At 40.6% G+C, this 72,089-nt stretch overlaps 2 protein-coding genes across 2 annotated transcripts; one reads left to right on the top strand and one right to left on the bottom strand.

Annotated features, from left to right (window-relative positions):
* The first annotated feature begins 27,404 nt into the window (after nt 1-27,404).
* On the top strand, nt 27,405-29,880 carry LOC128577549 (cullin-1-like). The gene has a single exon (XM_053579785.1). It carries the CDS (start codon nt 27,405-27,407, stop codon nt 29,727-29,729), a length of 2,325 nt encoding a protein of 774 aa, XP_053435760.1. The 3' UTR covers nt 29,730-29,880.
* A 24,323-nt stretch (nt 29,881-54,203) lies between these two features.
* LOC128578435 (26S proteasome non-ATPase regulatory subunit 12) lies at nt 54,204-55,977 on the bottom strand. Its single transcript, XM_053581077.1, has one exon. The coding sequence runs from the start codon at nt 55,930-55,932 to the stop codon at nt 54,562-54,564; it is 1,371 nt and encodes a 456-aa protein (XP_053437052.1). The 5' UTR covers nt 55,933-55,977; the 3' UTR covers nt 54,204-54,561.
* Between the last annotated feature and the right edge of the window lie 16,112 nt (nt 55,978-72,089).

Raw genomic sequence — 72,089 nt, 5'->3', positions numbered from 1 at the left:
TGGAATGCCTGAAAGTGATGAAGTGGCCTTGCTAGGCACAGAGGCCCTTCTCCATGAAATTATGACAGAGAATTTTCCAGACATGCCTAGAGATTCTGAAATTCAGATAGTGGACAGTTTCAGAACCCCAGCACAACTCAACCCCAATAAGACATCCCCCAGGCATATCATAATTAACTTCACTAAAGTTAATATGAAGAAGAAAACTCTCAGAGCTGCCAGGAGAAAGAAAACCATTACCTTCAAAGGAAAGAATGACTGCAGATCTCTCTGCTGAAACTTTTCAAGCCAGAAGAGGGTGGTCACCGACATTTAATCTCCTAAAGCAAAATAACTTTCAACCCCGGATCTTGGATCCAGCTAAACTGAGTTTCATTTATGATGGAGAAATTAAATACTTTAATCACATTAATATGTTGAAGAAATTTGCCATCACCAAACCAGCTCCTCAGGATATTCTCAGACCTATCCTCCATAATGACCAACCCAATCCTATACCAAAAAAGTAAACTCACTCAGAAACTTCAGATCAAACTCCAATTTCCACATTGGCAAAAGGATTAAAAATGCTCACTGGACTTTTGAAAAACTCGATACCCAAAACTTCACCAGACTTATCAATATTCTCCATTAATGTGAACAGCTTAGACTGTCCTCTAAAGAGGCATAGGTTAGCTGACTGGACACAAAAACTCAGGCCAGATATTTGTTGCATACAAGAGTCACATCCTAACTTAAAAGACAAATACAGACTCAGGGTGAAAGGATGGTCATCCATATTTCAGGCAAATGGTAATCAGAAAAAAGCAGGTGTTGCAATTTTATTTGCAGATACAGTAGGCTTTAAACCAACAAAAGAAAGGAAGGACAAGAATGGTCACTTCATATTTCTTAAGGGTAATAATCAATATGATGAGATCTCAATTATTAATACCTATGCACCCAACCAGAATGTACCTCAATTTATAAGAGAAACTCTAACAGACATGAACAACTTGATTTCCTCCAGCTCCATAATAGTCAGAGATTTCAACACTCCTTTGGCAGTGTTGAATCGATCCTCCAACAAGAAGCTGAGCAAAGAAATCTTAGACTTAAACCTAACCATCCAACAACAGGAAGTAGCAGACATCTACAGAACATTTCAACCCAACAAAACTGAATACACATACTTCTCATCAGCCCATGGAACTTACTCCACAATCGATCACATCTTAGGTCACAAGTATAACCTCAGTAAATTTAAAGGAATAGAAATTATTCCATGCATCTTCTCGGACCAACATGGAATAAAACTTGAGCTGAGTAACAACAGGAACATGCATACTCATACAAAAACATGGAAGTTAAATAACCTTATGCTGAATGATAGCTGGATCAGAGATGAGATTAAGAAGGAAATTGCCAACTTTTTGGAACAAAACAACAATGAAGACACGAACTATCAGAACCTCTGGGACACTGCAAAGGCAGTTCTAATAGGGAAATTTATAGCACTGCAAGCCTTCCTCAAGAGAACGGAAAGAGAGGAAGTAAACAACTTAATGAGACATCTCACGCAACTGGAAAAGGAAGAACATTCCAACCCCAACCCAGTAGAAGAAAAGAAATAACCAAAATTAGAGCAGAATTAAATGAAATTGAAAGCAAAAGAGGAATACAACAGATCAGTAAATCAAAAAGCTGGTTTTTCGAAAAGGTCAATAATATAGATAAACCTTTGGCCAACCTAATAAGGAAAAAAAGAGTAAAATCTCTAAGCTCATCAATCAGAAACAACAAAGATAAAATAACAACAGACTCCTCAGAAATCCAAAAAATCCTTAATGAATATTACAAGAAACTTTATTCTCCGAAATATGAAAATCTGAAGGAAATTGATACTTAGAAGCACGTCACCTTACAAGACTTAGCCAGGGAGGGAGACAAAATGGCAGACTGAAGCCAGCTTTCAACAGAGGCTCCCGTCCAGAAGGAGAGTTAAGGGACAGGAATTTAGTAAGTATCCTGGTGGACTTGAGCCTCACCAAAAGAGAAGGTTGAAGAATGCATATCAACACCGCTGAGGCAAGCTGTGATCACAAGGACGCAAACAAAAGGTACAAAATCCACCACCAAGCGGAAAGGAGTCCCCCTCCCCCATGAGACCGGCTCAAGAGCCCCACAATTGAACAAGCGGGCAGAAATTAAAGGCCCTCCAACTACACTCCAGGGAGAGACCTTCTAAAAACTGGACCTACCTCCCCTACTGGGGTGCCGTGGCGTTCTCCTGCCGGGCATAAAACTGTATAAAACTTTGGGAATCCTTTGCCGGCAACCCTGAATCCCCGGCGCTCCCCTCCCGCCCACTGAGGTCTGGAGGCCTGTCCCCCAGGAGTTCGGATCCTTGGGTGATTTCTCCAGGGGAGTGGACAGTCCCTGAGTTGCGCCTGGTCAGCATTGACTCTGAGGCGCGCGAGTGAGGAGAGGGCACCGGGCTGAAGGGGAGTCATGCCTTGGCGGCACTTCCCTGCAGTGCAGTGCAGCAACCCTCCCAGGGCAACGTTACAGGACACAAGACTGAATAAGACTCTAGCTTCCCCGCTGAGAGCTCAGAGCCCCTACTCTTACTCGGGGTCTGAGGGCCTATGCCCCAGGAGTTCGGATCCTTGGGTGATTTCTCAAGGGGAGTGCACAGTGCCTGAGCTGCATCAGGTCAGCGCTGACTCTGGGACACGTGAGCGAGGAGAGGGCACTCTGCTGAGGGGAAATCAAGCCTTGGCGGCACTTCCCTGCAGTGCAGTGCAGGAGCCCTCCCCGGGCCGTAGTGTTGCGTAAAACTGAATGAAACTCTAGCTTCCCCCCCCCACTCCCAATCGTGGTCTGGGGGCCCATCCCCCAACAGTTCTGATTCCTGGGGGATCTCTTGAGGGGTGTGGACCCAGCACAAACTGCGGCTGCTCAGTGCTGACTCTGGGGCGTGGGACAGAGGAGAAAAGGGTCGCCTGAGTGCCCACACCAGAGCAGCAGTTCCCTGGAGGTAGATCAACAGTCGTTTTTTCTTTAAAGGCAGAACGCTCACTTCTGGATATTCTGAGGTCACACCCCCTGTCTCCCTGGGCAGCCAGAGGAGGCCACCGGTGAGCAGGGGATTTCCTGACACGGCTCACAAACCCGGGAAGCTTCCAGGCCGGGCCGACCCAGAGAGGTGTTCGGACGCAAATCTCCAGCAGCAAAGACGTTTGAACTCAAAACAGCCAATCTTCTGTAGGCGATTTCGACAGGAACAGAGACAGAACCCCGCAAAGTTGTCTGTTCTGTTCTGTTAGCAGCATCCATCAGGGACGGGGCTAAGCCTGAGTGAACACCTCCTTCCCATCACCTGCATGAAACACTCAAAGATGTCAGGCATCATCTCCTCCTGCTAGATAGCGGCAGTCTGCGGGGGCCTGGCAGACTTCCTTGCGATTCAGGCAGGTGCAAACCCCTGGAGTGTCTGTTCACTGCAGGCAACTGGGTTAGCCATCTGCAGAGATACCAGTGACTGGGTCCGATGGAGGGGCAAAGTGGGGAAGGAGACGTCAAACTTCGCAGACTAATCTGTTTGCTGGGTGGCTCCTCCTGACTCCACGCTGCACTGGGGTGAGCCGTGTCAGAGCAGTCACCAGGCCCCTGTGATCCAGTTGCCAGAGACCTCTTGAACTCTCCCACCCGAGACAAGTGACGATTGAGACAGTTGATTTGGACTTTTTGAACTGGGCTAATAGACTGAGGACTTTTCAGGCGGTGCCCTGGGTGTGCGATTGTAGGAAGGTTTGATTCTCCTTTTCCAACTGGGGCCAGAGGTGGGCAGGCGGCGTGACTTAATTGCTGATTTTTCCACACAGCTGAGACTTCAAGCCAGAGTAGAAGTTGCAATAGGATCGAACAGAAACCAGCTGAAAGCAAGACAGAACGACTTTGCTCCACCACACCAGACAGGGCCCCAGTTTCTCAGGCCACAACACTGTACCGGCCCTCGATAAAACCCCAGGGGAAAAACCAAAGGGAGTAAAATAACCATGGGGCGGAATCAGTGGGAAAACTCTGGTAACATGAATAACCAGAATAGATCAACCCCCCCAAGAAAAGATACGGCAGATGTGATTGAAGATCCTATTCATAAACAACTGGCTGAGATGTCAGAAATCGAATTCAGAATTCGGATTGCAGACAAGATTAATAAATTGGAATTAGGAATTCGAGGAGAAATTCAAAAATTGTCTCAAGAATTTAACGAATTTAAAGACAAAACCACCAAAGACTTAGACACACTGAAGCAAAAACTTACAGCCCTCAAAGATATGAAAAATACAGTAGAATCCCTCAGTAACAGAATGGAGCAAGCAGAAGAAAGGATTTCTGACATTGAAGATAAAGTCTTCGAACACTCCCAACCTCTCAAAGAGGAAGAGAAATGGAGAGCAAAAACGGATCACTCACTCAGAGAACTCTCAGATAATTCGAAAAAAGGCAACATAAGGATTATAGGAATTACTGAGAATGATGAAGTCGCCTCCGAGGGCACAGAGGCCCTTCTGCATGAAATTATGAAAGAAAATTTTCCAGACATGCGTAGAGAATCTGAAATTCAGATAGCAGACAGCTTCAGAACCCCAGCACGATTCAATCCCAATAAGTCATCCCCCAGACATATCATAATTAGCTTCACTAAAGTTAACATGAAAGAGAAGATTCTCAAAGCAGCCCGGCGAAAGAAAACTATAACGTACAAAGGTAAGAATGTTAGAATAACTGCAGATCTCTCTGCTGAAACTTTTCAAGCAAGAAGAGGCTGGTAATCAACTTTTAATCTCCTAAAGCAAAAAAACTTTCAACCCAGGATCTTGTATCCAGCTAAACTGAGTTTCATCTATGATGGAGAAATTAAATACTTCAATGACATTCATATGTTGAAAAAATTTGCCATAAGTAAACCAGCTCTTCAGGATGTTCTTAGACCTATCCTCCACAATGACCAACCCAATCCTATACCACAAAAGGAAACTCACTCAGAAACTTCGGATCAAACTCCAACTTCCACACTGGCGAAAGGATTAAAAATGTCCACTGGACCTTTGAAAAACTCGATACCCAAAATTCCACCAGACGTATCAATACTCTCCATCAATGTGAATGGCTTAAACTGTCCTGTAAAGAGGCATAGGTTAGCTGACTGGATACAAAAACTCAAGCCAGATATTTGTTGCATACAAGAGTCACATCTCAACTTAAAAGACAAATACAGACTCAGGGTAAAAGGATGGTCATCCATATTTCAGGCAAATGGTAATCAGAAAAAAGCAGTTTAAAGCCTTCTGTATCTGCAAATAATTTTATTTGCAGATACAGTAGGCTTTAAACCATCAAATTAAGGAAGGACAAGAATGGTCACTTCATATTTGTTAAGGGTAATACTCAATATGATGAGATCTCAATTATTAATATCTATGCACCCAACCAGAATGCACCTCAATTTATAAGAGAAACTCTAACAGACATGAGTAACTTGATTTCCTCCAGCTCCATAATTGTCGGAGATTTCAACACTCCCTTGGCATTGTTGGATCGATCCTCCAGAAAGAAGCTGAGCAAAGAAATCTTAGATTTAAACCTAACCATCCAATATTTAGATTTAGCAGACATCTACAGAATATTTCATCCCAACAAAACTGAATACACATACTTCTCATCAGCCCACGGAACTTACTCCAAAATTGACCACATTTTAGGTCACAAGTCTAACCTCAGTAAATTTAAAGGAATAGAAATTATTCCATGCATCTTCTCGGACCATCATGGAATAAAACTTGAATTGAGTAGCAACAGGAATCTGCATACCCATACAAAAACATGGAAGTTAAATAACCTTATGCTGAATGATAGCTGGGTCAGAGATGAGATGAAGAAAGAAATCGCCAATTTTTTTGAACAAAACGACAATGAAGACACAAACTATCAGAACCTCTGTGACACCGCAAAGGCAGTTCTAAGAGGGAAATTTATAGCACTGCAAGCCTTCGTCAAGAGAACGGAAAGAGAGGAAGTTAACAACTTAATGGGACATCTCACGCAACTGGAAAAGGAAGAACATTCCAACCCCAAACCCAGTAGAAGAAAAGAAATAACCAAAATTAGAGCAGAATTAAATGAAATTGAAAACAAAAGAATAATACAACAGATCAATAAATCAAAAAGCTGGTTTTTGAAAAGGTCAATAAAATAGATAAACCTCTGGCCAACCTAATCAGGAAAAAAAGAGTAAAATCCCTAATATCATCAATCAGAAACAACAAAGGCGAAATAACCACAGACTCATCAGAAATCCAAAAAATCCTTAATGAATATTACAAGAAAGTTTATTCTCAGAAATATGAAAATCTGAAGGAAATTGACCGATACTTGGAAGCACGCCACCTTCCAAGACTTAACCAGAATCAAGTGGAAATGTTGAACAGACCCATATCAAGTTCAGAAATTGCATCAACTATACAAAACCTCCCTAAAAAGAAAAGCCCAGGACCAGATGGTTTCACGTCAAAATTCTACCAAACCTTTAAAGAGGAATTAGTACCTATATTACTCAACCTGTTCCAAAATGTAGAAAAAGAAGGAAGACTACCCAACACGTTCTATGAAGCAAACATCACCCTGATCGCCAAACCAGGAAAAGACCCAACAAGAAAAGAAAATTATAGGCCAATATCACTAATGAATATAGATGCAAAAATATTCAACAAGATCCTAACAAACAGAATCCAGCAACACATCAAACAAATTATACATAATGACCAAGGTGGTTTTATCCCAGGGTCTCAAGCCTGGTTCAATATACGTAAATCTTCAGCACATAAACAAATTAAAAAACAAAGACCATATGATTCTCTCAATTGATGCTGAAAAAGCTTTTGATAATATCCATCATCCCTTCATTATCAGAACACTCAAGATAAAAATGTGTCAAATGGTTTATGAAGCAAATGTATGATACCCCATGATCATATCAACGTATACAGTTATGATTAAATAAAAAAAAAAAGAAAAAAGAAAATTGGTCTAGAAGGGACTTTTCTTAAACTGATAGAGGCTATCTACAGCAAACCCACAGCCAATCTCATATTGAATGGAGTTAAATTGGAATCATTTCCACTCAGATCAGGAACCAGACAAGGCTGCCCATTGTCTCCATTGCTTTTCAACATTGTAATGGAAGTTTTAGCCACCGCAATTAGGGAAGAAAAGGCGATCAAGGGTATCCATATAGGGTCAGAAGAGATGAAACTCTCGCTCTTCGCAGATGATATGATTGTGTATCTGGAAAACACTAGGGACTCTACTACAAAACTCCTAGAAGTGATCAAGGAATACAGCAGCGTCTCAGGTTACAAAATCAACATTCATAAATCGGTAGTCTGTATATGTACCAACAATATTCAAGCTGAAAAAACAGTTAAGGACTCTATCCCATTGACAGTAGTGCCAAAGAAGATGAAATATTTGGGAATTTACGTAACAAAAGACGTGAAAGATCTCTATAAAGAGAACTATGAAACTCTAAGAAAACAAATAGCTGAAAATGTTAACAAATGGAAAAACATACCATGCTCATGGCTGGGAAGAATCAACATTATCAAAATGTCCATACTACCCAAAGCAATATATAATTTCAACGCAATCCCTATTAAAGCTCCACTGTCATATTTTAAAGATCTTGAAAAAACATTACTTCGTTTTATATGGAATCAGAAAAAACCTCGAATAGCCAAGACATTACTCAGAAATAAAAACAACACAGGAGGAATCACACTACCAGACCTCAGACTTTACTACAAATCGATAGTGATCAAAACAGCATGGTATTGGCACAAAAACAGAGAAGTAGATATCTGGAACAGAATAGAGAACCAAGAGATGAATCCAGCTACTTACCGCTATTTGATTTTTGACAAGCCAATTAAAAACATTCAGTGGGGAAAAGATTCCCTATTTAACAAATGGTGCTGGGTGAACTGGCTGGCAACCTGTAGAAGACTGAAACTGGACCCACACCTCTCACCATTAACTAAGATAGACTCTCATTGGAGTAAAGATTTAAACTTAAAACATGAAACTATAAAAATACTAGAGGAGAATGCAGGGAAAACCCTTGAAGAAATTGGTCTGGGTGAGTATTTCATGAGGAGAACCCCCCGGGCAATTGAAGCAGCTTCAAAAATACACTACTGGGACTTGATCAAACTGAAAAGCTTCTGCACAGCTAAGAACACAGTAAGCAGAGCAAGCAGACAGCCCTCAGAATGGGAGAAGATATTTGTAGGGATCTCTGACATAGGTTTAATAACCAGAATCCACAGAGAACTGAAACGCATCAGCAAGAAAAAAACAAGGGATCCCATCGCAGGCTGGGCAAGGGATTTGAAGAGAAATTTCTCTGAAGAAGACAGGCGCAAGGCCTTCAGACATATGAAAAAATGCTCATCATCTTTAATCATCAGAGAAATGCAAATCAAAACTGCTTTGAGATATCATCTAACTCCAATGAGACTAGCCTATATCACAAAATCTCAAGACCAGAGATGTTGGCGTGGATGCGGAGAAAAGGGAACACTTCTGCACTGCTGGTGGGAATGCAAATTAATACATTCCTTTTGGAAAGATATATGGAGAACACTCAGAGATCTAAAAATAGATCTGCCATTCAATCCTGTAATTCCTCTGCTGGGCATATACCCAGAAGACCAAAAATCACAACATAACAAAGATATTTGTACCAGAATGTTTATTGCAGCCCAATTCATAATAGCTAAGTCATGGAAAAAGCCCAAGTGCCCATCGATCCACGAATGGATTAATAAATTGTGGTATATGTATACCATGGAATACTATGCAGCCTTAAAGAAAGATGGAGACTTTACCTCTTTCATGTTTACATGGATGGAGCTGGAACATATTCTTCTTAGTAAAGTATCCCAAGAATGGAAGAAAAAGTACCCAATGTACACAGCCCTACTATGAAACTAATTTGGGACTCTCACATGAAAGCTATAACCCAGCTACAACTTAACAATAGGGGGAAGTGGTCAAGGGGGGGATGGGTAGAGGGAGGGGGATCGGTGGGATCACACCTGTGGTACATCTTACAGGGGTATTTGCGAAACTTGGTAAATGTAGAATGTAAATGTTTTGGCACAGTAACTGAGATAACGCCAGAAAGGCTATGTTAACCACTGTGATAAAAATGTGTCAAATGGTTTATGAAGCGAGTGTATGATGCCCCATGATCATATCAATGTATACAATTATGATTTAAAAAAAAAAAAAAAGGAAGACTTAGCCAGAATCAAGTGGAAATGTTGAACAGCCCCATATCAAGATCGGAAATAGCATCAATCATACAAAAACTCCCTAAAAGGAAAAGCCCAGGACCAGATGGTTTCACGTCAGAATTCTACCAAACCTTTAAAGAGGAATTAGTACCTATATTACTCAACCTGTTCCAAAAGGTAGAAAAAGAAGGAAGACTACCTAACACGTTCTCTGAAGCAAACATCACCCTGATCCCCAAACCAGGAAAAGACCCAACAAGAAAAGAAAATTATAGATCGATATCACTAATGAATATAGATGCAAAAATATTCAACAAGATCCTCACAAACAGAATCCAGCAACACATCAAACAAATTATACATCATGACCAAGTCGCTTTTATCCCAGGGTCTCAAGGCTGGTTCAATATACGTAAATCTATAAATGTAATTCAGCACATAAACAAATTAAAAAACAAAGACCATATGATTCTCTCAATCGATGCAGAAAAAGCTTTTGATGATATCCAGCATCCCTTAATGATCATAACACTTCAGAAAATCGGTATAGAAGGGACATTTCTGAAATTGATAGAGGCCATCTACAGCAGACCCAGCCAATATCATATTGAATGGAGTTAAATTGGAATCATTTCCACTCAGATCAGGAACCAGACAAGGCTGCCCATTGTCTCCATTGCTTTCTAACATTGTAATGGAAGGTTTAGCCACCGCAATTAGGGAAGAACAGGCGATCAAGGGTATCCATATAGGGTCCGAAGAGATCAAACTTTTGCTCTTCGCAGATGATATGATTGTATACCTGGAAAACACTAGGGACTCTACTACAAAACTCTTAGAAGTGATCAAGGAATACAGCAGCGTCTCAGGTTACAAAATCAACATTCATAAATCGGTAGCCTTTATATATACCAACAATAGTCAAGTTGAAAAAACAGTTCAGGACTCTATCCCATTCACAGTAGTGCCAAAGAAGATGATATATTTTGGAATTTATCTAACAAAGGACGTGAAAGATCTCTATAACGAGAACTATGAAACTCTAAGAAAAGAAATAGCTGAAAATATTAACAAATGGAAAAACATACCATGCTCATGGCTGGGAAGAATCAACATTATTAAAATGTCCATGGTACCCAAAGCAATATATAATTTCAATGCAATCCCTATATATTTTTTTTTTTTGTAGTGGCAGAGTCTCACTTATGGCCCTCGGTAGAGTGCCGTAGCATCACACAGCTCATAGCAACCTCCAACTCCTGGGCTGAAGCGATTCTCTTGCCTCAGCCTCCCGAGTAGCTGGGACCATAGGTGCCTGCCACAACGCCTGGCTATTTCTTGGTTGCAGTTCGGCCGGGGCCAGGTTTGAACCTGCCACCGTCGGTATATAGGGCCGGCGCCTCACCGACTGAGCCATAGGCGCTGCCCAATGCAATCCCTATTAAAGCTCCACTGTCATACCTTAAAGATCTTGAAAAAACAATACTTCGTTTTATATGGAATCAGAAAAAAACCTCGAATAGCCAAGACATTACTCAGAAAGAAAAACAAAGGAGGAGGAATTATGCTACCAGACCTCAGACTATCCTAGAAACCAATAGTGATCTAAACAGCATGGTATTGGCACGAACGCAGAGAAGTAGATGTCTGGAACAAAATAGAGAACCAAGAGGTGAATCCAGCTACTTACCGTTATTTAATTTTTGACAAGCCAATTAAAAACATTCAGTGGGGAAGCGATTCCCTATTTAATAAATGGTGCTGGGTGAACTGGCTGGCAACCTGTAGAAGACTGAAACTGGACCCACACCTTTCACCATTAACTAAGATAGACTCTCACTGGATCAAAGATTTAAACTTAAGACATGAAACTATAAATATACTAGAGGAGAGTGCAGGGAAAACCCTTGAAGAAATCGGTCTGGGGGAGTATTTTATGAGGAGGACCCCCCGGGCAATTGAAGCAGCTGCGAAAATACACTACTGGGACTTGATCAAACTAAAAAGCTTCTGCACAGCCAAGAACACAGTAAGTAAAGCAAGCAAACAGCCCTCGGAATGGGAGAAGATATTTGCAGGTTATGTCTGTGAGAAAGGTTTAATAACCAGAATCCACAGAGAACTCAAACGCATTAGCAAGAATAGAACAAGGGATCCCATCGCAGGCTGGGCAAGGGATTTGAAGAGAAACTTCTCTGAAGAAGACAGGCGCGCGGCCTTCAGACATATGAAAAAATGCTCATCATCTTTAATCATCAGAGAAATGCAAATCAAAACTACTTTGAGATACCATCTAACTCCAGTGAGACTAGCCTATATCAGAAAATCCCAAGACCAGAGATGTTGGCGCGGATGTGGAGAAAAGGGAACACTTCTGCACTGCTGGTGGGAATGCAAATTAATACATTCCTTTTGGAAAGAGATACGGAGAACACTTAGAGATCGAAAAATAGATCTGCCATTCAATCCTGTAATTCCTCTGCTGGGCATATACCCAGAAGACCAAAAATCACATCAGAACAAAGATATTTGTACCAGAATGTTTATTGCAGCCCAATTCGTAATTGCTAAGTCATGGAAAAAGCCCAAGTGCCCATCGATCCACGAATGGATTAATAAATGGTGGTATATGTACACCATGGAATATTATGCAGCCTTAAAGAAAGATGGAAACTTTACCTCTTTCATGTTTACATGGATGGAGCTGGAACATATTCTTCTTAGTAAAGTATCTCAAGAATGGAAGAAAAAGTACCGAATGTACTCAGCCCTACTATGAAACTAATTTAGGGTTTTCACATGAAAGCTATAACCCAGTTACAACCTAAGAATAGGGGGAAGGGGGAAAGGGATGATAGGGAGGGGGGAGGTGGGTAGAGGGAAGGGGATTGGTGGGATTACACCAGCCGTGCATCTTACAAGGGTATATGTGAAAGTTGGTAAACGGTCTGTGAAGCTAGTGATTGATGCCCCATGATTATATCAATGTACATAGCTATGATTTAATAGGAAAATTAGCCTGGCAATGTGGCAGGTGTCTGTAGTCCCAGCTACTCAGGAGGCTGAAGCAAGAGGATTGCTTGAGCCCAAGAGTTTGAAGTTGCTGTGAGCTATGATGCCATGCCACTCTACCCAGATTGAAGGAGTGAGACCCTGTCTCAAAGAAAAAGAACATGACATCTTCAATAGTATTTCTCTAAAAATAGATAAAGAGATAGAAAGATAGGTAGAGCTAGCATTTTATTTGGGATGAAAGAATTGCAATTTGAGAGCATTCATGCAGACTGAGAGGTCTTCAGTATATAAGAAGAACAAAGACAAGGTTTTATAGAAAAGAGGAAAATTATGTGTGATCTTTGGAGAAAGTTTATTTGTATTATTAACGTCTTGAGGCGTTTGGAGACTTCTATTGCTGGACAAAGGCAGTGGGCAAAATTATTTCTAGAGTTGGAGTAAGTTCAGCAACCTCAGATCAAAGTGGTCTCAGGGTATAATAAGCAAATTTAGTAGCCAGGCTCACAGAGAATTAACATTGGTGGAGTGATGTGATGTGGGCCCAGTGCTTTTACACCTTGGCTTCTTGAATCTGTTTTAGTTGGACATTACAAGAATGACCCAATTCATATGATCAACTTCCACAATCCAACCTTAAAATCAAAGAGACCCAGGGTAGAACTCAACTCAGTTTCTTTATTTGGGCATCACTTAAGGCAGGTTTCTTAATCACTCTGTGCATTGATGGGCTCCTTTGTAAATTGGACATAATAACAGCCAGCTCACAGAGGAATGGTCAGAAATAGCAAATCTGCCTTGCAAATAATGTGCTCAAAGAGGCTTTACATCACTAATATATACATATACATATATATACATATATATATTTTTAAGAGACAGAGTCTTACTTTATCACTCTTGATAGAATGCCATGGCATCACAGCTCACAGCAACCTCCAACTCCTAGACTGAGGCGATTTTCTTGCCTCAGCCTCCCAAGTACCTGTATATCACTAACATCACTAATATTTTTATGATTTTTACTTAATATTAAAAAACAGAGATGGAACAAAACCCTTCTTCTTATAAAAAACAAAAACAAAATCAACCCCCCCCCCAAAAAATAAACAAACATGGAGTCTGTGACAGACAACAAGAGTATAGAGGTGTGTGCACAGTGTCTCAGGCTTGTAATCCAAGCACTCTGGGAGGTGAAAGGGAGAGGATACCTTGAGCTCAGGAGTTGAGACCAACCTGAGCAAGAGTGAGAACCCTCTGTACTAAAAATAGAAAAAGCTAGCCAGACATTGTGGCAGGTGCCTATAGTCGCAGCTACTCAAGAAGGCTCTGGCAGGAGGATCTCTTGAACCCAGGAGTTGAGGTTGCTGTGAGGTAGGCTGAGACCATGGTACTCTAGACTGGGAAACTGAGTTAGACTCTGTCTCCCACACACACAACAAGTTCGGTATTCACAATTGCAAGCAGAAACTGCAGGATGGGTCTGTAGGCTGAGGAAATAGGGGACCACTAAAGGAACACCTTTATTATGGCCTCTGTGGGAAGAAATAAGTGAGTCAGGATAAGCAGGTTTGGGATTGGTTAGTTTGAATAATGTCAGTGGGTCTGAAGTGTAGGGATTATCCAGAGATGTCTGGTACAATGATCTTGGAGTGATTGGGGCAAGGGAATATTGGCCCAAGTTGAAAAAGCCCAACAGAGGAGGTGGAGGGGGCACTGTGAATTGGTTAGTTTGCTTATGAAAAGCCTGATTTTAGGCCAAAATTCCCTGGAGTGGGGGCAGTTTCTCAGGGGTCTGCAAGACCCCAGGATATCAAAGGGTCAGACTTACATAAAATAAAAAAGCATGATTAATACAAGTTTTTGGAAAACAATTCCCTAATTACATAATAATTTCTCTTAGTGACATCCAATCTATGAGTATCATTTCAAAATTATATCTGTGGTAGAAAGTAAAAACGAGGGGTAAGTTTCAAAATAATCATTTCGTGTATTTTTATATTAAGACAGTGTCATTTCGTTGCCCTTGGTAGAGTGCCCTGGAATCATAGCTCACAGCAACCTCAAAGTGTTATGCTCAAGTGAACCTCTTGCCTTAGCTGGGACTACAGGAGCCTGTACAATGATTGTCTATTTTTTATTCTTTAGAGAAGTGATCTCAGTCTTGCGTCTTTCATATGAAAGCTATAATTTGGTTTCATAGGAGGGCCGAGTACATTGGATCCTTTTTCTTCCATTCTTGAGATACTTTGCTAAGGAGAATATGTTCCAGCTCTATCCATGTAAACATAAAGGAGGTAAAGTCTCCATCTTTTTAAAGGCTGCATAGTATTCCAAGATGTGCATATACCACAATTTATTAATCCATTCGTGGGTCGATGGGCACTTGGGCTTCTTCCATGACTTAACAATTATGAATTGGGCTGCAATAAACATTCTGGTACAAATATCTCTGTTATAATGTGATTTTTGGTCTTCTGGATATATTCCTATTAGAGGTATTGTAGGATAGAATGGCAGGTCTATTTTTAGATCTCTAAGGGTTCTCCAAACATCTTTCCAAAAGGAATGTATTAGTTTGCATTCTGACCAGCAGTGTAGAAGGATTCCCTTTTCTTTTCTTTTTTTTTTTTTTTTTTGTAGAGACAGAGTCTCACTGTACCGCCCTCGGATAGAGTGCTGTGGCATCACACGGCTCACAGCAACCTCCAACTCTTGGGCTTACGCGATTCTCTTGCCTCAGCCTCCCGAGTAGCTGGGACCACAGGCACCCGCCACAACGCCCGGCTATTTTTTGTTGTTGTTGCAGTTTGGCTGGGGCTGGGCTTGAACCCGCCACCCTCGGCATATGGGGCCGGCGCCCTACTCACTGAGCCACAGGCACCGCCCAGGATTCCCTTTTCTTTACATCCATGCCAACATCTCTGGTTTTGGGATTTTGTGATGTGGGCTAATCTTACTGCAGTTAGATGATATCTCAAAGTAGTTTTGATTTGCATTTTCCCTGATGATGAGCATTTTTTGATATGTCTGTAGGCCGTGCACCTGTCTTCTTCAGAGAAGTTTCCCTTCAAGTTCTTTGCCCACCCTGAGACGGGATCACTTGTTCTTTTCTTTTCTTTTTATTTATTTATTTTTTTTGGTCGGGGCTGGGTTTGAACCCACCACCTCTGGTATATGGGGCCGGCACACTACTCTGTTGAGCCACAGGCACTGCCCCACTTGTTTTTTTCTTGCTAATACATTTGAGTTCTCTGAATTTCAGAATCTCTAGGCATGTCTGGAAAATTCTCTGTCATAATTTCATGGAGAAGGGCCTCTGTGCCTAGCAAGGCCACTTCATCACTTTCAGGGATTCCAATGAGGCGAATATTACCCTTCTTCGAATTATCCCAGAGCTCTCGGAGAGAATGATCTGTTTTTGCTCTCCATTTCTCTTCCTCTTTGAGAGATTGGGAGCGTTCAAATGCTTTATCTTCGATGTCAAAAATCCTTTCTTCTGCTTGCTCTATTCTGTTGCTGAGGGATTCTACTGTATTTTTCATATCTTTGAGGGCTGCAAATTCTTGCTTCAGTGTGTCTAAGTCTATGGTGGTTTTGTCTTTAAATTTGTTAAATTCTTGAGACAACTTTTGAATTTCTCCTCAAATTCCTAATTCCACTTTGTTAATCTTATCTGCAATCCAAATTCTGAATTCGATTTCTGACATCTCAGCCAGTAGTTTATGAATGAGATCTTCAATTACATCTGCCATATCTTTCCTTAGGTGGGTTGATCTATTCTGGTTATGCATGTTACCAGAGTTTCTCCACTGATTCCACCCAATGGTTGTTTTACTCCCTTTGATTTTTTTCTCCTGGGGCTTTGTCAAGGGCCTCTGCAGTGTTGTGACCTGAGAAACTGGGGCCCTGTCTGGTGTGGTGGGGCTAAATGGTTCTGTCTTGTTTTCAGCTGGTTTCTGTTCCACCCTAGTGAAACAGATACTCTGGATTGAAATCTCAGCTGTGGAGAAATATCAGCAATTAAGTCACCCCACCGCCCACTGGCAAACAATTGGAAAAGAAAAATCAAATCTTCCTACCACCGTGCACCCAGGGCACCAACTGATTTGTCCTCAGGTGATTGGTTCAGTTCAAAAAGTCCAAATCAATTGTCTCAGTCTGCACCTGTCTTGGGTGAGAGAGTTTAAGAGGTCTCTGGGAACTGGATCACAGGGGTCTGGTGACTACTCTGGTGTGGCTTGCTCCAGTGCTGTGTGGAGTCAGGAGGAGCCACCCAGCCAATAGATCAGTCTGGGAAGGTTGATGCCTCCTTCCCCACCTTGCACCACTGTCACACCCAGGCACTGATAGCCCTACAGTTGGCTGACCCAGTTGCCTGTAGTGAATCGGTACTCCAGGAGTTTGCACCTGCCTTAATCACAAGGAATTCTGCCAGGCCATTGCGCTCTGCCTCTCTCTAGCAGGAGGAGGTGAGGCCTGACAACCTCGGGTGCTTGATGAAGGTTGGGGGGTTTTCACTCAGGTCCAGTCTCGGCCCTGATTAATGTTACTGACAGAACAGAACACAACAGAACAACTTTGCGGTTCCCCTGCAGAAGAGAAGCTGAATTGAGCTCCAAATCAGCTTGTCTTTGCTCTTGTTTTGTCTATAGGCTGATGATCCCCTGAGGGCCAGGTGCGTCTTAGGTTTAGTAAAGCGGACCTCTGGGTCAGCCCTGCCCTGGGAGTTTTCCCGGTTTGCAAGTTGGAGTAGCCTCAGGCAACTCCTATACTCAGAGTCTCTGGTTGCCCAGGGAGACAGGGGGTGTGGCTTTAGAATATTCGGTAGTGAGCCGTATTGGTAGCAAAAGAGGGCTGCTGTTTTATGGCTCAGGCAACCGCTGCTCCGGGGTTGCTCCCTTCCGGCCAACCGTCCTCTCTCTGCTCCTGTACCCCAGAGTCTGCACCGACCGGCTGCAGCCCAGCATTGTCTATACCCCTCGAGCAATCGCCCAAGAGTCTGGACCCCTGGGAGACAGGGCTCCAGACCTTGGAGCGAGAGCAGAGGGGAGCGCGAGGACCACTGGGAGCCTGTGGTTGCGGGCAGAGAACACACACAGCTTTACACAGTTGTATGCCTGGCCGTATTGTCACCAAAAGATGGCTGTCACACTGTGCCTCAGGGAACTGCCACTCCGGTGCGGTCCCCTCTTCGCCAACTGGGAGTGGCCTCCAGACCTCAGTGTGAGTGAAGGGGAGTGCTGGGAGCTCAGAATTCCAAGTAGAGACTATATACAGTTTATAAAGTTTTATGCCTGTCAGGAGGACGCCATGGCACCCTAGTAGGGGAGGTAGGTCCCGTTTTTAGAGGGTCTCTCCTGTGGAGTGTAGTGGGAGGACCTTTGAACTCTGCCCAATTGTTTCTGGGGCACTCTGAGCCGTTCTCATGGGGGAGGGGACTCCCGTCTGCTTGTTGATGGATTTTGTACCTTTTGTTTGTATTCTTGTGGTCGCAGCTCGTCTCAGCGGGGTTGACGTGCGTTCTTCAACCTTCTCTCTTAGTGCAGCTCAAATCCACCAGGTTACTTGCTGAATTTTTGTCCTTTAACTCTCCTACTGGACGGGAGCCTCTGTGGAAAGCTGGCTTCACTCAGTGATCTTGTCTCCTCTATAACTTACTTCTGACATCCAATTCACTGAGATCTTACTCAGCTCTGCCTTGCAAACACATCGTGCATCTGACTATGGTGCTCCATCTCCAATTCAAGCCATCCAAGGATATTTTGCTTGTTTCCAGGTAGAAATGATTAAAAATAGAGCTTTATTTCCTAAAGCAAAAATTCTTACCACAATCATATCCTTGGTTATATGGAATACATAAAATGATATTCACATGTTCTAGGGAATAAGACACGGGCATATCATTTCAGAGGCCACCAATAATTAGAGTACAATAATATAGGAAATTATATCCTGTGAATTAAAAGTGACTTTGATTCTTTTACCATTTCTAACTTTAATTGGTATAGCATTCTTATTTATAATAAGTGTTTTCTAATTATTGATACTTATGTGTTATTGATATTTTTGTTCATGGAGAATTTTTTCTTTTTTTTTATTGTTGGGGATTCAGAGGTACAATAAGCCAGGTTACACTGATTGCAATTGTTAGGTAAAGTCCCTCTTGCAATCCTGTCTTGCCCCCATAAAGTGTGACACACACCAAGGCCCCACCCCCCTCCCTCCGTCCCTCTTTCTGCTTCCCCCCCATAACCTTAATTGTCATTAATTGTCCTCATATCAAAATTGAGTACATAGGATTCATCCTTCTCCATTCTCGTGATGCTTTACTAAGAATAATGTCTTCCACTTCCATCCAGGTTAATACGAAGTATGTAAAGATTTTGCTTCATCTGAGTTTTAAACTTTTAGGTTGTGTGGAACTGATGATAACATTCTATGGTAAGAACAACTTAATTGTTTTTGTTGTTGCTGTTTATTTTATTTTATTTGATTTTTTTTTTTGTGAGATAGAGTCTCACTCTGTCACCCAGGCTAGAGTGCACTGGCATCATACAGCTTACATCAACCTCAAACTCCTGGGTTCAAGTAATCCTCCTACTTTAGCTTCCCAAGTAGTTGGGAGTATAGGCAAATGCCACCATACATGGCTGATTTTTCTGCTTTTAAGAGAAAAGTGGTCCTACTCCTATTCAGGCTAGTCTAGAAAACTTGGCCTCAAGTGTTCCTCCAGCCTTGGTCTCCGAGAATTCTAGAATTACAAGCATGAGCCATCATGACTGGCCCTCCAGTTATGTTTTGATATGGTATATTGAAGTGGCTTTTTTCTGAATATTTTGATTGATGACCATCAAACAATATATTTTTCATTATGGTAAAATAGACATAACACAATTTATCATTCAAACCATTTTTTTTTTTTTTTGTAGAGACAGAGTTTCTCTTTATCACCCTCGGTAGAGTGCAATGGCGTTACACAGCTCACAACAACCTCCAACTCCTGGGCTTAGGCGATTCTCCTGCCTCAGCCTCCCGAGTAGCTGGGACTACAGGGGCCCACCACAACGCCCGGCTATTTTTTTGTTGCAGTTTGGCTGGGGCCGGGTTTGAACCCGTCACCCTCAGTATATGGGGCCGGCGCCCTGCTCACTGAGCCATAGGCGCCGCCCCCATTTAAACCATTTTTAAGAATTCATTCAGGAGGGATGCAAGGCTGGTTTAACATACGCAAGTCTATAAACGTTATCCACCATATTAACAGAGGCAAAAATAAAGATCACATGATCCTCTCAATAGATGCAGAAAAAGCATTTGATAAAATCCAGCATCCTTTTCTAATTAGAACACTGAAGAGTATAGGCATAGGTGGCACATTTCTAAAACTGATTGAAGCTATCTATGACAAACCCACAGCCAATATTTTACTGAATGGAGTAAAACTGAAAGCTTTTCCTCTTAGAACTGGAACCAGACAAGGTTGTCCTCTGTCACCTTTACTATTCAACATAGTGTTGGAAGTTCTAGCCAATACAATTAGGCAAGACAAAGAAATCAAGGGAATCCAAATGGGAGCAGAGGAGGTCAAACTCTCCCTCTTTGCTGACAACATGATCTTATATTTAGAGAACCCCAAAGACTCAACCACAAGACTCCTAGAAGTCATTAAAATACAGTAATGTTTCAGGATATAAAATCGATGTCCACAAGTCAGTAGCCTTTGTGTACACCAATAACAGTCAAGATGAGAAGCTAATTAAGGACACAACTCCCTTCACCATAGTCTCAAAGAAAATGAAATACCTAGGAATATACCTAACGAAGGAGATGAAGCACCTCTATAAAGAAAACTATGAAATCCTCAGAAAGGAAATAGCAGAGGATATTAACAAATGGAAGAACATACCATGCTCATGGATGGGAAGAATCAACATTGTTAAAATGTCTATACTTCCCAAAGCAATCTACCTATTCAATGCCATTCCTATCAAAATACCAACATCGTACTTTCAAGATTTGGAAAAAATGATTCTGCGTTTTGTATGGAACCGGAAAAAACCCCGTATAGCTAAGGCAGTTCTCTGTAACAAAAATAAAGCTGGGGGCATCAGCATACCAGATTTCAGTCTGTACTACAATGCCATAGTGCTCAAGACAGCATGGTACTGGCACAAAAACAGAGACATAGACACTTGGAATCGAATTGAAAACCAAGAAATGAAACTGACATTTTACAACCACCTAATATTTGATAAACCAAACAAGAACATACCTTGGGGGAAAGACTCCCTATTCAATAAATGGTGTTGGGAGAACTGGATGTCTACATGTAAAAGACTGAAACTGGACCCACACCTTTCCCCACTCACAAAAATTGATTCAAGATGGATAAAGGACTTAAACTGAAGGCATGAAACAATAAAAATCCTCCAAGAAAGCATAGGAAAAACACTGGAAGATATTGGCCTGGGGAAAGACTTCATGAAGAAGACTGCCATGGCAATTGCAACAACAACAAAAATAAACAAATGGGACTTCATTAAACTGAAAAGCTTCTGTACAGCTAAGGAGACAATAACCAAAGCAAAGAGACAACCTACACAATGGGAAAGGATATTTGCATATTTTCAGTCAGCAAAAGCTTGATAACTAGGATCTATAGAGAACTCAAATTAATCCACATGAAAAAAGCCAACAATCCTTTATATCAATGGGCAAGAGACATGAATAGAACTTTCTCTAAAGACGACAGACGAATGGCTAACAAACACATGAAAAAATGTTCATCATCTCTATATATTAGAGAAATGCAAATCAAAACAACCCTGAGATATCATCTAACCCCAGTGAGAATGGCCCACATCACAAAATCTCAAAACTGCAGATGCTGGCGTGGATGTGGAGAGAAGGGAACACTTTTACACTGCTGGTGGGACTGCAAACTAGTACAACCTTTCTGGAAGGAAGTATAGAGAAACCTCAAAGCACTCAAGCTAGACCGCCCATTTGATCCTGCAATCCCATTACTGGGCATCTACCCAGAAGGAAAAAAATCCTTTTATCATAAGGACACTTGTACTAGACTGTTTATTGCAGCTCAATTTACAATCGCCAAAATGTGGAAACAGCCTAAATGCCCACCAACCCAGGAATGGATTAACAAGCTGTGGTATATGTATACCATGGAATACTATTCAGCTGTTAAAAAAAATGGAGACTTTACATCCTTCGTATTAACCTGGATGGACATGGAAGACATTATTCTTAGTAAAGCATCACAAGAATGGAGAAGCATGAATCCTATGTACTCAATTTTGATATGAGGACAATTAATGACATTTATGGTTATGGGGGGGGAACAGAAAGAGGGAAGGAGGGAGGTGGGCGGGGCCTTGGTGTGTGTCACACTTTATGGGTGCAAGACATGATTGCAAGAGGGACTTTACCTAACAATTGCAATCAGTGTAACCTGGCTTATTGTACCCTCAATGAATCCCCAACAATAAAAAAAAAAAAAAAAAAAAGAATTCATTCAGGGACATTATGTACTTTCAAAGTGTTGTGGAGCTATTACCACTTTCCATTTCAAGAACTTGTTCACCATCCTGAGCAGAACTCTGTAGCCACTGAAGAAAAGCTCTTTCCTCCCCCTCCTCTAATCCTTTGGTAACCATTATTCTTTATGTCTTGATGAATTTTCCATTTCTGGGTATCTTATGAAAGTGAAATCATAGAACATTTGTCTATCTGTGTTTGGCTTATTTCACTTTACACAAGTGTAAATGACCCAGAGCTAGGTTCTAATAAAGTCAGGATATCCTTTGCCGTTGGATCCTGATGCTAACAAACCAAGATTAGAGTCAAATTATAGAGAATACCATTAATCAAAATGCCATATTTCTCTAATTTAACTCAAAAAAAAAAAAGGCACTTGAACCTTCTAAACTAACAATTAGTAAAATGACACCAGACCACAAGTAAATATCTGGGTATCTAGTCAAAGAGACAGAGATATCACTTACAAGGTTCCAGGTAATCAGTGGAAGGCCCATAACCAAAAGTAAATGTTTTCTTTTTTTATACTCTAAATACTTTTATTGAAACATCTATAAATGTGCAGAGTTCTTACAAATATTCTCTTAAGTATACATAGACAATAGACTGGACCTATTAAAAACTTTATTATTCTAAAATATTCTGGGTCACTTTATCATTATTTTTCATCTTAATTTTTTTTTTAATTCCTGATTAATATGAGGGTACAAACTATTAGTTTACAATGTTTACATTTGTTAGGTAAAGTCCTTATTGTAGTTGTTTTCTGCACCCAGGAGGTGTGTCATATACCCTTACATTGTACCAATTATGTGAGGGCACACCAATCCTCCTCCCTTATCCCCTCCTCCTCCACCGCCCAACTTGAATTGAATTGAGTTTTTCTCTTGTGTGGGCATGTACTACTTCCTCTGCCGCCTTCCTCCTTGCAATGAGTACATTTGGTATATGCTGGGACTACAAACACCTGTACAATGTCCAGCTATTTTTTATTCTTTACAGACAGTGTTCTCATTCTTGCTCAGGCTGGTCTTGAACACATGAACTCAGGAAGTCCACATGTCCAGGCTTCCCAGAGTACTGGGATTACAGGCATGAACTACCCTGTCTGGCCTGAAACAATGGTTTCAAAAATACAACAACTTCAAGGAGCAGGGTCTCACACCTGTAATCCTAAACACTCTGGGAGGCTGAGGCAGGTGGTAAAAAATAGGCAGGCATTGTGGGGGGCACCTGTAGTCCCAGCTACTGAAAAGGCTGAAGCAATAGGATTTCTTTTTATTTTGAGTATCACTATGTCACCCTTGGTAGAGTGTCATGGTATCATAGCTCATAGCAACCTCAAACTCTTGGGCTTAAGTGATTCTCTTGCCACAGCATCCCAAGGAGCTGGGACTACAGGCACCCACCACAATTCTCGGCTATTTTTGTTGTAGCTGTCAGTATTGTTTGGCAGGCCCAGGCTGCACCCACCACAGTTCTCGGCTATTTTTGTTGTAGCTGTCAGTATTGTTTGGCAGGCCCAGGCTGGATTTGAACCCACCGGCTCTGGTGTATGTGGCTGCTGCCCTAGCCACTGAGCTACAGGCACCAACCTAGCAATAGGGTCTCTCGAGCCCAAGAATTTCAGTTTGCTTTGAGCTGTGATGATGCCAGGGTGCTCTACTGAGAGTGAAAGAGTGAGACTCTGTCTCAAAGAAAAAAGAAATTCATAGCTTGAATACTGTGCAACAATGTGCCTTCCATATCAATTCATGGTAGCCTGAATGTGAGCAGGGAGATATGGGTAACTGTTTCCTTAGGGACTCTCACTACCTGGATACTTCTTATCCTGTATTTTGAGTACCTAAGCTTTTAGAAAAATATCTTAAAATAACTTTACTGAGATGTGTAGTTCACCCTTTTAAAGGGTAAAATTTTTTGTTTCTTAGCATATTCACAGAATGATGCAGCTAAAACCACCATGTAATTTTAGAACTTTTCCTTCTCCCTCCACCTGAAGAAAGTCAATACCTGTTAGCAGCCACTTTCATCTTCCCCACCACCCTTACCCACCTCCCCTCTAGCCCTAGAAAACAACTGGCCTACTCTTCATGTTTTCTTATAAAGTGAAATCATACTATATGTGGTCTTTTGTAACTGGCTTTTTCCCCTTATCATAATATTTTTAATGTTCATTCACATGGTAACCTAAATATGCCCTTCATTCATTTTTAATGTTAAAAAATATTCCTTCATATAAGTATAGCACATATATCTATCCAATCATCTGTAGATGCACTTTATCCTACTGAAGAAGTTCCCTTCTAATCTTAGTTTCCTAAATAATTTTTATTTTTTTATTTATTTTTATTTTTTGCAGTTTTTGGCCAGGGTCGGGTTTGAACCTGCCACCTCTGGCATATGGGACCAGCGCCCTACTCCTTGAGCCACAGGCACAGCCCAGTTTCCAAAATAATTTTCATCTTGAAGATGTGTGGCATCTATCAAATGCCTTTCCTTTGTCAAGCTGAGCATGTGGTCTTTGTTATTTATTCTATTAATGTAGTGTATTCTAGTAATTGATTTTACCATACAGAACTAAACTCACACTCCTGGTAAAAATCCTACTTGGTGAACATGCATAAAATATTTTGTATGCTCCCGGACATTTTCCACACATACATAGTATACCTCTTGTATATTTGAGACTGTGTTTCCCCTTTCGCTCCAGCTAATGTACAGTAGTATCATCATATTTCACAGAATCACAAGATGCTTATCTGAATTGATCCTCCTACCTTCATCCTCCTCAGCAACTAGGACTATAGGCACATGCCACCATAGCTGGCTAAATTTTGCATTTTTTGTACAAATGGGGTCTCACTATTTTGTTCAGGCTAGTCTGGAACCCCTGGCCTCGTGTGATCCTCCTGCCTTGGCCTCTTAAGGTGCTAGGATTACATATGTGAGCTATGGTCTTCAGCCAGGCTTATGATTTGTTCAGGATTTTTCTCTACTTTCATAATAAATAACAGCCCATACATTTAAAAAATAATAGCTTTATTAAGGTATAATTCATACACTCCACAATTCTCTCATTTAAAGTATATAGTTCAAAACTATACCCTCAGTGATCACTTCTATAATTTGCTCATTTGGTACTAGAGATGTTTCCCTGAATGTGTAGAAGAGAGAAGAAAGAAAGGGAGGAAACAAAAAAAAAGAAAGGAGATAGAGAAGCAGAGGTAGAATGGGGGAAGGAAGGAACAAAGGGAGGGAGGGAGAGTGGGAAACAAAGAAGGTGAAAATGACTCAGCTTGGTGGCTCAGACCTATGATCCTAGCATTCTGAGGGGCTGAGGCAAGTGTAATGCTAGACCTTAGAGGTGCTAAGATCAGACTGAACAAGAGGCATACCCTGTCTCTCCTAAAAAATAGAAAAACTAGCCAAGAGTTATGGCCGGCACCTGCAGTCCTAGCTATTTGGGCAGTTGAGCCATGAGGATTGCTTGAACCCAGAAGTTTGAGGTTGCTGTCAGCTTGGCTGAGGCCATGGAAATCCTGGGCAACAAAGAGAGACTGAATTTCAAAAAATATACACACACAGACACACATACACACACACGTAGATGAACAAACAAAAACATTTGTATCATCTAAAAGACAAGAATTATGATGATGGTTCATGCAAACCAGACATGGTTTAAGGCCTGTGATGCTTTGAACATTTTGAGGCTATAGACAGGCATAGCAAATTTGTAAGCCTCTTTAAAATGAATCTTTTGGGATATGTGTAAAAACAGGTTCTTGCAATAGCGTCCCACTCAAGTGGCTCCATCCAGGTTTGTAAGCTGTGTTGCTGCTTGTGTCATAGTGCCGTACAAAATCCTAACTGTTGTATGAACCTAGTGCTGAAAACTCAACTGTCATTAGAATCAATAAGCCATAAATGGGAGAACATTTCTCTCTGTGTGGATGTAGGGATAACCATTTACCTGTTCCAATAACTTCAGGGACAACAGCTTAAGTGAGCACAAAAGGACAATTAGTATCTTTGACCTTAAGCCTGGATCCCAGCACATTACAGGATGAAGTCACTACATAGTCACAGTGGATGACATCACAATGGGTGTTGCCCAGTGATATTCAGACCATCTTCAAGCTTAGGCTTATTCCTGGTAAGCATGTGAAGTGGCTGTTCTTCTTGTGTTTCAAAGTGTTACAAAAGAGTGGGGTTCTTTTCTCCACACTAAATTCCTACTTAGTAAAGTTGCTTTGTATCTGTGGCAAAGGTATTCAACAGCATTTTCTTTCGTTTTGGGGTCATGGATTTGTAAGAAAACTGAGGAGTGTAGTGTACACCTTCTGCTGCCCTGTGATGGTGTAGACCCAATCCCCAAGCACAAAGATCAGACGCTGATTTCATGTACCTAACAGGTATGTAAGACAATCCTATGGTCTACTTTTATTGCATTTTACTCCCTTCTGTAGAATATGCTTGTTTTTAAAGGTAGTTGATACACTGAACTTCCTCTCTTAGTATCTGGTTAGGCACTGTGTCCAGTAGCTCTGATTATTTCAGATGATCATGAGAGATCTCAGAGACTGGAAAGATCAGTCTATCTGGGAATCTCCAACACTCCTGAGCCCAGTTCCAGGGGTGTTCAAACTTTTGGCTTCACTAAGGCCACTTTGGAAGAAGAGTTATGTTGGGCTACACATTAAGTCCACAAACACTGATGAAAACTGATGAGCAGGCTACTTTTCAAAACAACTGAGAGTGTACTATAAATGGCTTACCACAAAAAATAACTAAGTGAGGTAATGGAAGTCACTAAACAGTCACAGTTGAAGACATAACAGTGAGTGTTGCCCTGTGATGTCCAGACCATCTTCAAGATTATACTTATTCCTGGTGAGCATGTGTAGGGTCTGGAAAGGTTTATTGTTGTTGTTCTTGTTCTGTTTTTTTTTTTTTTTTTGTAGAGACAGAGTCTCACTTTATCACCCTTGGTAAAGTGCCGTGGCGTCACACGGCTCACAGCAACCTCCAAATCCTTGGGCTTAGGCGATTCTCTTGACTCAGCCTCCCAAGTAGCTTGGACTACAGGCGCCCGCCACAATGCCTGGCTGTTTTGTTTGTTGTTGTTGCAGTTTGGCCGGGGCTGGGTTTGAACCCGCCACCCTCGGCATATGGAGCCGGCGCCCTACCCGCTGAGCCACAGGCGCCGCCCTCTTGTTCTGTTTTAAACTGTTGAAAAAGAGTGGGGCTGTTTTCTCCACACTAAATTCCTACTTAGTAAAGTTGCTTTGTATCTGTTGCAAAGGTATTCAACAACACTTTCTTTCATTTTTTGGAGGTCATGGATTTGTAAGAAAATTGAAGAGTGTGGCTTACATCTACTGCTGCCCTGTGATGGTGTAGACCCAGTCCCCCAGCCCATCTAATGGAGGACTGGCTGTATTTTGAATAAGGATTGCTGTGCTGGGCGGCTTTAGGACATCCTTCACAATGTTCTCAACCATGAGCCCGAACCCACAGGGCCTGAAACAGATCAGCCTGGACCAGATCTGGGATGACCTCAGAGCTGGCATACAGCAAGTGTACACCCGACAGAACATGGTGAAGTCCAGATACATTGAGCTCTACACCCATGTTTATAACTACTGTACTAGTGTACATGAGTCAGACCAAGTGCAAGGAGCTGAGGTCCCTCCCTCTAAATCCCAAAATGAGCAGACACCTGGAGGAGCTCAGTTTGTTGGCCTGGAATTGTACAAACGGCTTAAGGAATTTTTGAAAAATTACTTGGCAGATCTTCTCAAGGATGGAGAAGATTTGATGGACGAGAGTGTACTAAAGTTCTACACTCAACAGTGGGAAGATTATCAATTTTCAAGCAAAGTACTGAATGGGATTTGTGCCTACCTCAGTAGACATTGGGTTCGCCGTGAATGTAATGAAGGACGAAAAGGAATATATGAAATTTATTCCTTGGCATTGGTGAATTGGAGAGATTCTTTGTTCAGGCCATTGAATAAACAGGTAACAAATGTTATTTTAAAACTGATTGAAAAGGAAAGAAATGGTGAAACCATCAATACAAGGCTGATTAGTGGAGTTGTACAGTCATATGTGGAATTGGGGCTGAATGAAGATAATGCATTTGCAAAGGGTCCTACATTAACAGTGTATAAAGAATCCTTTGAATCTCAATTTTTGGCTGACACAGAGAGATTTTATACCAGAGAGAGCACTGAAATCTTGCAGCAGAACTCAGTTACTGAATATATGAAAAAGGCAGAGGCTCATCTGCTTGAGGAACAACGAAGAGTTCAGGTTTATCTTCATGAAAGCACACAAGATGAATTAGCAAGAAAGTGTGAGAAAGTCCTCATTGAAAAACACCTGGACATTTTTCACTCAGAATTTCAGAATTTATTAGATGCTGACAAAAATGAAGACTTGGGGTGCATGTATAATCTTGTATCTAGAATCCAGGATGGCCTAGGAGAATTGAAAAAACTGCTGGAGACACACATTTATAATCAGGGTCTTGCAGCAGTTGAAAAGTGTGGAGAAGCTGCTTTAAATGACCCCAAAATGTATGTACAGACAGTGTTGGATGTTCACAAAAAATACCATGCCCTGGTAGTGTCTGCATTTGATAATAATGCTGGCTTTGTGGCTGCTCTTGATAAGGCTTGCGGGCGCTTCATAAACAGCAATGCAGTTACCAAGATAGCCCAGTCATCCAGCAAGTCCCCTGAGCTGCTAGCTTGGTACTGTGACTCCTTATTGAAAAAAAGTTCCAAGAACCCAGAAGAGGCAGAGCTGGAAGACACACTCAATCAAGTGATGGTTGTCTTCAAGTACATAGACGACAAGGACGTTTTTCATAAGTTTTATGCAAAGATGCTGGCCAAGAGGCTTGTACATCATAACAGCGTGAGTGATGATGCTGAAGCAATCATGATATCCAAATTGAAGCAAGCTTGTGGTTTTGACTATACCTCTAAACTTCAGCGGATGTTTCAAGACATTGGTGTAAGCAAAGATTTGAATGAGCAATTCAAAAAGCACCTGACACATTCAGAACCACTGGACTTGGACTTCAGTATTCAGGTTCTCAGCTCTGGATCTTGGCCCTTCCAGCAGTCCTGCACATTTGCCTTGCCATCAGAGCTGGAACGTAGTTACCAGCGGTTCACAGACTTCTATGCCAGTCGTCACAGCGGCAGAAAGCTGACCTGGTTGTATCAGTTGTCTAAAGGAGAGTTGGTAACTAATTGCTTCAAAAACAGATATACTTTGCAGGCATCTACATTGCAGATGGCAATCTTATTTCAGTACAACAGAGAAGATGCCTATACTGTGCAGCAGTTGGCTGACAGCACGCAAATTAAAATGGACATTTTAGCACAAGTCCTGCAGATTTTATTGAAGTCAAAGTTATTGGTCTTGGAGAATGAAAATGTCGATGAGGTGGAACTGAAGCAAGAATCCTTAATAAAATTATATCTTCCTTATAAAAATAAGAAATTAAGGGTTAACATCAATGTGCCAATGAAAACTGAACAGAAGCAGGAACAAGAAATGACACACAAAAATATTGAGGAAGACCGCAAACTACTGATTCAGATGGCCATCGTGAGGATCATGAAAATGCGGAAAGTTCTGAAACACCAGCAGTTACTTGGAGAAGTCCTCACTCAGCTGTCCTCCAGATTCAAACCGCGGGTCCCAATGATCAAGAAATGCATTGACATTCTAATTGAGAAAGAATATTTGGAGCGAGTGGATGGTGAAAAGGATACCTACAGCTACTTGGCTTAACCTTTCTAGAAGGGTCTGACCATGTGACCCGCAACAAATAGTTCATCATGGAAAGAATGAAAACAACTCAAGTTCATAGCACCTAGCCTGCCACCATTTGGACCTCCCTTTTTAAAACTGAGACCAAGATTCCCATCACGTGGTCTCAGATTAACATCAGAATTGCTCAGAATTGATACCTTTGAAGTCGGTAAATATGGACACCAACACCATTTAACCTAACATAAGAACAGAGGGGAACTGAAACATCCATGCTGAGGGCTGCATGCTACTGCATTTAAGTCAATACATTGGCTGCCTGATTAACAGTCATCCCAGGCAGCACTTATAATGGTGGCAGCACTTTGAAAGCAAGTCTGAATGGACTCATGTATAATCTGCTATGAAAAAAATTTCTGTAGTGCGTTTCATTTTTTAATGTGTGAAAATAAAGAAAATCAAAGGATTCTGACAAGTTGCATTTGGTTTTTGTTTTAAGTTTTACTAATTTTTTTTGTTATGCTTTGCAAGTTTTATTTCATTGATTTTTTATAATATACAAGGATAGCAGCAATTTTTGTGGTAGATTGTCAAGATAAAAACAGCATTACTGGGCGGCGCCTGTGGCTCAGTGAGTAGGGCGCCGGCCCCATATGCCGAGGGTGGCGGGTTCAAACCCAGCCCCGGCCAAACTGCAACAACAACAACAAAAATAGCTGGGCGTTGTGGCGGGCGCCTGTAGTCCCAGCTGCTCGGGAGGCTGAGGCAAGAGAATCGCGTAAGCCCAAGAGTTAGAGGTTGCTGTGAGCCGTGTGACGCCACGGCACTCTACCTGAGGGCGGTACAGTGAGACTCGGTCTCTACAAAAAAAAAAAAAAATTAAAAAAAACCCAGCATTACTGATGATTTCCAACTACATCTACATAATCAAGCAATAACATACATACTAAAACTCCTACTTCACAAATGTAAAAATTAGGCGTATAATTTTATTTGACATTTAAAAAGGAATTTCTGGGGGTTAATCTGTGCTGAGATTATGTCCATTTTCTTTTTTTTTTGTAGAGACCGAGTCTCACTGTACCGCCCTCAGGTAGAGTGCCGTGGCGTCACACGGCTCACAGCAACCTCTAACACTTGGGCTTACGCGATTCTCTTGCCTCAGCCTCCCGAGCAGCTGGGACTACAGGCGCCCGCCACAACGCCCGGCTATTTTTTGGTTGCAGTTTGGCCGGGGCTGGGTTTGAACCCACCACCCTCGGCATATGGGGCTGGCGCCCTACTCACTGAGCCACAGGCGCCGCCCTATGTCCATTTTCTTAAATAACGTATGCATCTTGCCATTGCCCATCCCAGTTGCTGCCTGTTGGCCACAACTAATTTCCATATATAAATAAAATATAATTGTGCAAAAAAAAAAAAAAAAAGCAATAGGAACTCTGCTTTACCGTTGCTGTGAGAACAGCACGTGAACACTGGCGATCCAATATCCCAGCACCCTGCCCCATTTCCTGGGGCTTATTGGATGGCTCCCCTAGTCTCTTCTGTCAGCAAAAAGACTATACCTGGCGGTGGGACCACAGGAAGGAGACCAGGGCTAGTGACAACATGACAGCTTGCCCAAACCGCACTTCCCCAGCAGAGAACTCTAACAAGTTACCTGTTTCATTAACTTCAGGGACAACAACTTAAGTGAGCACAAAAGGCCAATTAGTGTCTTTGACCATAAGCCTGGATCCCAGCACATTACAGCATGAAGTTACTACAGGGTCACAGTTGATGACATCACGATGGGTTTTGCCCTCTGATGTCCAGAACTTCTTCAAGCTTAGGCATATTCCTAATAAGAGTGTGTAGTGGCTGGAAGGGTTTATTGTTCTTTTTGTGTTTTAGACTGTTACAAAAGAGTGGGGTTCTTTTCTCCACGCTAAATTCCTGCTTAAAATTTCTTTGTATCTGTGGTAAAGGTATTCAATAGCACTTTCTTTCCTTTTCCGGTCATGAATTTGAAAGAGAATTGAAGAATGTGGTTTACACCTACTGCTGCCCTGCCATGGTGTAAACTCAGACCGGAAGCACAAAGATCAGACATTGATTTAATGAACCTAACAGGAATGTAACACAATTCTCAGTTCTACTTTCATTGTGCTTTATTCCCTGCTCTAGCATAGACTTGTTTTTAAAGGTAGTTGCCCCACTGAACATCCTGTCTTTCATCAGGTTAGGCATTGTGTCTAGTAGTGTACTCAATAGCTCCGGTTATTTATGGTGATCACCAGAGCTCCCCCTCAGAGGTTGGAAATGTCACCCTATCTGGAAAGTTCCAGCATTCCTGACCTCAGTTCCAGGGGCGTCCAACCTTTTGGCTTCTCTGTGCCACATTAGAAGAAGAGTTATGTTGGGGCATACATTAAATACACAAACACTAATGAACATTGATGAACAACAATAACAAAAAAAGGTCCATGCACAATTTGTGTGATATCTGCCACAACAGAGAACCAATAAAGTCCCCACATAATCTGCATGTGTCCTAGGGGCATGTGGGTTCGACACTCTTCAAAACCCCAGAAAAGGTCATTTTTTATCTAGAGTTCAAGGAATTTTCCAAGCATGACTGAAATATTTGCATCCTCTGGCACGCCAAGGCAGGTGAATCCCCTGGGCTCAGGAGTGGGAGATAAGCCTCAGCAATAGTGAGACACACCCATATCCCAGCCCCCATTCTGTCTCTACTAAAATAGAAAAGCTAGCTAGGCATGTGGCACATGCCTGTAGTTCCAGCTACTCAGGAGCCTGCGGCAGGAGGACCACTTGAACCCAAGTATTTGAGGTGGCTGTGAGCTAGGCTGAGGCCATGACACTCTAGTCTGGGCAACAGAGTGAGACTCTGTCTCATCAAAGAAACCAAATTTGGGGCTCAGTGCCCATAGCACAGTGGTTACGGTGCCTGCACCGTACACCAAAGCTGGCGGGTTCAAACCTGGCCCGGGCCAACTAAACAACCACAACAAAAAAATAGCCAGGCATTGCAACGGGCACCTGTAGTCCCAGCTACTTGGGAAGCTGAGGCAAGAGAATTGCTTAAGCCCAGGAGTTTGAGGTTGCTGTGAGCTGTGACGCCACGGCACTCTACCAAGGGCGACATGAGACTCTGTCTCCAAAACAAACAAACAAACAAACAACTCAAATTTGCTATTCACTGTTTCCATGAGGGAAACTACCAGGGTGGGTCAGTAGGCAGAGGGAATAGGTTACAGCATAAAGTCGCACCTTTATTGTGGCTTCTGTGGGAAGAAATGAGTGAATCAAGGTAAGCAGGTTTGGGACTGGTTAGTTTGAATAACATCAGTGGGTCTGAAGTGTGGGGGTTGTCCAGATGTCTGATACTTGGCCTTGGAGTGACTGGGGCAAGAGAATATTGGCCAAGATTGAAAGAGCCCAGCAGAGGAGGTGGAGAGGGCACTCTTGATTGGTTAGTTTGCATATGAAATACCTGATTTTCGGCGAGAATTCTGGGAGCAGGGCAGTTTCCAGGGGACTGCAAGAACCCAAGAGGGCAAAGGGTCAGAGTTACATAAAATAAAAAGACAGGATTAATACAGACTTTAGGAAAACAATTCCTTAATTATTATAATAATTTCTCTAATCGATATCCAATCTAAGGGTATAATTTCAAAACAAGATCCATGGTAGAAGGTATTAATGAGAGATAATTCCCAGAACAATGGTTTTATTTATTTATTTATTGAGACAGAGTCTCACTCTGTCACCCTCCCTAAAGTGCCCTAGCGTCATAGCTCACAGCAAAGCAAACTGTGGAGCTCAATTGAATCTTTTGCCTCTACTATGACTGCAGCTGTCTGTACATCAGGCTATTTTTTATTCTTTATTTTTTTTTTATCGTTGGGAATTCATTGATGGTATAAAGAACCAGGTTACACTGATTGCACTTTTTAGGTAAAGTCCCTCTTATAATTGTGCCCTGCCCCCAAAAGGTGTTTCACACACCATGACCCCCCACCCCCTCCCTCCTTCCCTCTCTCTACTCTTCTCTTTCCCCCCTCCCTTCTTCCCTCTCTCTGCTCTCGGCTTCCCCCACTCCCCAACATGTATTACGTCATTAACTGTCTTCCATATCAAAATTGAGTATATAGGATTCTTGCTTCTCCATTCTTTTGATGCTTTACTAAGACTAATGTGCTGCACTTCCATCCAGGTTAATACAAAGGATGTAAATTCTCCTTCTTTTTTAAGGGTTGAATAGTATTCCATGGTATACATAGACCACAGCTTGTTAATCCATTCCTGGTTTGGTGGGCATTTAGGCTGTTTCCACATTTTGGTGATTATAATTGAGCTGCGATAAACAGTTTAGTACAAGTGTCCTTATGATAAAAGGATTTTTTCCCTTCTGGGTATATGCCCAGTAATGGGATTGCGGGATCAAATGGGAGGTCTAGCTTGAGTTCTTTGAGGGTTCTCCATCCTTCCTTCCAAAAAGGTTGTATTAGTTTGCAGTCCCATCCGCAGTATAAAAGTAATAATCCCTTTCTCTTCACATCCATGCCAGTATCTGCAGTTTTTTTTTTTTTTTTATTGTTGGGGATTCATTGAGGGTACAATAAGCCAGGAGTATCTGCAGTTTTGAGATTTTGTGATGTGGGCCATTCTCGCCAGGGTCAGATAATATCTCAGGGTGGTTTTCATTTGTATTTCTCTAATAATTAGGAATGATAAGCATTTTTTCATATGTTTGTTAGCCATTTGTCTGTCTTCTTTAGAGAAGTTTCTATTCATTTCTCTTGCCCATTGATACACGGTATTGTTGGCTCTTTTCATGTGAATTAATATGAGTTCTCCGTAGATCCTAGTTATCAAGCTTTGGTCTGATTTAAAATGTGCAAATATAATCGCTGTCTGGTTTAGAAGTATCAATGTGAACTTTTAATTTATTTAAAAATAGCAGATGTTTTGCTTAGTGAATTTAGGGGTACTCTGGGGAATATACTTGGAGTCCCTTTTACCCAGTAACAGTTATAAAGATTCTAGGTTAAATAAGAAGAAATTTTATGCAGAAAAGAATAAAATAAAATGTGAAAATATCCTTTCCCATTGTGTAGGTTTTCTGTTTGCTTTGGTTGTCTCCTTAGCTGTACAGAAGCTTTTCAATTTAGTTAAGTCCCATTTGTTTATTTTTGGTGTTGTTGCAATTGCCACAGAAGTCTTCCTCATAAAGTCCTTACTCAGGCCAATACCTTCCAGTGTTTTCCCACACTTTCTTTGGGGATTTTAATTGTTTTGTGCCTTAGATTTAGGTCTTTTCTCCAACTTGAATTAATTTTTCTGAGTGAAGAAAGATGCAGGTCCAGTTTCAGTCTTCTACATGTGGCTGTCCAGTTCTCCATTGTTGAATAGGAACTCTTTCCCCCAGTATATGTTCTTCTTTGGTTTATCAAAGATTAGGTGGCTGTAAGATGTTGGTGTCATTTCCTGGTGGTTTTCTTTCTTTCTTTTTTTTTTTATTGTTGGGGATTCAATGAGGGTACACTATGCCAGGTTACACTGATTGCATTTGTTAGGTGGAGTCCCTCTTGCAATTATGTCTTGCCCCCAGAAGGTGTGGCACACACCAAGGCCACACCCCTCCCCCTCCTTCCCTCTCTCTGCTTTTCCTCCCCCCCATGACCTTAACTGTCATTAATTGTCCTCATATCAAAATTGAGTACATAGGATTCATGCTTCTCCATTCTTGTGACGCTTTACTAAGAATAATATCTTCCACTTCCATCCAGGTTAATACGAGGGATGTAAAGTCTCCATTTTTTTTAATAGCTGAATAGTATTCCATGGTATACATATACCACAGCTTGTTAATCCATTCCTGGTTTGGTGGGCATTTAGGCTGTTTCCACATTTTGGCAATTTTAAATTGAGCTGCAATAAACAGTCTAGTACAAGTGTCCTTATGATAAAAGGATTTTTTTCCTTCTGGGTAGATGCCCAGTAATGGGATTGCAGGATCAAATGGGAGGTCTAGCTTGAGTGCTTTGAGGTTTCTCCATACTTCCTTCCAGAAAGGTTGTACTAGTTTGCAGTCCCACCAGCAGTGTAAAAGTGTTCCCTTCTCTCCACATCCATGCCAGCATCTGCAGTTTTGAGATTTTATGATGTGGGCCATTCTCACTGGGGTTAGATGGTACCTCAGGGTGGTTTTGATTTGCATTTCTCTAACATATAGGGACGGTGAACATTTTTTCATATGTTTGTTAGCCATTTGTCTGTCTTTAGAAAAGGTTCTATTCATGTCTCTTGCCCGTTGATATATGGGGTTGTTGGCTTTTTTCATGTGGATTAATTTGAGTTCTCTATAGATGCTAGTTATCAAGCTTTTGTCTGATTGAAAATATGCAAATATCCTTTCCCATTGAGTAGGTTGTCTCTTTGCTTTGGTTGTTGTCTCCTTATCTGTACAGAAGCTTTTCAGTTTTATTAAGTCCCATTTGTATTTTTGTTGTTGTTGCAATTGCCATGGCAGTCTTCTTCATGAAGTCTTTCCCCAGGCCAATATCTTCCAGTGTTTTTCCTATGCTTTCTTTGGGGATTTTTATTGTTTCATGCCTTAAATTTAAAGTCCTTTATCCATCTTGAATCAATCTTTCTGAGTGGGGAAAGGTGCGGGTCCACTTTCAGTCTTTTACATGTGGATATCCAGTTCTCCCAACACCATTTATTGAATAGGGAGTCTTTCCCCTAAGGTATGTTCTTGTTTGGTTTATTGAAGATTAGGTGGTTGTAAGATGTTAGTTTCATTTCTTCGTTTTCTATTCGTTTCCAAGTGTCTATGTCTCTATTTTTGTGTCAGTACCATGCTGTCTTGACCACTATGGCTTTGTAGTACAGACTAAAATCTGGTATGCTGATGCCCCCAGCTTTATTTTTATTACTAAGAACTGCCTTAGCTATACGGGTTTTTTTCTGGTTCCATACAAAACACAGAATCATTTTTTCCAAATCTTGAAAGTACGATGTTGGTATTTTGATAGGAATGGCATTGAATAGGTAGATTGCTTTGGGAAGTATAGACATTTTTAACAATGTTGATTCTGCCCATCCATGAGTATGGTGTGTTCTTCCATTTGTTAAAATCCTCTGCTATTTCCTTTCTGAGGATTTCATAATTTTCTTTATAGAGGTCCGTCACTTCCTTCATTAAGTATATTCGTAAGTATTTCATTTTCTTTGAAACTATGGTGAAGGGAGTTGTGTCCTTAATTAGCTTCTCATCTTGGCTGTTATTGGTGTATACAAAGGCTACTGACTTGTGGACATTGATTTTATATCCTGAAACATTACTGTAATTTTTGATGACTTCTAGGAGTCTTATGTTTGATTCTTTGGGGTTCTCTAAGTATAAGATCTTGTCATCAGCAAAGAGGGACATGACCCTCCTCTGCTCCCATTTAGATTCCCTTTATTTCCTTGTCTTGCCTAATTGTATTGGCTAGAATTTCCAGCACTATGTTGAATAGTAAAGGTGACAGAGGACAACCTCGTCTGGTTTCAGTTCTAAGAGGAAAAGCTTTCAGTTTCCCTCCATTCAGTAAAATATTAGCTGTGGGTTTGTCATAGATGGCTTCAATCAGTTTTAGAAATGTGCCTATGCTATACTATACTATGCCTATGCTCTTCAGTGTTCTAATTAGGAAAGGATGCTGGATTCTATCGAATGCTTTTTCTGCATCTATTAAAAGGATCATATGATCTTTATTTTTGCCTCTGTTAATATGGTGGATAACGTTTATGGACTTGTGTATGTTAAACCACCCTTGCATCCCTGGGATGAAACCAACTTGATCATAATGTATGACTTTTTTGAAGATAAGCTGTAATCTATTGGCTAGGATTTTGTTGAGAATTTTTTCATCTATATTCGTGAGTGAGATTGGTCTGAAATTCTCCTTTTTGTTTGGGTCTTTTCCTGGCTTTGGTATCAGGGTGATGTTTGCTTCATAGAATGTGTTGGGGAAGATTCCTTCTTCCTCAATTTTTTGGAATAACTTCTGCAGTACAGGAATAAGCTCTTCCTTGAAGGTTTGATAAAATTCTGGTGTGAAGCCATCTGGACCAGGGCATTTTTTGGTTGGAAGCTTTTTTATTGTTTCTTTAATCTCAGTGCTTGAAATTCGTCTGCTCAGGAGCTCTATTTCTTCCTGGCTAAGTCTAGGGAGAGGGTGTGATTCCAGATATTTATCCATTTCCTTCACATTGTCAAATTTCTGGGCATAGAATTTCTGATAGTATTCAGAGATGATCTCTTGTATCTTTGTGGGATCAGTTGTTATTTCCCCTTTATCATTTCTGATTGAGGTTACTAGCAATTTTAGTTTTCTATTCCTCGTTAGTCTGGCCAATGGTTTATCTATTTTATTAATTTTTTCAAAAAACCAACTCCTCGTTTCATTAATTTTCTGAATGATTCGCTTGTTTTCAATTTCATTGATCTCTGATTTGATTTTGGAGTTTTCTTTTCTTCTACTGAGTTTAGGCTTAGATTGTTCTTCTTTTTCCAACTCCATAAGACGGCTTGTGAGTTTGTTGATGAGCTCTCTTTCTGTTTTTTGAATATAGGCATCTAATGTGATAAATTTTTCTCTCAAAACTGCTTTTGCAGTACCCCACAGGTTTTGGTAGCTTGTGTCTTCATTGTTGTTATGCTCAAGGAAGTTAATGATTTCCTGTTTTATTTCTTCCTTCACCTGTCTGTTATTCAACAGAAGATTTTTTTTTTTTTATTAAATCGTAACTGTATACATTGATATGATCATGGGGCATCATACACTCGCTTCATAAATCATTTGACACATTTTTATCACAGTGGTTAACATAGCCTTTCTGGCGTTATCTCAGTTACTGTGCCAAAACATTTACATTCTACATTTACCAAGTTTCGCAAATACCCCTGTAACATGCACCACAGGTGTGATCCCACTGATCCCCCTCCCTCTACCCACCCCCCCCTTTCCCACTTCCCCCTATTGTTAAGTTGTAGCTGGGTTATAGCTTTCATGTGAGAGTCCCAAATTAGTTTCATAGTAGGGCTGTGTACATTGGGTACTTTTTCTTCCATTCTTGGGATACTTTACTAAGAAGAATATTGCTTAATTTCCACGTCTTTGTGTGGGGTCGAACGTTTTTGTTAGAGTTGAGTTCCACCCTCAGTGCCTTATGGTCTGAGAAGATACAAGGTAAAATTTCAATTTTTTGATTTTGTTCATATTTGTTTTGTGTCCCAGGATATGATCAATTTTGGAGAACGTTCTATGGGTTGATGCGAAGAATGTGTATTCTTTATCTTTTGGATGGAGTGTTCTATATGCATCTATCAAGCACAGTTGTTCTAGGGTCTCATTTAAATCTCTTATATCTTTGTTTAATTTCTATTTAGAGGATCTGTCCAGGTCTGTAAGGGGAGTGTTAAATTCCCCTGTTATTATGGTATTATCGGATACCATATTGCTCAGACTGAAGAAAGTCTGTTTCAAGAATCTGGGAGCATTTAAATTGGGTGCATAAATATTTAGAATTGAAACATCTTCTTGTTGTATTTTTCCCTTGACAAATAAAAAGTGACCATCTTTGTCTTTTTTGACTTTAGGTGCTTTAAATCCATATGTATCTGAAACTAAGATCACAACTCCTCTTTTTTTCTGAATTCCATTTGCCTGAAAAGTTGTCTTCCAACCCTTGACTCGGAGCTTTAATTTGTCTTTTGAAGCCAGGTGTGTTTCTTGCAGACAGCAAATGGATGGCTTGTGTTTTTTAATCCAGTCAGCCAATCTATGTCTCTTCAGTGGGGAGTTCAAGCCATTAACATTTATTGAGATAATTGATAAGTGTGATAGTAGTTTATTCATCTTATTTTGTGAGAATCCATTGCTTAGTTTTATCTTTTGCATCAGTGTGGAGGTTAGGTTCTGTCCCGTAATTTCTGGTTTTTACTTTGATGCTGATCCATTGTGATGGTCAGTGTGTAGATCAAGTTGAAGTATTTCCTGTAGAGCTGGTCTTGTTGTGGCGAATTTCCTCAATGTTTGTATATCCGTAAATGATTTGATTTCTCCGTCAATTTTGAAGCTTAGCTTAGCAGGGCACAAAATTCTGTGCAGGAAATTGTTCTGTTCAAGTAGATTAAAGGTAGATGACCACTGTGCTCTTGCTTGGAAAGTTTCATTAGAGAAGTCTACCGTCACTCCGATGGATTTGCCCCTGTAGGTCAACTGGCGCTTACTCCTGGCAACTTGCAGAATCTTTTCTTTTGTCTTGACTTTGGACAGGTTCATCACAATGTGTCTTGGAGAAGCACAGTTAGAGTTGAGGTGACCTGGGGTCTGATATCCCTCTGAAAGTAGTGTGTCAGAATCTTTGGTGATATTTGGGAAATTTTCTTTTATAATATTCTCTAGTATGGCTTCTATTCCTCTGGGGCATTCTTGTTCCCCTTCTGGGATTCCTATAACTGGTGTGTTGGAACGCTTCATAAAGTCCCATAGTTCTGACAGTGAACATTCTGCTTTCTCTTTCGTCTTGTCTGCCTGTTTCACTATCTGAGTTATCTTAAGAACTTTGTCTTCTACCTGTGAAATTCTTTCTTTTGCATGGTCTAACCTGTTGCTGATACTTTCCATTGCATCTTTAAGTTCCCTAATTGACTGCTTCAGTTTTTTCAGCTCTGCTACATCCTTTCTATATTCTTCACATCGTTCATCTCTTATTTGATTCTGTTTTTGGATTTCATTTTGGTGTTTGGTGATTTTCCACTTTATTAGCAGTTTCCTTCATTGTTTCCATCATTTCCTTCATTGTTTTCATCATGTGTATTCTACATTCCCTTTCTGTCATTCCTAACAGTTCTTTATAGGTGGAATCATCTGCAGTAGCTACCTCATGGTCCCTTCTAGGGGTTGTTCTTTACTGGTTTTCATGTTGCCTGGAGTTTTCTGCTGATTCTTTCTCATGAGTGATTTCTTTTATCTGTTTCCTCGCCCTAATTTTCCTTTCACTTCCTCTTGCTCTTTAAGTTCCCATGTCTGTGGACTAAGGTTTTGATGAGTCCTTTTGTTATAGGACCAGAAGGATGAGAACGTTGAAAAGCAAGAAGAGATGAAAGAAAGAAGGAAAGAACGAAATGAAAATAGAGAAAGGAGAGGGGGTGTGTAAAAGGAATATTGATAAAAAGAAGTGAGGCACAGAAAGAGGGAGACAGAGCAATATAGGTGTACAGTAGGGTACTTTGACACAACCTTAAAACACAAAACCAACCTCTGGTGGTGCTCGGTTATGTGGTTCCCTTGAGGTCAGCAACTCTTTGCTAACCTGATCAGACACAGTACCCCACCTCCACCAAGTAGAGAGGAAAGACAAAAATTCTATAAATCAAAATAAAACAAGCAACAGAAAACTTTATGGGATAAAATTGGCTGAAAAACCAAATCATAGGGGTAGAAACACTAGCAAATATGAAGTTCTAGTTATTAAAAAAGGCAGCAATGGGAAATTGTATTTATACTAGAAAACTGGAGAAGGAAAAGGAAAAATCTGTATGGAAAAGGTTGAAATTAAAAAACAAAACAACAACAACAGCAACATCAAAATAAACAAAAAACAAACAAAACAAAAAACAACCCAAAACAAAGCAGTATATATATCTTGTTGAAAATTTCTGGGCAAGAGGTGGTCTTCTGGGGTATGAGATGTTAATTACAATGCTGATACGACTGGAGGCCTCCACTGATTTCTCAATCCCCACAGGGTGGACACCCTAAGTCTTTCTTCAGCCCTCTTAAAAGGCACTTTAAGATTCTAAACCTGCTAAGAAGAAGCTTTCCCAGGAAAGTGCTTGTTGCTAGAATCACTGGTGACGTGGTTATCCACTTACCCAATGTGCCAAAACCTGTCTCACTCTGCCCCTGAGGGTTAGGGCTGTAAGGTGGCTCAGACCCTGCCTTTAGGCTGCTCAGTCTCTAGGTTACTAGGTCCTGCCCAATCCTTGCTCTGCAACACCTAGGGCGGACCTTGTTAGGGCAGTTCTCTCACAATGGCTCCCTGCCGCCCACAGCCAAACACTATTAGCTCCTTCCGTCTGGCTCAGCGGCTCAGTCTGGGGTCCCAGACAACACCCAAAGTTCTCCAAACTCCTGCTCAAATTCTCCCCAAGGCAGTCCAACTGAGTGCCAAGTCCAAAAACACCAAAACAGTTCACAGGTAAGGCCTTTCTGGTTTGCAGTCTCGCTGCTACTGCACTTACAGCTGTCGGCGGGATTAGACCCATCAAACTCGCGCATTTACTTGCCAGTTTTCCACTGTTTTTGTCCTCCTCTTGGGGTACAGAAGTCTCTCACTGACTCCCTGTATCCTCAAAGGGAAGATTATAGGCAGATCCCACCAGCCAGAGATGCCTGGAGTCTTATATCCCCAGACTCACGGTGCCCAGACACAAGGGAACTGTTACTCAGCCGCCATCTTTCCTAATTCTCCATTTCCTGGTTTTCTATTCAGTTCCAGATGTCTATGTCTCTATTTTTGTGCCAATACCATGCTGTTTTGACCACAATGGCCTTGTAGTACAGCCTAAAGTCTGGTAGGCTGATGCCCCAGCTTTGTTTTTATTACTAAGAACTGCCTTAGCTAAGCATGGGTTTTTCTGGTTCCATAAAAAACTAAGAATTATTTTTTGCAAGTCTTGAAGTACAATGTTGGTATTTTTATAGGGATGGCACTGAATCTGTAGATTTCTTTGGGAAGTATAGACATTTTAATAATGTTGATTCTACCCAGCCATGAGCATGGTATGTTCTTCCCTTTCTTAATGTCCTCTGCTATTTCTTTCCTTAGCGTTCTGTAATTTTCTTTATAGATGTCCTTCAGCTCCTTTGTTAGGTATATTCCTAGGTATTTCACTTTTTTAAAGCTATTGCAAAAGGAATTGTGTTCTTAATTAGCTTCTCATCTTGGCTTTTCTTGGCATATACAAAGGCTACTGACCTGTGGACATTGATTTTATATCCTGAGACATTAGCGTATTTTTTGATGACTTCCAGGAGTCTTGTGGTTGAGTGTTTGGGATTTCCTAAGTATAAGACCATATCGTTAGCAAAGAGGGAGAGTTTGACCTCCTCTGCTCCTATCTGGATGCCCTTTATTTCCTTCTCTTGCCTGATTGCTAGAAATTCCAATACTATGTTGAATAATAGTGGCGATAGAGGACAACCTTGTCTGGTTGGAGTTCTAAACGGAAAAGCTTTCAGTTTTACTCCACTCAGTAAAATATTAGCCGTGGGTCTAGCATAGATGGCTTTGATCAGTTTAAGAAATGTGCCACCTACCCTGTTTCCCTGAAAATAAGACATCCTCTGAAAATAAGACCTACTTATAGGAAAGATAAGACGTCCCCTGAAAATAAGACCTAGCGCATCTTTGGGAGCACACATTAAAATAAGACTCTGTCTTAGTTTTGGGGAAACAGGTATGCCTATACTCTCCAGTGTTCTAAGTAGAAAAGGATGCTGGATTTTATCAAAAACTTTTTCTGCACCTGTTGAGAGGATCATATGGTCTTTGGCTAAGATTTTTTTGACAACTTTTACATCTATATTCACTAGTGAAATTGGTCTGATGTTCTTTTTAGTTGGTTTATTTCTTGGTTTTGGTATCAGGGTGATGTTTGCTTATAGAATGTGTTGGGGAAGATTCATTCCTCCTCAATTTTTTGGAATAATTTCTGCAGTATGGAAATAAGCTCTTCTTTGAAGGTTTGATAGAATTCTGGTGTGAAGCCATCCGTACCAGGTCATTTTTTTTCTTTTTTTTTTTTTTAATTAAACCATAGCTGTGTACATTAATGCAATCATGGGGTACAATGTGCTGGTTTTACATACAATTTGAAATATTTTCATCAAACAGGTTAACATAGCCTTCACAAGCATTTTCTTAGTTATTTTGTTATGACGTTTATATTCTACACTTGATAAATTTCACATGTACCCTTGTAAGATGCACTGTAGATGTGATCCCACCGATTACCCTCCTTCCACTCATCTTCCCCCCTCCCATCCCCTCCCTCTAACCTTTCTGTTTCTTCTTGGGCTATAATTGGATTATAGCTTTCATATGAAAGCTATAGCTTTCAATTGGTTTCACAGTAGGGGTTGGTACATTGGATACTTTTTCTTCCATTCTTGACATAATTTGCTAAGAAGAATATGTTCCAGCTCCATCCATGTAAACATGAAGGAGGTAAAGTCTCCATCTTTCTTTAAGGCTGCATAATGTTCCACGGTGTACATATACCACAATTTATTAATCCATTCGTGGGCATTTTTTTTGTTGAGAGTTTTTTTTATTGTTTCTTTGATCTCAGTGCTTAAAATTGGTCTGTTCAGGAGATCTATTTCTTCCTGGATAAACCCAGGGAGAGTGATTCAAAACGTTGATCCATTTCCTTCACATTGTCAAATTTCTGGGCATAGAGTTTCTTATACTATTCAGAGATAATCTCTTGTATCTCTGTGGCATCTGTTTTTATTTTCCCTTTATCATTCCTGGTTGAGGGTGCTAGAGATTTTACTTTTCTATCTCTAGTTAATCTGGACGAAGGTGTATCTATTTTATATATTTTTCAGAAAAACAACTTGTTTCATTAATTTTCGAATGATTCTTTTGTTTTCAAATTCATTAATCTCTGATTTAATTTTGGATATTTCTTTTTTCTGCTAGGTTTAAGTTTAGATTGATCTTCTTTTTCCAATTCCATAAGATGGCTTCTGAGTTTTTTGATGTGCTCTCTGTTTGTTGAATGTATGCATGTAGAGTGATAAATTTTCCTCTTAGGACTGCTTTTCCTGTATCCCACAGGTTTTGGTAGCTTGTGTCTTCATTATTGTTATGCTCAAAGAAATTAATGATTTCCTCTGTCATTTCTTACTGTACCCAACTTTCATTCAGCATAAAGTTGTTTAATTTCCATGCCTTTCTTTGGGGTTGAGTGTTTTTTTTTTGGAGCTCAGTTTCAAATTTAATGTCTTGTGGTCTGGGAAGATACAAGGTAAAATTTCAATGCTTTTGATTCTGTTGAGGTCCATTTTTGTGTCTTAGGGTATGATCTATTTTGGAGAATGTTCCATGGGCTGATGAGACGAGTGTATATGCTTTACCTTTGGGATGGAGTGTTCTATATATATGTACCAAGAACAGTTGTTTTAGGGTCTAATTTAAGTCCTTTATAGCTTTGTTTAATTTCTGTTTAGAGAATCTGTCAACTCTGTAAGGGGAGTGTTAAAGTTCCCTATTATTATGGTGTTATAGGATGTCATATTGCTCAGACTAATTAAGGTGTGTTCCAAGAATCTGGGAGCATTTAAGTTGGGTGCATAAACATTTAGAATTGAAATGTCTTCTTTTTGTATTTTTCCCTTGACCAATATGAAGTGTCCATCTTTTTCTTTTTTGACTTTAGTTGCTTTAAATCCACTTGCATCTGAAAATAAGATTGCAACCCCTCTTTTCTTCTTAATCCCATTTGCCTGAAAAATTGTCTTCCAAGACTTAACTCTGAGTTTTAATTTTAAGCCTTTGAGGTTAGGTGTGTTTCCTGCAGACAGAAAACAGATGGCTAGTGTTTTTTTAATCAAAATCAGCCAGTCTATGCCTCTTCAATGGGGAATTCAAGCCATTAACATTTATTGAAATAATTCATAGGTGTGGTAGCGTTCTATTCATCGTATTTTGTAAAGTCCATGGCTTAGTTTTATCTTTTGCATCATTGTGGAAGCGAGATTCTGTCCTCTAATTTCTGGGTACTTACTTTGCTGGTGGTCCATTGTGATGGTCAGTGTGTAGAACAGGTTCAAGTATTTCCTGTAGAGCTGGTCTTGTTGTGGCAAATTTCCTCAATGTTTACATATCAATAAAGGATTTGATTTCTCTGTCAATTGTAAGGCTTACCTTAGCAGGATATAGAATTCTGGGATGGAAATTGCTTTAAGTAGATACAAGATCGATGATCATTGTCTTCTGGTTTGAAAAGTTTCATTGGAGAAGTCTGCAGCCACACTCATGGATTTACTCCTGTAGGTCAATTGGCACTTACTCCTTGAGGCTTCCAGAATCTTTTCTTTTGTCTTGACTTTGAGCAGGTTCATCACAATATGTCTTGGGGAAGCTCTATTTGATTTGATATTAACTGGGGTCTGATATCCCTCTGAAAGGAGTGTGTCAGAATCTTTGGTGATATTTAGAAATTTTTCATTTATAATATTCTCTGGTATGGCTTCCATTCTTCTGGGGCATTCTTTTTCCCCTTCTGAGATATCTATAACTCATATGTTTGAACGCTTCTTGAAGTCCCATAATTCTGTCAGTGAATGTTCTGCTTTCACTCTCTTTTTTTCTGCCTCTTTAACTATCTGATTTATCTCAGGAGCTTTGTCCTATACCTCTGAGATTCTTTCTTCTGCATGGTCTAATTTTTTGTTTATACTTTCTACTGCATTTTTTTCTTTTTTTGAGATAGAGTCTTACTGTGTCACCCTTGGTAAAGTGCCATGGCGTCACAGCTCACAGCAACCCCAAACTCTTGGGCTTACGTGATTCTCTTGCCTCAGCCTCCCAAGTAGTTGGGACTACAGGCACCCACCACAATGCCCGGCTATTTGTTGGTTGTCGTTGTTATTATTGTTTGGAAGGCCCACGATCAATTTGAGCCCGCCAGCTCTGGTGTTTGTGGCTGATGCCCTACTGCTGAGCTACAGGCACTGAGCTCATTTTTAAGTTCCTTAATTGACTGCTTCAGTTCCTTCAGCTCTATCATATCCTTCCTATGTTTTTTTACATTATTCTTCTCTTATTTGATTCTGCTTTTGGATTTCCTTTTGGTTGTTTTCCATTTTCTCAGCAATTTCCTTCATTTTTTTCATTATCTGTATTTTAAATTGCTCTTCCATCATTTCTAGCATTTCTTTATAAGTGGAATCCTCTACAGTAGCTACCTCATGGTCCCTTGTGGGGAGGGGTTGCTCTGGACTGGATTTTCATGTTGCCAGGATTTTTCTGCTGTTTCTTCCTCATGAAAGTTTTCTTTTATCTGTTTCCTTGCCCTAATTTTTCTTTCATTTCTGCTTGTTTTTAAGTTACCTTCCCTCTGACCTAAGATTTTGAGGAGTCCTTATATTGAAGAACAAAAAGGGGGAAAAAATTAAGAAAAAGAAAAAAGAGGAAAAGAGAAAGGAGGGGTTGAGTAAAAGGGAATATTGACAAAAACAAGAGAGGCACAGAAAGAGGGAGACAGAAGTAATAAAGGTGTACAGTAGGGTACTTTGACCCACACCTTAAAAACCTGCAACTTCGGGTGCCGCCTGTGGCTCAGTGAGTAGGGCGCTGGCCCCATATAGCGAGGGTGGCAGGTTCAACCCAGCCCCGGCTGAACTGCAACAAAAAAATAGCCGGGCATTGTGGCGGGCACCTGTCGTCCCAGCTGCTCAGGAGGCTGAGGCAGGAGAATCGCGGAAGCCCAAGAGCTGGAGGTTGCTGTGAGTCCTGTGACATAATAGCACTCTACTGAAGGCCGTAAAGTGAGACCCTGTCTCTTAAAAAAAAAATAATAAAATAAATAAATAAATAAAACTGCAACCTCTGGAGGTGCTAGTTTGGTTCCCTTGAGGTCAGCAGCTTTTTGCCAGCCTAAGGAGGCATGGTATCCCACCTCCACCAGATAGAGAAGAAAAACAAAAATACTATAAAGAAAACCTTACAAGGTAAAATTGGGGAGCAAACCAAATAACAGGGGCAGAAACACCAGCAAAAATGAAGTTCTTATTATTAAAGAAGGCAACAGTGGAAAATTATATTTACACTAGAAAAATGAAGAAAGATAAAAAGAAAATCTAGGGCAAAAATGTTGAAATATACCCAGAAGACCAAAATAACAAAGACATCTGTACCAGAATATTTATTGCAGCCCAATTCATAATTGCTAAGTCATGGAAGAAGCCCAAGTGCCCATCGACCCACAAATGGACTAGCAAATTGTGGTACATGTATACCATGGAATATTTTGCAGCCTTAAAGAAAGATGGAGACTTTACCTCTTTCATGTTTACATGGATGGAGCTGGAACATATTCTTCTTAGCAAAGTATCTCAGGAATGGAAGAAAAAGTATCCAATGTACTCAGCTCTACTATGAAGCTAAACTATAGCTTTCACATGAAGGCCATAACCCAACTATAGCACAAGACTATGGGGAAAGGGCCAAGGACGAGGAAGGGAGGGGGGAGGTTTTGTTGGAGGGAGGGTAATGGGTGGGGCCACATCTACGGTGCTTCTTAGAATGGGTACAGGCGAAACTTACTAAAGGCAAAATACAAATGCCTACTAAATGTAACTAAGAAAATGCCATGAAGGCTACGTTGAACAGTTTGATGAGAATATTTCAGATTGTATATGAATCCCGCACATTGTACCCCTTGATTGCACTAATGTACACAGCTATGATTTAACAAAAAAATAATTAAATTAAAAAAAATATAGGCATAAAAAAAGGAAAAATACCCCAAACTAAAAACAAAGATATATACATATATATCTTTCTAGATATTGTCTGGGCAACAGGTAATCTTCTGATGTATGAGACGCTAGTCATAATGCTGATACAGCTGTATAAGATGGAGACTGGAGGCCTCTGCTGAACTCTTTGCCCTCAAACCCGACAGGGTTGAGAGCCTGAATCTCTCCTCAGCCCACTTAAAAGACATTTTAAATTGTTAACCTTGGCTAAGCAGAGGCTTTCCCAGGAAAGCACATATTGCTGGGGTCTCTCTTGAAGTGGCTGACCACTTATTAGGCATGCCTAAACTGGCCTCACTGTATGACTCTGAGGGCTGAAGCTGCAAACATCTCTCCTATAGCCGAACACTGAAAGCTCTGCTGTTCTTCTTCATATCAGTTCAGCCTTTGGCACCGATCCCAGTCACTAGATTACTTGCCCCGGGTCTCCCAGCCCAGACCTCACTCTGCGACCCTGAGGGTGGAGCCTGTAGGGCAGCTTTCCCACAATGGCTATGCGAGGCCCACCTCCATTACCTGGCCTAGTGGCTCAGTCCATACCCTGGACAACACTTAAAGTCACCCACACTCTTGCCCAAGTTCTCCCAAGGCGATTCAACCAAGTCCACAAGTCCAAAAAGACAAAACAACCCACAGGGAAGGTCCTTCCCTGTCTGCATTCTAACTGCTATTGTAGCTACAGCTGTGGCAGCCATGGCCTCAGACCTAATGCAACCACTTTCCACTTCTCTGATGTTTTTGTCCTCCTCCTGAGATCCACAAGTCTCTATCTGTCTCCCTCCATCCCCAGAGGGATGTTTCTGGGCAGAGCTCACAAGCCAGAGTTGCCTGGAGTCTTCTCTCCCCAATCTCACCATACCTGGTTGCAAAAAAGCTGTTACTTGGCCGCCTTCTTGCTCCCCCCACCCTATTTTTCATTCTTAAGAGATGGGGGTCTCACTCTTGCTCAGGGTGGTCTCCAAGTCCTCAGGTTAGGCAATCTTGCCTGCCTGGGCCTCCCAGAGTGCTGTGATTACAAGCATGAACCACCACGCCTGGCCCAAAAGAATGGTTTTAAAAATATCACAACTTCAAGACCTGGAGCAGTGACTCACACCTGTACTCCTAACATTCTGGGATGCTGAGGTGGGTGTGTTGCAGGAAGACGAGGCCCAACAGAGAGAAAGAGCACCCAAGCACCAAGTTTATAAGAGGAAGGGCTTTATTCACCAGCCGGGAGCTTATGGCATAGAAGAATTCCAAATGGCCGTGCTCCCCGAGTGGCTTGGTCTTTCCCTTTTTATTGACAGTCAAAACGTTCCACCCCACAGGTACCCTTCTCATTGGCCAGTTTGAATCAAGAGGGGGATGCTATTCAACCCCCTATAGAACTACAGGATTTCACAGAATTTGGAAATTTCCAAGTTCCAGGAAGTTATGTTTACAAATTCCCAAGAGCTGAGTCACCATGGAGAGGACCTCACAGGTGTATCCTTGTGGTCTCCTTGAGAAGACCTATTCTCCCAGACCTCACCCTTCTTGGGTGCCCTCTCTCAGGTGGTTTGTTTTACTTTAGGAGTGCCACACAAGCCTGAGAAAGAGTGAGACCCTGTCTGTACTAAAGAATAGAAATGATTTGAGGGAAGATGCCCAACCAGAAGCAATGCCCAGCAGAGGCTCTTGACCAGAGGGAGAAAAACTGGACAGAATTGGACTCTATGAAGCCAAATGTGGGGAGATGAGCCAAGAAAGAAGTTAGGTAAGCTGTGACTCCAAGGAAGAGCTTTTAAGTAAACAATTTATAGGTACAAAGCCTATCATCTAGAGGATGGAAGACTCCTACCCCAAGGGGGAGGCTCACTACAGACTCTCTGCAAGCAAGCAGGGGACAAAAGACCTCTCATTTTACCTCACTGGAGAGAGCCGCTAAACACCAGGTCTTCTTCTCAGGGAGGTCCCAGTTGTGAACCTAGCCACCACCCTGCCCTGAATAAAATTGAACAAATATTTTCCCCAATTCTGAACTCTCTGTCACCCTTCCCCCCTTGAATGGTGTTCTGAAATTCTGCCCCCCGTAGAGCCCAGAGTGGCCTTTTCCTGAATGATCTGGGCATATTGTGGACTGTTGAACATCAGCACGGAATCTGTGACTCATGCAGAAGAAGGAGGATGCAGGAAGAAAGGGACACGTGGCAGGAGGAGGAACAGTCCCCTGGTGTTGATCCCTGGTTCTGGATGTGTCTGATGGGCGGGGGTCCATCACCCCTATCCTGACTGTGCCCACGGGCGGGGGCACAGACCCCTGGTGCTGACTGACTTCTGTGGCCCAGGGGCATGGGTCCCTGGCTCCAACTCAGCCCAAGAGTAGAGGCTCAGATGCCTGGTGCAGACTGAGCCTGGAGGGCGGGGACCCAGACCTCTGGCTTTGACTGTGCCTGGTGGGCATGGGCGCTGATGCCTAGTTGGGATTTTGACGGGCAGTTGGTGGCTCACTGGAGGGGACCGAGCACCATCCTCTCATGTTTGTGGGACAAAACTAACTGTGAATTTATATCCACAATTGGAGACCCTTGGATCCCTCTCCATTGAACAAGGCTTGTACTGCCCATGATAATCTGATTGGAACTAGCGTTCATGGTTATCCACCCGGGACACAGTGAGTTTAACCTGAGGAAGTTAAAGTAGTGGAAAGAAAATGAATGGTGGGGGTGGGGCACCCCAGCTCTCTGTATCTCTCAGGTGAGATTTATTTATTTATTTATTTATTTATTTAATCATTCATTCATTCATTTATTAATTAAACTTTATTCAAATTAATATGAAGGTAAAATATTTATATTACATCATTCTCACTTCCAGGGCAAAGTTCTATTTGTAGAAGAGCTCCTCACCCAGAGGGCATGTTATACATCCTCACAATACGCACATTAGCTGAGATCCCACCTCATGCCATCTCTGTACCATACTTCCTACCCCCTCCCTATCCCACTTCTCTCTGCCCCCAAACTGGATGATATTAGTGTTTTATTGTTTTTAGGAACATGTAATTGTTTATGTATTGATTGCATATTAGTATAGAGTACAGTGGATATTCATCTTTCCATTCTTGTGATACTTTACTAAGAAGAATGTATTTCAACTCCATCCAGGTAAATGTAAATGATGTAGAGTGTCCATCTATTTTAATGGCTGCATAAAATTCCATGGTATACATATACCACAGTTTCTTAATCCATTTCAGGGTTGGTGGGCATTTAGGTTGTTTCCATATCTTGCCAATGGTAAATTGAGCTATGATAAACAGTCTAGTACAAATGTCCTTATGATAAAATGATTTTTTTTTCTTCTGAGTAGATTCCTAGTAGTGGGACTGCAGGATCAAATGGAAGGTTTAATTTGAGTTCTTTGAGGATTCTCCATTCTTCCTTCCTAGTGCAAAATAAGAAACGACATTTCCCCACCCCTCTCAAATACTGCTAAAGGCAGGGATGCATGTCTTAGTTTCAAAAAGAGTTAAAGAGACAAAAAATATTTTTGCTATTCTTTCAGGGCATTTCCTCTGTTACATATTCTCCACCCTCAATTTTATGCTTCCATATCTATGGGAGAGAGGGGTGGCTACTCTGTTTCAATATTAGTGTTTGAGAGCATGTTGTAGTATAATAATAGGTAGTATGAGTAGAAAGGTTAGTGACCCAGGCTCTTGATCCCATCCCCTAAAGGTTCCCTGAAACTTTAATGACATGAGGCTGGGTGTGGTGGCTCATACCTGTAATCCTAGCACTCTGGGAGGCTAAGGGTGGTGGATGCCTTGAGCTCAGTATTTTGACCCAGCCTGAGCAAGAGTGGAGGCCCTGGCTCTGTTTAAAATAGAAAACATTAGCTGGGTGTAATCTTGTTCTTTTGTCTTTGGTAGAAGTTCTAAAGTCAGTAGCTTGTTTTGCCTTATGAAGAAACTGTCCACTTATACAAACAGTGTCTTTCAGTGGTTTGTAGAGGATTCCTAGGAATCCTCAAGGTTAAGTGCTTCAGATGAAATGGATGTACATTAGAGTAGGAATGTTGGGGGTCAGGGGCCCTGGTTCCCTGAACCCAGTTGCCCTGGTTCAATAACTGGGCTGAGCTCTGGTAAAGTTCAATTGAGGCACAGCAGTAACCGAGAGCAAAAGTGAGTGGAAACTGAGAATAAATATGGAGCAGCTCAGGCAGTGTAGTAAAGGTAACCCACACAAGTTTCAGGGTAACAAAGGAGATTTTATTTAAGAAGAACAAACAGAAAGTTTAGAGCACTTCCAAAGAGAGTTGGAAAGTTTAGAGCACTTCCAAAGAGAGATCCCTCTCATGGAGGAGAAAAGATGAGAGAGAGAGTGGCAAAGGCGGGAAGGGGTATAAATACTCTCTCCTTTTGAAATTGGTTGCAAGACTTTCGTTGGCCTCTCTGGGTCTCCAGGCACTATTACCCTTTCCTACTGGTCATTGATGGTCTTTTTCTATTGACCACTGGCTACCTAGGTGACTTCATACCCACGTTCTTTTTTTTTTTTTTTAGACAGAGTGTTACTGTGTCTCCTGGGTCAACAGGCTGTGTGTGTATTTTTTTTTTCACCTTGCTTAAAGCCCCTTTCTTAGTGTCCCTTCTCAAGAAGGAAGTCATGTACACTTTTTTTAAAGGAATTTTAAAAAACTATGTTTAATTGTTGTAAAATGCACACTTTTTTTTTTAGATTCAAATTAGCTCCAACTTTATTTACAAATTAACAGTGCATAATTTTATCTTCCATCCTTTTCATCCAAAAAGAAAATTAAAACCATATCCTTATTGTTAGTGTTAACTTCCGTTTCTGAACTTGCCATATTTTTGTTTTAAAGATAAGTGATAGCAGATGTTAAAGTTACTAATGTGAGTAAAGCCTTAAGTTCCCAAGTAAAATTAGATTAATATTGTTGTCGTTATTCACAGCAGTGACTCAGAGCGTAAATATTATAGAGGTCTCATAATTATCCCCAGCCCTGGAAACATGAAATAGGACAATTTAGTGACAATGCTGCATTAAATGGAAAATTAATTGTGAAATGCCACTTCTAAAATGCTTAATTCTTTTTCTCTTCATTTGGCTATTTAAAAAAAGTAGACCTCACACTTTCTTCATTTAAAATACTCTAACATTGTTTCATTTTTCTATTTTCTCTGGGAAAAAAAAAACCACCAAACTTCCAAAAATTGCTCATACCAATTGATCTCTGATGTTCCTTTTGATAGTAAAACTACTTTCGTTTTAATTCTGTTCAAGTGCTTTAATACTATACTATTTACTATGAGGGTATCCTGAAGTCTTCCTTTCTGTCATTTTTCGATCATTAAAAAAAAATTAGGTTATCCAATATTCACATAATGAAAGTCTGGAACATCAATGATGTATTTAGACCTATCAGTTAAACCCGCAAAGAAATCTTATAAAAACAACTTTGTGCTTTAAATTTAAATGCATACAAAGGGGGGAACAGCCCCTCCCAGAAGTCACTACCCCCCTAGAGAGGATTTTACACCCAACAGCTTGGGTCAACACGACATCATCCTTGATTTTGTAAAACAACTGGCCAAGTCAAAGGAGAGTAAAAGTAATCAAGCTACTGTAATTGAAACAAGTTTGCCTTTAAAAAAAATTAATTCTATAGCCTACCAGATAGTTCCATATCCAGTTTGAAGACATCGTGCCACAGTAGCAAAATACAAATTCTTCACAAATCACAACTCTATCCCAGATGTTCTTGTATGTCCTAGGTTGCTTTTTTATTCTACCAAGTGACTGATACCTTTACAACAGCATTTATTTCATTTAAAAAGCACTTGTGGAATCAGTACCCCACAAAATCTTTTAGTAACAGCAGTAACTACAGAAAGTAAATGTGCATATACTGCTTTTATTATTATGTTTGTTAGTTGAATGAAAACAAATAGCTAAAAAGGTGTCAAGTGATAGAAAAACATATCTGGGTAAATTATGACACAGTTTTTTGTGTATTCAGACAATAAAAATGTGTTATATTTTTGTACCAACTGCAAATGCAAAGTTAACAATGAAATCAGGGAACCGAAAGGTTAAAGAGGCCTCAAATATATTCACTATTTTAAAATTTTAGGCAAAAAAACTGAGATTAGGAAAAAAACCAACATATACACCATAACAGTCTTTTTTCTTTTTTTTCTTTTTAATGACCTCCATTTTAATTCTTTTCTAAAATCATTAAGACCCTCATTGTAGATTATGTATCATCTCCTCTTTGGCTATGAGGTGCGTAGTTTTGTTGACTAGAGACATCAATGAGTTCAGTTTCTGAGACCAGTCATTTAATAAATTATTTGGATCCTTGGGTCTCTGGAAGTTGATAATTCCTGCTAGTCTGTCTACTTTAGCAAAGATGGTCTTGTTAACTACTAAGTTTGAGAGAAAAGCTTCTGACTCATCAACAGATAGATCCAAAAGTTGTGCCATTCTTTTCATTGTTATCCGAGTATAGTACTTGGCCATTATTCTAATATTATGTTCAACAACTCTGTTCTTCAAGTCTTTCCACCTTTTTTCACCTTCCTCCGTAGAAGCAAAAACATCAGTTGCAGGACTCTCAAGGGAACCTTTTCTTAATTCCATCCCATAGTCCTCAACAAGTGTGGACCAACGCATTAACTCCATTGTGGTAAAAAGCTTTAAAAGATCCTTGTATTTGGGAATTTCTTCTAACTTCTTGTCAGCACTTATTCGGTGAACCAAATCTGACTGTTCGTTGTCAAAAGGAGCCAGGATAACATAGAGCACAACACTCTTCAGAGCCTGTTGCCACTTTTCACTTTCTGCCTGTATACAGGGAGTATCATATATTGCTCTGTAGTGCTTGCAAATAGAAAGGTAAGATCCCTCATGCTGATCCAGCTGAATCATTAAATTATAGTACTTCAACTTTAATTTCTCTGTGTTTTCTTCCTGGAAAAATTTGGTGTTAATTTTCTTGCTGATGATTTGTGTCCGAATATAATCTTTCACAGCTAGGCAGAGCCTCATTTGCTCCAAAATAAACTCCACCCGCTCTTTCTTTTCCATTGACCCATAGGTTTCCACCTGTAACTCTTGCAATATAGAGGCAGCCTCTTTCACATCACCATTTTGCTCTTTTATAGTTGCTAATGTTTTAGTCAGTCTAGCACGCTCAATTTCAACATAAATCTTTCCTTCTGTAACCATTCGTAGAGTATCAATTAATCGAAGTTTGATAGGAAGATCTGTGATTTCATCGACGTAAGTACAGCACTGCTGAACCATTTTTGCAACAGCTTGTTTTAACTGACTCCGCCTTTTTGACAAAAGCATAATATTTTCATTAAGCAAATCCCATTCTTTAGCCTCATAGCACATCTTCACTACTGCAACTAAGATACGGGAAGTAGACACCATATCGGAAGCAGTTCGGGTCTGTTTTTCCAAAGACAGAAGGGTTTCAATAACTTCCTGAAGTCTTCCTTCCTTAGCCAGCTTCTCGCACTCGGGCAGGCGCTGATCCACTGTAGCGCTGTAGTCCACTTCCATTTTGACGATGCGACCGTCAGCCCGCTCCGAGCCGCCGTCCGCCATGGTCCCTGCTTGAGCGTCCCTGTCTACCCCCTGCTGCAGCCACCCCTCGTCACCCACACACCTTTTTTTTTTTTTGAGGCAGGGTTTCTCTCTGTTTCTTTGGCTAGAGCGCTGTAGTGTCATCACAGCTCACTGCATCCTCAAACTCCTGGGAACCAGGTATCCTCTTGCCTCAACCTCCAAGTACACTTTTTAAGTTAAATATTTTACTTTTTTCCTGGTGTAGCAGTGGGCAAAATGCTTTGTCCCTGCCAACTGTCCCATTGATAGTTAAAGGTTTTATGTATGATTGGCAGAAAAAGAAAAAATTAATAATGGCTCAAGATGACTGTACTGGACACATGAGTGATAAAACTTAGGCCTATCAACTAAAGATGACCTCTTCTCTGTGTAACTGGACTTTTTTAAATATTTCACTGAGAGGTACTGGTTATAAACCTGTTTGTCAGATGTAGAAATGTTAGGGTGGAAAAGCTCAGTAGGTGTTGTATACAGGACGACAAAAAAATTTCTCTAGGCCAAGATTAGGATATAAAAGTATATTTTATAGTTTAGAAGCTGGAAGAGGAAAAGGAGAGAGAAGAGAGCAGAGAACAGAGATGTGGGATGGTATCCCAAAGGAAAAAAAAAAAAGGAAAAATGTCAGCTCTGACGTCCAAAGGGTACTTGAATTTAAGGGGGACAAGGAAGGTAACTGTAGCCAAATTGACAGAGTATTGTGAATGTGAATACTGTGTCCATTTTTCCTCTCACGAGATTGAAGACAGATATTTTTCCAGGTGTTTCCAGTCCCCAAAGTCTGATAGTTCATATTCTATTCTTCTGAGGAGTCACTTTTATTTTTTTTTTCTTTTTTTTTATGAGGAACTGAGGAATCATTTGAGGCTATGGAAACAAATTCTAAAAGGCCAAGGAGCTGGTGAAAGTAAAGAGAAATAATTTACATGTCTTTCAGATCTGCTGGTCTCCTCAATGTTTTGTGAAAACAGAAATCCATTTGGGGGGTGCTGCTATCAAGAGAGAGAAGGCAAGAAGAGATCTTAATGCCTATTAAAAAATAATGCGTTTAATCTGGGCACATTTGCTCAGGCCTGTAATCTTAGCACTCTGGGAGGCGGAGGGGGTTGCAATGTTGTGCCCAGGAGTTCCACTAAGACCACACTGCCAAATAACTTAAATTCACAGCAGTGTCCTTCTATTGAAGAGCCAGTGGGCAACAGCCTGAGTGTCCCAACATGGGGTTTCTGAGCAGCCGCGAGTGCTTAAAGAGTCAGGTTTTTAAGGCATGGTCTGCATCCTGGTTGGCACGCAGGCTGTCCAGGTGCATTTGGGTGGGGTAGTAAGCAAGTATTGTACAGAAGAAGAATTTGCAGATAATTAGCTATATGTCTTACATCTTCATTTTAATATTTTCCCATACATCTTAGTTTCAGTATTTTTCCTCCATACATCTTTGTCTCAGTAGTCTCTACACCTGGTATTGTTTAAAGGTCAGTATGAGGATAGTCAGTTCGTTTCCCAGGCCCAGGAGTTAGTCAAGCAAGAGTTAATGAGCACCTTCCCATCTATCTTGGAGTGAACCAGACTTACTCCATTTTGTTCAGGGCTTGCAGCCCAGGAATTTATCAGGAGTTAACTGGTATTTTTCTACTTTAGCCTAGACCTAACAGGATCATTGAGCTCAGGAATTCCAGACCAGCCTGAGCAAGAGTGAAACATTGTCTCTACTAGAAAAATTAGCTGGGCGCTGTTGCAGGTGTCTGTATTCCCAGCTACTTGAGAGGTTGAGGCAAGAGAATTGCTTGAGCCCCAAAGTTTGAGATTGCTGTGAGCTAGGCCAAGGCCACTTTACTCTAACCTGGGCAACAGAATGAGACTCTATCTCAAAAAAAAAAAAAAAAAAAAAAAGACTGAAGAAAAACTATGAGCTAATAATGTTTCTTTCTTTTCTTTTAAACAGTGTTCAACTCTACGGTCCTGGGTAGAGTGCCGTGGTGTCACAGATCACAGCAACCTCAAACTCTTGGGCTCAAGCAATCCTCTTGCTTCAGTATCCCAAGTAGCTAGGACCACAGGCCCCCACCACAATACTTGGTTATTTTTTCTATTTTTAGTAGAGATGGGGCCTTGCTCTTGCTCAGACTGGTCTCGAACTCCTGATCTCAAGTGTCCCACCTGCCTTGGTCTCCCAAAGTTTTATGATTACAGGCATGAGCTACCAAGACAGAGTTTCACTTTTTTGTCCCCAGGAGAGTGTCCTGGCATCATAATTCACAGCAACCTCACACTCTTGGTCTCAAGTGATTCTCTTGCCTCAGCCTCTTGAGTAGCCGTGACTATAGGCGCCCACCACAACCCCTGGCTATAATTTTCCTATATTTCACTGTAAATACCAGCCATCTTTACAAGAACAAGGACAGGATAAAACCAATCACCCTCTACCAGATGTTAAGACACCTAGCTTCTCTCCCTACTCAACAGCACATTTACCTTATCTTATGTGTGAAGTCACTGAGAACCAATTAGAATCGTGGGACTGTAACTGTTGCTTGAAGGAGCTAAGGAATATGACTATTTGGTATAAGAATACTTTGAATTAAAGATCATTGGAGGCTCAGCGCCCATTGCTCAGTTGTTAGGGCACCAGCCACATGCACCAGGACTGGCAGGTCTGAACCTGGCCAGGGACTGCAAAACAGCAATGACAACAATAACAACAATAACAACAACAACAACAAACAGTCAGGTGTTGTGGCAAGTGCCTGTAGTGCCAGCTACTGGGAGGCTGAGGCATGAGAATCACTTAAGCCCAGGAGTTTGAGGTTGCTGTGAGCTGTGACACCACAGAAGTCTGCCGAGGGTGACGTAGTGAGATTCTGTCTCAAATAAAATAAAATAAAATAAAGATCATTGGAGATGAGAAAGCATTGGAAGAGTCTTTCCCTCTATCTAGTTAAAACCTACCTGACTGGATCAAAGTACCTGTGGTGGGAAACAGAATTCCTTTCCTCCCCCTGAACGCTAGCAGACCTAGCCCAAATCATTTCTTTCTTTCTTTTTCTTTTTTTATTCAAATTAATATGAGGGTACAATCTTTAGGTTACATTGTTCTCCCTTCCAGGGTAAAGTTCCATTTGTAGAAGAGCCCCTCACCCAGGGAGCGTGTTATATACCCTCACAATGTGCACATTAGGTGAGATCCCACACCATGCCCTCCCTCCTTCTGCCCCACTTCCTCCCCCCTCCCCTCCCGCATCCCTCTACCCCCGAACTGGACTAGATCAGTGTTTTGTCATTGCTATGAACATGTAATTGTTTATATATTTATTTCATATTAGTATGGAGTACATTGGATATTTATTTTTCCATTCTTGCGATACTTTACTAAGAAGAATGTATTTCAACTCCATCCAGGTAAGTGTAAAAGGTGTAAAGTCTCCATCTTTTTTAAAGGCTGAATAATATTCCATGGTATAAATATTCCACGTTGGTGGGCACTTAGGTTGCTTCCACAACTTGGCAATTATGAACTGAGCTGCAACAAACATTCGAGTGCAAATGTGTTTGTGGTAAAATGATTTTGCTCTTCTGGGTAGATACCTAGTAATGGGATTGCAGGGTCAGATGGAAGCTCTACTTTTAGATCACTCCAAAGAGGCTGTATTAGTTTTCAATTCCACCAGCAGTGTAGAAGTGTTCTCTTCTCTCCACATCCTCTCCAGCATCTGGTGTTTTGGGACTTTGTGATGTGGGCTAATCTTGCTGGGATTAGGTGATATCTTAGAGTGGTTTTTATTTGCATTTCTCTGATGATGAAAGATGATGAGCATTTTTTCATGTGTTTGTTGCTGGCCCAAATCATTTAAAACACAATACCTGTCTCTCAGCTTAATTTACAAGTCAACCTGTTTCCCACCATCTATACATGCTCCCTAGCAACCACTTGCTGTACCTTCATTTCAAATTCCCCCCCCCCCCCGTCCCTTCAAAAAGACATCTATAAAGGTATCTGACCATCACTCAGACATAGGTTAATCACTCTTGTGGTTCTCCTCATGAACATGGTATTTGGAAATAAAACTTATCTTATTAATGTGCCTTAATTGTCAGTTGATCTTTCAGTGAACTTGTAGGGTAAAAAGGGTGAGGTTCCCTTTGCCTTTACGTGCTACCTGCTTCTCCCAACTTCTGGACCACACATATCCCACCTCCACTCTCTCCCACCCCCTGTTAGAAAGTGCATATATACTGTGCCTCATGTAACCTACTTCCAGATACACTCTCTGTCTGTACTGAGTCAACCTGTGTTCCCAAGATTATGTTCTCAAACTTGGCTCAGAATAAGTTTACCCATGATTTCTCTAAGTTCTAGAGAACTGTTACTTCACCTTTCAGTGGACAATCTTAAGTATCAACTCATTGGAGTTTTACTGATATGTGAAGTTGTAAATATTACTGACAAGATTTTTTTTTATTTGATTTTGAATTTTTTATTAAGTCATTTGTACATAGATCATGAATACACTTATGACATTATGGGATTCAATGTGTTGATTATTTATACAAATTGGAATGCTTACATCCTACTAATTAACATAGCCGTCACCACATTTACCCAATTACAGTGTCAAGACATTTGTGTTCTACACCTGAGAGGTCCAACTTGTATTTGCAATATGCTCCGTAGGTGTGATCCCCCTATTAACCCTCCCTCTATCCACCCATCCCTTCCCTTCCCCTCCCGCTCCCCTTCCCTCCTTCATCCTAGGCTATAGTTGTGATTTATCTTTCATATGGAAGTGTGATTGATTATAAATTGGTTTCATAGTAGTACTATGAGTACATTGGATTTTTTTTTTTGCCACTCCTGAGATACTTTACTAAGAAGAATATTTTCCACTCCCACCCATGTAAACATAAAAGAAGTAAAGTCTCCATTTTTTTCATGCTCCATATTATTCCATTATATATATATATATATATATATATATGCCATAATTTATTAATCCACTCATGGGTTGATGGGCACCTGGGCTTCTTCCATGAGTTGGCAAGTATGAATTGAACTGCAATGAACAATCTGGTACAAATATCTTTGTTGCCAAATTATTTTTGGACTTTTGGATATACACCTAGCAGAGGAATTGCAGGATCAAATAGCAGGTCTACATTTAGATCCCTGAGTGTTCTCCAAACTTCCTTCCAAAAGGAATGTACTCGCTTGCCTTCCTACCAGCAGTGCAGAAGTGTTCCCTTTTCTCCACATCCACGCCAACATCTGTAATTTTGGGATTTTGTGATGTGGGCTACTCTTACTGGAGTTAGATGGTATCTCAGAGTAGTTTTGGTTTGCATTTCTCTGATGATTAAAGATGATGAGCATTTTTTCATGTGTCTATAGGCCATGTGCCTGTCTTCCTCAGAGAAGCTTCTGTTCACGTCTCTTGCCCACAAAGTAATGGGATCACTTGTTTTTTCTTAGTAATAAGTTTGAGTTCTCTGTGGATTCTGGTTATTAGACCTTTGTCGTAAATATAACTTGCAAAAGTCCTCTCCCATTCTGACGGCTGTATATTTGCTTTACTTAGTGCATTCTTAGCAGTGCAGAAGCTTTTTAATTTGATCAGATCCCAGTAATGTATTTTTGATGTTGCTTCAATTGCCCCTGGTGTCCTCCTCATAGAGTATTCTCCCAAGCCAATTTTTTCAAGTGTTTCCCTGCACTGTCTCTAAGAATTTTTATAGTTTCATGTCTTAAGTTTAAGTCCTTTAACCAGTGAGAGTCATTTTTTGTTAAAGGAGAAAGGTGTGGGTCCAGTTTCAGTCTTCTACAGGTCACCAGCCAATTCACACAGCACCTATTCTGTTAAATAGGAAATTTTTCCCCCTATATATATATATATATATATATATATATATATATATTTTTTTTTTTTTTTGTAGAGACAGAGTTTCACTTTATGGCCCTCGGTAGAGTGCCGTGGCATCACACAGCTCACAGCAACCTCCAACTCCTGGGCTTAGGCGATTCTCTTGCCTCAGCCTCCTGAGTAGCTGGGACTACAGGCACCCGCCACAACGCCCGGCTATTTTTGTTGTTGTTGCAGTTTTGGCCGGGGCTGGGTTTGAACCCGCCACCCTCGGCATATGGGGCCGGCGCCCTGCTCACTGAGCCACAGGCGCCGCCCCACTTTATATTTTTGATAGGCTTATCAAAGATCAAATGATGATAAGTGTCTGGGTTCACCTCTTGGTCTTCAATTCTGTTGCATATATCTACCTCTCTATTTTTGTGCCACTACTATGCTGTTTTGATGACTATCGATTTATAGTATAGTCGAAAGTCTAGAAGTGTGATTCCTCCAGATTTGTTTTTATTTCTAAGTAATGTCTTGACTATTTGAGTTTTTTTCTGTTTTCTTATAAAATGAAGTACTAATTTTTTCAGTTTTTTAAAGTATAACACATGTGCTTTAATAGGGATCGCGCTAAATCTGTACATTGCTTTAGGCGGTATAGACATTTTAACAACGTTGATTCTTCCCAGCCATGAGCATGGTATATTTTTCCATTTGTTAACATCTTCAGCTATTTCTTTTCTCAGAGTTTCATAGTTCTCTTTATGGAGATCTTTCATGTCCGTAGTTAGATACACTCCCTGATTTTTCATCTTCTTTGCCACTATTGTAAAGGGAATAGAGTCCATGATTGTTTTTTCCCCTTGACTATTGTTGGTATATATAAAGGCTACAGATCTGTGGGTGTTAATTTTGTATCCTGAGACGTTACTATATTCCTTGATCACTTTTAGGAGTTTTGTAGTTGATTTCCTGGGGTTTTCCATATATGCAATCACCTCATGTGCAAAGAGTGACAGTTTGATCTCCTCTGGTCCTATTTGGATCTCCTTGATTGCCTTCTCTCGCCTGATTGTGATGGCTAAGACTTCCATTACAATGTTAAAAAGCAGTGAAGACAGAGGGAATCCTTGTCTGGTTCCTGATCTGAGTGGAAATGATTGCAATTTTACTCCATTCAATACAACATTGGCTGTGGGTTTGCTGTGGATGGCCTCTATCAGTTTAAGAAAGGTTCCTTCTATACCTATTTTCTTAAGTGTTCTGATCACGAAAGGATACTGGACATTATCAAAAGCCTTTTCTGCATCAATTGAGAGAATCATATGTTCTTTGTTTTTTAATGTGTTTATGTGATGTATTATATTTATGGATTTACATATATTGAACCATCCTTGGGACCCTGGGATGAAATCCACCTGGTGGTGATGTATACTTTGCTTGATGTGTTGTTGGATCTGTATGCCAGGATCTTATTGAATATTTTTGCATCAATATCCACTAATGATATTGGTCTATAATTTTTTTTCTTGTTGGTTTTTTTCCTGGTTTTGGAATCAATGTGATATTTGTTTCATAGAATGTGTTGGAAAGTATTTATTCTTTTTCTATGTTTTGGGAAAGGTTATGTAATATAACTACTAGTGCCACGTTAAAGCTTTGGTAGAACTCTGATGTGAAGCCATCTGGTCCCGGGCTATTTTTGGGGGGAGATTTCTTATAGTTGATGCTATTTCAGAACTTGTTATAGGCTTGTTCAACATTTCCACTTCTTTCTGTCTAAGTCTAGAAAGGTGGCGTGTTTCCAAGTATTGATCTATTTCCTTCAGCTTTTCATAATTCTGGAAATAGAGTTTAATGTAATATTCATTAAGGATTTTTTGAATTTCTGAGGAGTCTTGTTATTTGTCCTTTATCATTTCTGATTGATAAAATTAGGGATTTTACTCTTCTGCTTCTGGTTAGGGTGGCCAAATGCTTATCTATTTTATTGACCTTTTCAAAAGCCCAAATTTTTGTTTTCATGTACTTCTTCTTTTTTGCTTTCCTTTTTTAAAATTGTGTTAAGACATTTATATTCTATATTTACTAAGTTTCACATGTACCCTTGTAAGATGCACCGCAGGTGTAATCCCACCAATCACCCTCCCTCCGCCTAGCCTCCCCCCACCTTCCCCTCCCTTTACCCATTCCCCATATTCTTAGGCTATAACTGGGTTATAGCTTTCATATGAAAGCCATAAATTAGTTCCATAATAGGGCTCAGTACATTGGATACTTTTTCTTCCATTCTTGAGGTACATTACTTAGAAGAATATGTTCCAGCTTCATCCATGTAAACATGAAAGAGGTAGACTCTCCATCTTTTTGAAGGCTGCATAATATTCCGTGGTGTACATATAGCACAATTTATTAATCCATTTGTGGATCAATGGGCACTTGGGCTTTTCCCATGATTTGGCAATTATGAATTGGGCTGCAATAAACATTCTGGTACAAATATCTTTGTTACAATGTGATTTTTGGTCTTCTTGGTATATACATAGGTAGGATGATATTTAGAAATAAAGATATCCTCCATAAAGCACACAAAGTGAACTCAGTGTGAGTTTAAAATGGCTTGCTTTTTTCCCAGAGGCTTAAGAGACCTGGGCCCCCCGGGACACATGCAGAATTGGCTTGCCTGGAGTTAAAAATTCCACAAGCCCATTCTCTGAAGCTGTGTACCCCGTGAAGCCTGAGATCAAAGGGCATGCCCCCCTTCCACAGAGATACGGGCCAGAGGGTTGACGTATGTTAACAACATATTGTCAGAGGTCTATACGTGCTCTGCCCTAAGGAAAAGACACAGTCATTACTTCACACTGAGTAAACTGAGTGAACGCTTGAAGATATTCTTCCATTAACTCTGTTCTCCTGTAGCTACTTTCTTCTTTATGATCTCTTGATCTCTATTTAGATACCTGCCCAGTCAGTGTCTTGAAGAAAATGTTTACTGCAACAGTGGTTGTGTTGATGTGATAACAGGATATTTCCTTTCAAGTTGATTTCACATAGGTAAAATGAGATAATGGTGAAACTAACAGATAATAGATTAAGTGTGTACATGACTAGAAAGGTATAAAATCAAACCTCTAAATAAATAACTTTACTGCACACCATCCCATTCCATTTAGTCTGTTTCTTGACTTAATAATTACAGGACCGACCTGACTCCACGCAGCACTGGACTAAGCCATATGAGAGGAGTCACCAGACCCCTGAGATCCAGTTCCCAGAGACCTCTTTAACTCTCCAACCCAAGACAGATGCCAATTGAGACAATCGATTTGGACCTTTTGAACTGAACTAATAGACTGAGGACTTTTCAGGTGGTGCCCCGGGTATGCGGTTGTAGGAAGGTTTGATTTTCCTTTTCCAACTGGTGCCAAAGGTGGGCGGGCAGGGTGACTTAATTGCTGGTTTTCCACACAGCTGAGACTTCAAGCCAGAGTAAACATTACAATAGGATCAAACAGAAACCAGCTGAAACAAGACAGAACCACTTAGCCCCACCACACAAGACGGGGTCCCAGTTTCACAGGCCACAACACTGTACGGGCCCTCAATAAAGCCCCAGGGGAAAAATGAAAGGGAGTAAAATAACCATGGGGTGGAATCAGTGCAAAAACTCTGCTAACATGAATAACCAGAATAGATCAAACCCCCCCAAGAAAAGATACGGCAGATGTGATTGAAGATCCCATTCATAAACAACTGGGTGAGATGTCAGAAATCAAATTCAGAATTTGGATTTCAGACAAGATTAATAAAATGGAATTAGGAATTAGAGGAGAAATTCAAAAGTTGTCTCAAGAATCTAACGAATTTAAAGACAAAACCACCAAAGACTTAGACACACTGAAGCAAGAATTTACAGCCCTCAAAGATATGAAAAATACGGTAGAATCTCTCAGCAACAGAATGGAGCAAGCAGAAGAAAGGATTTCTGACATTGAAGATAAAGTCTTCGAACGCCCCCCCAATCTCTCAAAGAGGAAGAGAAATGGAGAGCAAAAACGGACCACTCACTTAGAGAACTCTCAGATAATTCGAAGAAAAGCAATATACGAGTAATTGGGATTTCGGAGAATGATGAAGTGGCCTCGAAGAGCACAGAGACACTTCTGCATGAAATTATGAAAGAAAACTTTCCAGACATGCCTAGAGAATCTGAAATTCAGATAGCAGACAGCTTCAGAACCCCAGCACGATTCAACCCCAATAAGTCATCCCCCAGGCATATCGTAACTAGCTTCACTAACGTTAAAATGAAAGAGAAGATACTCAAAGCAGCCCGGCGAAAGAAAACTATTACGTACAAAGGAAAGAGTATTAGAATAACTGCAGATCTCTCTGCTGAAACTTTTCAAGCCAGAAGAGGCTGGTCATCAACTTTTAATCTCCTAAAGAAAAATAACTTTCAACCCAGGATCTTGTATCCAGCCAAACTGAGTTTCATCTATGATGGAGAAATTAAATACTTCAATGACATTCATATGTTGAAAAAAATTGCCATAAGTAAACCAGATCTTCAAGATATTCTCAGACCTATCCTCCACAATGACCAACACAATCCTATACCACAAAAGTAAACTCACTCAGAAACTTCGGATCATACTCCAACTTCCACACTGGTGAAAGGATTAAAAATGTCCCCTGGATCTTTGAAAACCTCGATACTCAAAATTCCACCAGACTTATCAATACTCTCCATTACTGTGAATGGCTTAAACTGAACTCTAAAGAGGCATAGGTTAGCTGACTGGATACAAAAACTCAAGCCAGATATTTGCTGCATACAAGAGTCACATCTTAACCTAAAAGACAAATACAGACTCAGGGTGAAAGGATGGTCATCCATATTTCAGGCAAATGGTAATCAGAAAAAAGCAGGAGTTGCAATTTTATTTGCAGATACAGTAGGCTTTAAACCATCAAAAGTAATGAAGGACAAGCATGGTCACTTCATATTTGTTAAGGGTAATACTCAATATGATGAGATATCAATTATTAATATCTATGCACCCAACCAGAATGCACCTCAATTTATAAGAGAAACTCAGACATGAGCAACTTCATTTCATCCAGCTCCACAATCGTCGGAGATTCCAACACTCCTTTGGCAGTGTTGGATCGATCCTCCAACAAGAAGCTGAGAAAAGAAATCTTAGATTTAAACCTAACCATGCAGCATTTGGATTTAGCAGACATCAACAGAACATTTCATCCCAACAAAACTGAATACACATACTTCTCATCAGCCCACGGAACTTACTCCAAAATTGACCACATTTTAGGTCACAGGTCGAACCTCAGTAAATTTAAAGCAATAGAAATTATTCCATGCATCTTCTCGGACCATCATGGAATGAAACTTGAACTGAGTAACAACAGGAATCTGCATACTCATACAAAAACATGGAAGTTAAATAACCTTATGCTGAATGATAGCTGGGTCAGAGATGAGATTAAGACAGAAATCGCCAAGTTTTTTGAACAAAACGACAATGAAGACACAAACTATCAGAACCTCTAGGACACCGCAAAGGCAGTTCTAAGAGGGGAATTTATAGCACTGCAAGCCTTCCCCAAGAGAATGGAAAGAGAGGAAGTTAACAACTTAATGGGACATCTCAAGCAACTGCAAAAGGAAGAACATTCCAACCCCAAACCCAGTAAAGAAAAGAAATAATCAAAATTAGAGCAGAATTACATGAAATTGAAAACAAAAGAATAATAAAACAGATCAATAAATCAAAAAGCTGGTTTTTCAAAAAGGTCAATAATATAGATAAACCTTTGGCCAACCTAATCGGGAAAAAAAGAGTAAAATCTCTAATCTCATCAATCAGAAACAATAAGGACGAAATAAAAACGGACTACTCAGAAAACCAAAAAATCCTTAATGAATATTACAAGAAACTGTATTCTCAGAAATATGAAAATCTGAAGCAAATTGACCGATACTTGGAAGCACGCCACCTTCCAAGACTTAACCAGAATCAAGTGGAAATGTTGAGCAGACCCATATCAAGTTCAGAAATAGCATCAAATATACAAAGTCTCCGGAATAAGAAAAGCCCAGGACCAGAAAGTTTTACGTCAGAATTCTACCAAACCTTTAAAGAGGAATTAGTACCTATATTACTCAACCTGTTCCAAAAGGTAGAAAAAGAAGGAAGACTTCCCAACACGTTATATGAATGAAACATCACCATGATCCCCAAACCAGGAAAAGACCCAACAAGAAAAGAAAATTATAGACCAACATCACTAATGAATATAGATGCCAAAATATTCAACAAGATCCTAACAAACAGAATCCAGCAACACATCAAACAAATTATACGTCATGACTAAGTTGGTTTTATCCCAGAGTCTCAAGGCTGGTTCAATATACGTAAATCTATAAATGTAATTCAGCGCATAAACAAATTAAAAAACAAAGACCATATGCTTCTCTCAATTGATGCAGAAAAAGCTTTGGATAATATCCAGCATCCCTTCATGATCAGAACACTCAAGAAAATAGGTATAGAAGGGACTTTTCTTAAACTGATAGAGGCCATCTACAGCAAACACACAGCCAGTATCATATTGAATGGAGTTAAATTGGAATCATTTCCACTCAGATCAGGAACCAGACAAGGCTGTACATTGTCCCCATTGCTTTTCAACATTCTAATGGAAGTTTTTGCCCCCACAATTAGGGAAGACAAGGCGATCAAGGGTATCCATATAGGGTCAGAAGAGATCAAACTTTTGCTCTTCGCAGATGATATGATTGTGTATCTGGAAAACAGTAGGGACTCTACTACAAAACTCCTAGAAGTGATCAAGGAATACAGCAGCGTCTCAGGTTACAAAATCAACATCCATAAATCGGTAGCCTTTATATACACCCACCACAGTCAAGTTGAAAAAGCAGTTAAGGACTCTATCTCATTCACAGTAGTGCCAAAGAAAATGAAATATTTGGGAATATATCTAACGAAAGACGTGAAAGATCTCTATAAAGAGAACTATGAAACTCTAAGAAAAGAAATAGCTGAAAAAGTTAACAAATGGAAAAACATACCATGCTCATGGCTGGGAAGAATCAACATTATCAGAATGTCCACACTACCCGAAGCAATATATAATTTCAACGCACTCCCTATTAAAGCTCCACTATCATATTTTAAAGATTTTGAAAAAACATTTCTTCGTTTTATATGGAATCAGAAAAAACCTCGAATAGCCAAGACATTACTCAGAAATAAAAGCAAAGCAGGAGGAATCACACTACCAGACCTCAGACTTTACTACAAACCGATAGTGATCAAAACAGCATGGTATTGGCACAAAAACAGAGACGTAGATATCTGGAACAGAATAGAGAACCAAGAGATGAATCCAGCCACTTACCGCTATTTGATCTTTGAGAAGCCAATTAAAAACATTCAGTGGAGAAAAGATTCCCTATTTAACAAATGGTGCTGGGTGAACTGGCTGGCAACCTGCAGAAGACTGAAATTGGACCCGCACCTTTCACCATTAACTAAGATAGACTCTCATTAGATTAAAGATTTAAACTTAAGACATGAAACTATAAAAATACTAGAGGAGAGTGCAGGGAAATCCCTTGAAGAAATTGGTCTGGGCAAATATTTTATGAGGAGAACCTCCCGGACAATTGAAGCAGTTTCAAAAGTACACTACTGGGACTTGATCAAACTAAAAAGATTCTGCACAGCCAAGAACACAGTAAGTAAAGCAAACAAACAGCCCTCAGAATGGGAGAAGATATTTGCAGGGTATATCTCTGACAAAGGTTATTAGAATCCACAGAGAACCCAAAGGCATCAGCAAGAAGAAAACTAGGGATCCCATCGCAGGCTGGGCAAGGGATTTGAAGAGAAACTTCTCTGAAGAAGACAGGCGCACGGCCTTCAGACATATGAAAAAGTGCTCATCATCTTTAATTATCAGAGAAATGGAAATCAAAACTACTTTGAGATATCATCTAACTCCAGTGAGACTAGCCTATATCACAAAATCTCAAGACCAGAGATGTTGGCGTGGATGTGGAGAAAAGGGAACACTTGTGCACTGCTGCTGGGAATGCAAATTCATACATTCCTTTTGGAAAGATATATGGAGAACACTCAGAGATCTAAAAATAGATCTGCCATTCAATCCTGTAATTCCTCTGCTGGGCATATACCCAGAAGACCAAAAATCACAACATAACAAAGATATTTGTACCAGAATGTTTATTGCAGCCCAATTCATAATTGCTAAGTCATGGAAAAAGCCCAAGTGCCCATCGATCCACGAATGGATTAATAAATGGTGGTATATGTACACCATGGAATATTATGCAGCCTTAAAGAAAGATGGAGACTTTACCTCTTTCATGTTTACATGGATGGAGCTGGAACATATTCTTCTTAGTAAAGTATCTCAAGAATGGAAGAAAAATTACGCAATGTACTCAGCCCTACTATGAAACTAATTTGGGGCTCTCACATGAAAGCTATAACCCAGTTACAACCTAACAATAGGGGGAAGTGGGAAAGGGAGGGAAGGGAGGGGGGTGGTGCGTAGAGGGAGGGGGATCGGTGCGATCATACCTGTGGTGCGTCTTACAGGTTTATTTGTGAAACTTGGTAAATGTAGAATGTAAATGTTTTGGCACAGTAACTGACATAATGCCAGGAAGGCTATTTTAACCATTGTGATGAAAATGTGTCAAACGGTCTACGAAGCGAGTGTATGATGGCCCATGATCATATCAATGTATACAGTTATGATTTAATAAAAAAAGATAAAATATAAATAATTACAGGAGCGAGTTTACACCCATGGAAAAGCTGCTGCTTTTTCGCGTCTCCGGTCACACAACGTATTGGCATAGTTGGCAGGATCAGGAGATCACGAAGGAGCAGAAAGACTTTCTGGACGCTGGGGTGGAGGACGGCTGCCTCCACCAGGACTCCTTGGAGAGATCTTCGCTGAAGCCGTTTGAGGTAAGCTTGAGAACCCTGTAACTGGGATGGTGCAATTCCCACACAGAGTACATGGGATGTCTCTAGCATAGCAAGAAACATGGTAGGAAATAATATGAGTCTTCAGCTCTCTTCCTCTTTGGAGGACCAGTATATTGCCATTTTAGAAACTCTGATTTCTACCAGTAAAAACCAGTAACCTGTGGGAACTTTTCCATGTGATTGTTAAGCATTGCCGGTGGTTCATGCTTGACCAGAGAGTCCAGCTTAATTTGAAAGTCTGGAAGAAAGTGGGTCAGGCTTTGCATCATGCACACCAAAAGGGCAATTTTATAAGCAGAGAAATATGGGCAACATATCACCTCGTTCATATCGCTTTGGAACCGTTTCAGACATGTTCTGAGTGAACCTCTGAGACTGAGGATATTGGCACTGACGAGTTGCCACCCCAACCTCCTTTGCCCAAGCTGGGTCAGTTAGACCAGCCAGAGCAGGCTGTGAAAAGTTTCAGAGAATCAGAACATTAATATGACATGCCACATTCCCATTCTGAACCCGAGCTTAATAAGCCTACAAAGAAATATGTGGGTGACTTAATTAGTCTAGAGAGTGATGCGGAGAACTGTTGGGAATTAGTGGAAATGGCTGATGAATCAGCTCAAAAAGAGTCTGACTTTGAACATCTTAAAAAGGTTATGGCTGAAAATTTTCAAACAATGAATCAAAGAATTGCCTTCTTAGAAAAGAAGGGAGCTGAAATACTCTCCTCTAGAGCAAACTCTAAAGCAGGTTCTTGTAAAGATGTGCTTCCACCTTACAAGCCTCTAACTCCTTCTGCACCAGCAGGTGCTATGGTCTGGAGGAAAGGCCCCTTACATCATAATGCTCCACCAGGAATCTATCCTGTGTGTCCTAATCCCCCAGATACTCGCTTCACTACACAGTTTCACTTTCCTTTAGATGTTTCTGAATTGGCTGTATCTAATGAGAACTCAGTTCAAATTTCAGAATTGGGTAATAATAAAGAGCCTGTTATAGAAACATACCCTGTTTTCAGGGAAATTCGAGAGAATGGTCAATCAGGAGCTGCTCAACATGCTCCTATAGAAGTAAAAATTTTAAGAACAATGAAAATGCCGTTTATGCTTATGGACCTACTTCTCATTTTGTGATTGGCATTTTAAATTCATATTGCACGAATCATATTTTTATTCCTGCTGACTGGGAAACTTTAGCTCGTAATACCTTGATCCTTGGTCAATTTTTA

The sequence above is a fragment of the Nycticebus coucang genome, chromosome X, assembly GCF_027406575.1.
Source record: "Nycticebus coucang isolate mNycCou1 chromosome X, mNycCou1.pri, whole genome shotgun sequence".
NCBI classification, from domain to species: Eukaryota; Metazoa; Chordata; class Mammalia; order Primates; family Lorisidae; genus Nycticebus; species Nycticebus coucang.
Note: the sequence above shows the minus strand (reverse complement) of the source record. Positions and strands in the feature narration are given on the sequence as shown.

What these genes read in the sequence shown, in the direction of transcription:
- LOC128577549 (XM_053579785.1), top strand. Translation starts at nt 27,405, where the DNA reads ATGTTCTCAACCATGAGCCCGAACCCACAGGGCCTGAAACAGATCAGC.
- LOC128578435 (XM_053581077.1), bottom strand. Translation starts at nt 55,932, where the DNA reads ATGGCGGACGGCGGCTCGGAGCGGGCTGACGGTCGCATCGTCAAAATG.